Source organism: Cebidichthys violaceus, unplaced genomic scaffold (genome assembly GCF_023349555.1).
Source record: "Cebidichthys violaceus isolate CVI_PGR_0920_01 unplaced genomic scaffold, fCebVio1.0.p SCAF_5, whole genome shotgun sequence".
Taxonomy (NCBI): Eukaryota; Metazoa; Chordata; class Actinopteri; order Perciformes; family Stichaeidae; genus Cebidichthys; species Cebidichthys violaceus.
In genome coordinates this window covers 13,122,873-13,194,961 of record NW_027176705.1, presented here as the reverse complement: position 1 = coordinate 13,194,961, position 72,089 = coordinate 13,122,873, and the positions used below count along the sequence as shown (strand labels likewise).

The following is a 72,089-nucleotide window of genomic DNA, read 5'->3' as shown; positions in this document are numbered from 1 at the left end:
ATAATTTGCTCACATGTGATGCAAATGTATTATTATTATTATTGCAAAATTCCAAGGTTCGGTAGGCATAAGCCGTGCTCCTTTAACTAACTTGCAATTGAAGCACATTGAGGCTTGGATAGTCATTAATTTCTCCCCATTTAACAATGAGCACAAGACTTGTGTAACCTTGTCTCTTACATTTGCTTATACTGTATACTTTTTATTTGTAATATGTTTTGGATTTGCTGCATGTGTTACACCAACAACGGTTTTCAAGTCCATAAAGTGCTACGTTCTCGTAATCCGCTGCACAAAGTGCAAAACTTTGACACCAGAGACCTGGATTCACATTTTGCATTCTGCACATTTAATTAGGGTTAGGGAAATATAATGGCTTTGGTTCATTCATTCATTCATGTCACCATACCCTTTTTAGTGACCAAGATGCTGAAAAATACTGTAGATTAACAGCCTGTTGAACACACCTTTGCTCAAGCTGGGCTGGTCTCCACAGCTCCCCGTTAATAAACTCACATTCAACCTCACATCCCGGTGCATTTAGACTCTTGAGACCAGCTCTCATACTTTATATGGACGATATGAACCACCAGTTTTTGATGGGAAAAGTCATTTCTGGCATCAATGTCCCTTTAAAGACAAAGATTTCAAGCACAACATTGATTTTTGCAGGAGATTTAATCTGATACACGTCTTAATCTTGTCCATCTGTTATTTTACATAAAGATAAGATGCCCAGTACTTACACTCCTCCGCTTTCCCGTGTGTAAATTGATTTTTGAAGCAAGAAAAAATTCACAGAGAATAATGATCATTTAGGCTGATGGAGGAATATTGATCATATACTAACACCAGATCACAGCTTGCTCCCTTTTATTGCCTTACGACTATGCCAAACATTCAATAATGGGATTGTATCCACCAAACCTCACCTCAAAAGTAACAATCCATATTTAACAGATGGAGTGTTGCGGTCTCCAAACTTTCACAGTGAGGTATTTTAAAGATGCACTTGCTCTGGACCCACAGATCCAAACCCTGTTGCACTGAAAAGTCTTCCTGGTGAAAGGCTTTGACATACAAACTGCTATCAACTTTCTCTCCTTCTACAGCCAAGGCCAAACATGTCCAGTCGACATAAGGATCATGTAGTTCAGCTACTCCTGCTTTCAATTTCAATTGAATCGCTCAATATTACAAATCACAAATTTGCAACAGAGGGCTTTACAATCTGTACGATATACAACAGTCTCTGTCCTTGGACCCTCGCATCATAAAGGTAAAAACTCCCCCAAAAAAAATCTTTAACGGGAGAGAAAAACAAAGTAACCTCAGGGAGAGCAACTGAGGAGGGAACCCTTTCCCAGGATGGGTAGAAGTGCAATCAAATCATTTGTACAGAATTAACAACACAATAAAATGGCAACATAGTCAACACAGTTTTAATGCCACTCTGTGTTGGAGTCAGGAATCATAATCCCTGCTGGCTTCAGTGGACTCAGGTGCAGATGCAAGTTTCCTGGTCAGTAATCTTGCTTCACAGGATGGCCTTCCATCAGGCTGAAATGAGCCATTTACAGCAAAGTCTCCAATTGAGAGAGTTTGGTGAATCCAACTTGGAGAACTCTTACGAGCAAACCTCACAGAAAAAAGTAAACTAGATTTAGGATGATGTTCTTGGTTTGACCACATTGCTTATTCTGGTTATGTTCTTGTTCATTTTTTTGCCAACAAAATGAAGAGTGAGTCACTGTATCACCTGTTGCTTAAGGATTGATCTGTAATTAATTATAGTGATTTTTTAATTACACTGATCTGTAATTACAAAGAGTAACTGTAAGATTATTTCTCTCTCTTTACATACAAGGGCAAAGAGAAGAAAGAAAAATGAGGTGTCAATAATCGATGCACCACCAGGCTTTTAGGAGTTCTGACCTCGGTAGTGGCCTGCCAGAAAGGCAAATAGAAACCATAAAGCACTGCAGCACCCAACATGTGGATCCGTCTGTCTATGTGTCCGTCTGTCCGTGTCTGTCAAGCCTACCAGCTCTCCATCCAAATGTCCCTCCGTGGTGTCTCTGGTCTCATGACTATTGATGGTGAAGCTGCCTGAATGTGCACACTGTATTAAGGCTGAAGCTACAACTTCATAGTGTACATCTTTCACAGCAATATAATAAATGCCAAATCAAAACAAAACATTTTTTTTTATGATTGCATTAGTCAACAACAACATACTTGCAGGGCAACACATTTTTCACACAGAAATCAGCAGAACCGATAGCACAATTAAATTCTTACGGCGGAAGATTGTTTAACCTTAAGAGTCCTCATTAACATAGGCTTTAAACTCTAGCAAGCAAAGAAGAGTTGGGCTTACAACATCTAGATGATGTTCCTCAACCTCATGTTTGACTAATTATTAGGACAACTGAAGAATAAGAGTTATCTAATACCTTATCAAGTGTCATCATTGTCTGTGTGAATATGCAGACCATGAACTGTAAAGATAGACGACAAGACAGCTCCCAAAAAGTGAAGCCAAAACATATAAATCATCTCCTTGCAGTACAGGCCTTAATCCCTGCCCCCTCCATGTCAGCACATGGGACATGGGCCAAACAAAAGAAATCTTGGTAACCATCATCTATTCGCATAGATGCTTTCTGTCATTTTAGGTAGTTCTTATCATGCTGAGGTATGTTCAAGTGTTAATTGTACTGATAAGTTTGGTTTCAGTTATTTGATGCTTTAAACATTCTGTACAATTGAACCCCTGGAATTCTTCTGCAGTCTGTGTTTATGCAATATGCATCTGTTTGCATCCTCTTGCAACTTGATTTTATATGCTTTAAAATAAAAATGTGGCACACCTTGAAGAGAACTCATGTCATGAAGATGCAAATACAACTGAATTAATAATGCAATAACAGTCAAAAAAGACAGTAAAGCAGAAGAAATAAAAGCATGTTTCACCTGCATCAATCCAAAACATCAGACTGGAAAATTGTATGGATGACAGAAAGAGAGAAAGAAAGAGACAAAGTGTCAAACAATGTGAGAATGTTTTCATTACTAAGGGAAAACTTGAGGCAATTTGTTTCATTAGACAGGTCTGGATTTAAACTAGTTGAAAGAAAGTTGCAGCGGCTGTCTCACAGGGATTACTTATATGGGGACGTGTTGACTGAAGGCTTGTTTAGTTTTTTCCCTCTGTTTGGTACCATAAATGTTTCAACATAAGCCTCTTTTTCCTTGTGAGCTTGAGAGCCATGTGCTGTCCTTGATGAGTTGTGATACTGTGCCCATTTAAACAGATCTTATTACATCATATTAAGATATGTCTTTATTTAAAATACTGCATTTTAATGTATGAGTTATTCATGCAATTAATATGAGGTTGTCATCACTGTCTACATTGTAAATATTGGACACCTAAGTGTCACAGTGTTTCCTCTTTATGCATTCAACAGGGGTGCAGCTTCACCATCCTTTGGTAGTGTGGCTATATATGCTAGAATATCTTCACAAATGCAACAAGCTTGCTATCTCTGCTTTAAGCAACCAGAGTCCGGGACGAGCGTTGCCACTGCTTAGCAATCTGTTATTGGTTATTGGTCTTTCGAAAGTGCAGTTGGTGGGAATGAAGGCTCTGCTGACGGTTTTGCTTCCTACCTATTGCAATGGGGTTGAACAAAGACTTAGAGACGACGTGAAACAGCTCAAAGGTAGACCACTTCTCTTCATCAAAGGGGGTACCCTCTTGTTCTTTATGGAAAGCTTACCATTTAACTCACTGCACAGTGTGTATAATTCAATTAGCTAAACTAAACATATTGCAATCTGGGAACAGCTAATAGTGTTTACTGCTTCAGCAATTAACTAACATGGACATTCATCTCCATCAATTTCCTCCAAGCATGATTTGGGGAGTGGAAGTGTATTTCTATGGGAAACACTGCTAGTAATGCACAGGTCAGATATTAATATCTCAATCACTTGAACAGTTATGGGACCCAATCAAAATCAAACAGGGTTTCACAAGCATTGTCCCTTGTCACCAATCCTGTTTGTGATTTTCATGGACGGGATGTTTAGACGCAGCTTGGAGAAGGAGAGTTTTTACTTGGGTATGTTTTTCTGTATGATATCATTAGCTAAACTAAACTTCGTAATGTGGCAGAGTTCTGCCTCTAAAGCACCTTCTGCACAGCCTGTTCAAGGCAGGACACTGTTATTCTCACTCGCTGTGTTGTATAAAAAGGTACAGACACAGATTGGGTGTCATTGTTGCTCTGCCGATAAGCCGCCAGCAGAGGTAGTCACAGAGCCAAATTAACGTCTGCGTAAAAGGGACAGCCAGCCTGACGGGACTAAACGCACACACTAGATGCTGTCGTGTTACACTTCACGTCTACCTATAGCTAGGGCTGGTAATCTTAAGATTGTGCTAGATTTAGAAAATGATCCAACTGAAGACTCAACCCAGTGTTGCCAACACTTTTCCAATGAACTCCAACTAGCAAGCAGCACAACCTACAAAAATTGTTAAATGTTTGCGAGAAAGTCTGCAAGCCCATCGCTTCAAACCTCCTTGCAAAGCCACTCCCCCTCATCATAACATTATAATAAAAGTAAACAACAAACTCCTTCAGTCCTTCCACTATGGTTAACTCATTTCTAGGCAGCCAGGCTAGTTGCCAGCCATATGGGCTGGTCTGTAGCCAGTAGGGCTGGTCGCTTCTAAGACTGGATGGCCATTCGCTGGCCAGTGCCACTATCATCAGCAGGCTAAACCTCAGCCTCTGTTTGCAGTATTTCCTCAGCAGTGTATACATAAATCAATTTTATCTCTGACTAGCTGCAAATACAGTACAGTAGCAGACTGAGCTGTACAGTACAGTATATGTCTCCTGGCAAGGAGAGGGAAACAAAACTAACTCAATGGATGGTGGCAGAAAAAGAGGTTGGTGTAGCTGCGTACAGCTGGCTTTTATAATTCTTTCTTTGAATTTCCTGCTCTATAGAATATATGTCTAAGTTGTATTACTATCTGTAATGCCATCATCTAAGTTCTCACATGTCTTGCTGCAATAATTTCTTTCTTCTTTGCTCCCAAGGCAGGATTCAAAATTATTTCATGGTTCGCAAATGCTAAAATATATGAAAAAATAAATCATTCCTACTAGGACGTCAGAGCTTCAAGATAACTTAAAAGATAATCCAATTGTTATGCTCTCAGGCTAGTTATTATCACATGTCACACAGCCACAGTGGGATAATAGCACATACATTTGTAATATGTAATGGAGTGTAGAGAAATTAAACATTTAATTAAAAATTAAACATGGAAGTAGTTGTTACTGATATTTACTCCACTTCCACTAAAAAACTAGGAATTCTCCTATTGATTGTTGAACCTCAGATCCAAGAAGAGTAATGTAGATACCATCCTGGCCGTGGCTCAATGGACCAGCTCTTCACCCTTGCAGGTCTGTGAGGGGGTGGGGGGTCACGGGATTTTGCCCATCCAGTCTATATGTGTTTTGTGGACTTAGAGAAGGGCTTACGACCGTGTCCCCCGGGATGTCCTGTGAGGGGTTCAGCGGAAATACAGGGGACTAGGGTCATTGCTACAAGCCATTCGGACCTTGAATAACTAGAGTGAGAGCTGTCTATATACTTGGCACAATATCAAAGATTTTTTCACCAAGGTTGTCCCTTGTCACTGATCATGTTTGTGATTTTCATGGACAGGATTTCAAGGTGCAGCCGGGGGGGAGGAGAGTGTCCAGTTTGGGGACCTCAGAACATTGGGGAGGTTTGCAGCAGCGTGTGAAGCCGGTCGGGATGAAAATCAATACCTCCAAGTCTGAGGCCATGGTTCTCTGTTGGAAAACAATGGATGCACCCTCCATGTTGGGAGTTAGTCACTGCCTTAGGCTAAGGAGTTGAAGTATCTCGGGGTCTTGTTTGTTCACGACTGAGGGTAAAATGGAGTGTGAGATGGACAGGCGGTTTGGTGAGCCGTCAGCAGTGATGCGGGTGTTGTACCGCACCGTTCTGGTGAAGAGGGAGATGAGCCTGAAGGCAAAGCTCTCAATTTACCGGTCCATCTACGTTCCGACCTTCACCTCGTAGGATATCTGGGTTCAGTCTTAAAGACAGAGCGAGAAGCTCAGACATCCAGAGGAAACTCGGAGTAAAGCTCCTTTACTCCTTTACTGCTCCTTCTTGTCGAAACAGGTCAGCTGAGATAGTTAAGGCATCTGATCACTTTAGTACTTTTCCAGCCATGTCCAACTGGTAAGAGGCCCTGGGGTAGACCCAGAACATGCAGAAGGAATTATATCTATCTTTTGGCCTGGGAACGCCTCGGGGTTCCCAAGGAAGAGCTGGCATTGCTGGGGAAAGGGACATCTAGACTACCCTCCTAGCCTGCTGGCCCCAGATAAGCGGTAGAAAATGGATGGATGGGATGGGCATGAGGTCACAACATTTTTAACAAAGAGATACACACAGGACAGTCTGGGTGGTCCAATCCCACAGACTAAATCCATCTGCCACAGGCATATCATGCTCACAGACAAGGCTTTGAGGGAATTCTACTGTGTAAAGTAGCATACTTTACGCAGTACAATTCCCTGTATCAATGAAATAGAGATCCATCATTTCGCCATTCAAACAATAACGCTGACAAAAACTCACGGTGCCAACGGAGACATTGCGATGTTCCATGCTGCAGTCATGATGTGCTTCACTTTGCAGCGAGAGGTGTGGTGCCATCCACAAAGTACTGTGTGTGTGTGTGTGTGTGTGTGTGTGTGTGTGTGTGTGTGTGTGTGTGTGTGTGTGTGTGTGGTTGCAACTGCATAAAAAACTGTTTGAAATCTGTTTTGCATGGCCAGAGCGTCCGGACTGAGACGCATCTGTATAAATCCCATCGGTATCGCATTTTTAAACCACCTCCAAATTTGGTTTGGACCTGATTTACAAAAACTGCCTTCATGTGTTTTTTTGCAGTCCATACTTTCTAAAATAAATCTGGATACAATCTGTTTATGCCAAAAACGGATTTGGGCTGGCAGTCTGAACAAGGCTTTTCAGAATGACGTATGAAAACTGTTGGATGTTCTCTTAGAATTAAGAATTGGAGAAGAACTGCATATGAGCATTGTGAGCATAAATGTTGGTTTTGACAACTGAAATCCCATTTAAGCATGTTTATACACCGTGGAGGTTAATCATTTCCTGACTGTCGGCACCATATATTTAAAAGGTTTCCTTGTGTTGCAAATCAATTAATGTAATGAGTCCATAATTTGTTTCAAAGAGCATATTAATTTGAAAATCTGTGCTAATCCGTTATTTTGAAACCATATTGTAAGGGACTTTACAGAACGAGCGAAAAGAGACCAGTAGGACAGGTGTTAGTGAGAACAAAGCAGTGAATCAGAAGAATAAAGAATTATTTTCTGGTTGTTTCACGGCGGTTATGTTTTAACACACAAATAAAACACCATACCTCCACACAACTCTGCAGGAAGTGGCAGAATCTTGAAGGAATGCAGCCCACGGTACACTTCATCCTGCTCTGGCCTGCAGCTGACACAGTCCGATATCAGCACACGGCAGAGGAGAGAACAGGACAGGGAAAACACAGAAAAATACAAAAACACACAGCGATGAAACAACAGTTGTTTGTCTCATACAGACGCTAAACAGTGCCATAATCTGAGCCTCGGTACGTTGACGGGCGTGACAGAGAGGTGGTGTTTGACCTGAGAGTGAGAACGGGCAGCACACCCTGCTTATTGGCGGGGGGGGTTACAACCACACGTGAGGCCCAAACTGTGTTGACGCCGTGCTGACCAATATTGGATTTTGGAGGTCGATACTGGTATTGGTATTGGGGAGTTTTAAAACTTTTTTGACCTACAATGCTGCACAGTACATGCTTTCTGGGACTTTCTGGACGTGGGGGCATGCTCCTCCTGGAGAAAATGTTGTACAATTTAAAGTTAAATAATATCAATCTGGGGCACTTCAAATTAAGATCTAAGAATGATGTGCTCTTGTAAACAATTGTGTGCTCTTGTTTTCAGTGGTGGAAAGTAGCTAAATACATTTACTCAAGTTTTGTACTACTTTACTTGAGTATTTCCATTGTATGTAACGTCTAGTTCACTACATCTCAGAGCAACAATATTACTTACTAGTTAGGCTACTTTGCAGATTCAGATTTATTAATAAAAAATATATATCAACTAATACACTATGATGTATTATTAAGTATTAAATAGCCTAATTATTAGGTATGTAAAGCAGTAAATGCAGTTAAGTTCACACATTGCAAGAAGTTTGTAAATGTGGGTTCAACAGTTTGTATATAAATGTAACATCAAAATATGTTTTTGTTTCTTTTAAATAAATATATTTGTGGATTTGTACTACATTTATTTAAAACAGAAATGTCTGTCTGTCCATCAGAAATATATGTATGAATCTTTTTTACAAAAGGATTTTGTATATAATAACTATTTTGTGTCCATTTAAAGATATTATTGTGGAGAGAGTCATTTATATAGATCACAAATACATTTGTGAATCCTCTTGTGTGCATTCATTCATATTGAGTCTGAACTGACCCCATAGCTCTCTCCTTGTAAACATGTATTATTGGATAGAAGATGGACGAAACCATCAATTCTCCCCAATCGATCACACCGTCCTCTTGGTAACTGACCTGCTGACAAGACATAACAGGATACTGAGCTTACACCTTGAATCTCAACAGCGACAAAGGATTCAAGTCTCAACCAGCAAATTCCTACAAGCTCAGATAGCTCAGACAGATTCCAACTCTGAATTTTTCTCTAAAAAGTCAAGCACTGCGGGGGCATGTGAAAACTAATGAGTTCTGGGAGTACCTCTTCACCTTTGGTCACCATTTTATTTTCAATTATTTCTTGAGTCAGACTGAATACTATGCTTCAGATTAGATTTTGACTTGCAATGTACATTTTCTTCCCGTTTACTTTAGAATCAAAACCTGTAACACATTTTCGGTACTTTCATTTGTGCTCCTACATCGGACTGCCCTTTGTGCCGCAGCATCAATATTCTTGCTAATTAAGATTTAGGTCTGTGTTGTCCCCAGTTGAGTCTTTTGTCACCACAGTGTAAGTGATCTGCATTGATTTTATTTTCTCATTTCTTTTTAATTGCATGGATTGTGTCCCAGTGTAACTGAACCTCTTCACAACCACCCGGTTCAGAGAATTCTTCCTCACACTCAGAGATGGTTTTAAACATCAAACAGTGCATTTAGGCTGAACTTTTCTCTTACTTAATGACAGCACACATATGCGCAAATGTAAAGCAGTCTATCCATACCCAGCACTCACAGATGTGTGTAATGGGAACCATCCTGCGACCAATGCCACCAATTCAACAGTGCTTTCCTATCTGAACCAGAGATTGAATGTGCTCACTGCTGGTCTTGCTCATTTTTGTCAAATTATAAAACAAACCTCTCCTGCATTATTATGCAAATATGCACACAATTACATTAGTGATTTATGTTCACTGGTCCAATGAAAGATGTTAATAGCATACAATAGAATGTAAAGGATGTAGAGGTCAGGGAGATGGATGTGGGCAAACAGAGCATATAAGTTGTGTCTTGAAAAACAGAGGATTGTGAAGTGACCATGCGTTAAACAAACATTACTCTATTACAAAATGCCTTGTTGCCCCTGATCCCAATTATATAGATCAGCATTGTCCTTTAAAACTGCAGTTTTCATGAAGCCGATTCAATTAATTGAGGATAAAGAATATTACAGCATTTTCCAGTGGGATGTATGGTGTTGCAAAGTTATGAGATTTTATAACTGACGATCGATGCTTTCTTTCATTTCATTTATTCAAAAGATTACACAGTGGTCTCGTTGAAATGAATGACAGCTGCCTCTTTAAAACACAATGCTAAAGTTTGAATGTGACCTTAGTCCTTAGACCTTAGTCTGATAGCGTCGATCCAACACCTCAAAATAAAGCCTCCACACAGTGTTTAATGAACACTTCTTATTCTGCTGCTATTTAAATGTCCATTTAAAGAAACATCTACTTTGGGTGTTGTTAGTGGAGCACACAAAGTGGCCTGTAAAAAGTCTTGTTTCATTCAGATGTTGTTTGACTTCCAAAAGGAACTCTCTTAAATATGTAAGGCATGTTTCAGCACCAAAGCACTGCATTTTTCCTATTTCTCCAATTCTAGATCAATAAGGTTGTCGAAGTCATGGTCTATGCTTAATTGGCTGCAAAACTTTTTCCACAAAAACAAATAATAAAATAAATCTTAGTTCAGGAGGTCATGGTTGATATGCCACCTTTTCGGATCATTTTCCGACAGGAAAACCCCTGTAGTGAGCACCACGTCTGGCTACATTAGACAAAAGTAAAACTAAGGATGGGTGAAAGATTGAAATGTAAAAGAGGGAAATAAACTTTTATGGTTTCTGTAGGCTTTGTAACAGCTGGCAGTAGGGTGAGGGGGGAGACAACCCCACATCTTCTCCAGATGTAATCCCCACCAACAGAGCTGGGGGAATATTTTGGAACAGGCTCGAGACAAGTCGGGACGGGGAACATGGATGTTTATGGCTTTATTACCAGGACAGATGCAGTCCCCCGCTAGGAGGGACACATGTCTGTTACCTGCGTTTTACTTGTATTTTTCAAGTATATTGTACTTTTTCTAAGATGCAAATAGTGTATGGTTACTTTGTAAAACAACTTCAAAAGTCACTGTCAGGTTTGTAGATTGCTGAAGAGTGAAGTTCCGAGGGAGACAAGAAGTACAAGAAAACTGCATTACAAAAATCCACGAGTATGAGAAGAACGTTTGGCCATTGGTGTTCAAGGATCAACTGGTTAACCTCCCTAAAAGCATTTCTTGAATAAAGTGTTGGAATAGTTAAATTTTTGTCTTTTTATTACAAAAGAGGGAAAAAAGTGTGACCTTCCTAAAAGCACAGAAAAAAGTTGCACAAAATAGGTCGGAGTGGATGGCTGACTGAATAAACAATTTGACCTGAAATGCTAGGATTCACGTGTCGACTCCTCAATAGTCAACATCGGTTTATTTTCTAAATCCTAACCAAGTATATGAAGTTTCCTAGAGACAGACATATTTTAACCACCATCGGGGTAATATTGGTCATTTCAAAAACCACTGACAACAATCCATTTTGTGGTTTAGGTAGGACGACTTGCTGTCGTAGAAGATAATGCATCTTTTCCTTTCTGCGTCATATAGTAAAATGAAGCCTGTCAGAGCGAAATCTTAGGTAATCCTTTGTTTTCCACCTGTCTCAACGGAAGTAGTGCATGTAGCACTCCTCCGAGAGTGATCTCTTTTCTGAGCCCTGTTCATTACCCTGCTACAGTACAGGGAGCTGTCTGGTAAATCACTTTATAATGGCTCTTTGCTTCCACTGTGATCTCCCTGCCCATTTTTCTGAATTCTGATGCTCCTTGGTGCAAAGAACCGTGTGACTCAAAACTACTATTAGTCTACCAATAACACTGAACCTTTTATTCTAACATCAAACCTTTTGCTCTATTTATTAAATGCAACTATATTCAGTGCAGTGAATATTCACACTCATTTGTTGCACTGGTTTTAGAAGCCAGTTGTCGAAGCTGGTTTTTATTCTGTAAAAGTAACCAAGCAGGCTTACATGAAGCAGCTCAATACCAATAGTCTACTGACCATTTTGTCCTTGCCTCATTTCATTTTACACACACGTGGCCATTCTATTCCAACTGCAGCAGCATCATTCTCCCTGACTACCGCCAACCCTCCACCATCTCTTCATCCGCCCACACAGGTGAGTCACTGACCCCCGCTTCACCTTATTTGATGTCAATGATCTATACTCAGCCAGGTGATTATTGCTAGCTATTCATGAAGCTTTTCCTATAAGCGTGTCGCATAGGAAATATGCGACACGCTTAGTTGTCATGAAGAGTTCAAAATGATGCATTTGAAATGCTCACATAAAATAAAACAGGCAATTCAGTATGTCTGGGTTTAAACAGGCTCTATGATGATAAAACTCATAACGTAAGAACAAAAAAATGAAGATGTGAGTATATTCCATTCCAGGGTACATCCTGGACAGGTTGCCAGTTTATCTCAGGGCAGATACAGATACACAGATACAGACAAACATTCACTCTCACATTCACACCTACGGGCAATTTTGAGTCTCCAAATAACCTAAGCTGCATGTCTTTGGACTGTGGGAGGAAGCCGGAGAACCCAGAGGGAACCCACGCTGCCACGCTGCAAACTCCACACAGAACCCGGGCCCCTCTTGCTGTGACGTGACAGTGCTAGCCACTACACCACCGCCCAGATGTGAGTATATCTATAATATATTTGTAGTCTTTAAAAGCGGATTAAAAAAACGCCCAATATATACACCCAATATAAAACATAAACAATTGAGTATAGAGCAACCATGCTGGAGATAGCATGTGTGGGTAGATGAATGCCAATCACTTTTTTTTTCCATTTTCTGGTCATGTCTCAAAATACAAACATTCTGGGACAGGGTTATTCAGACTCTGGAGGATATTCTAAGCCACAAGATTCCCAGCGACCCCCGGATTGTGTACCTGGGATTGATACCTGGCGACATAATCCGAAAGAAGGACATCTCTTTAAAATCCTGATACTCGCAAGTAAAAAGGCCATCACAAGGAGCTGGTTGAAAAGTGACCGTCCAAGTCCAGGACAGTGGCTGGACATTGTAGAGGAAATACACTCTATGGAAAAATTGACTCTTTAAATAAGGATCAAAGCAAGGATCCATGATCAACGCTGGGGAAAATGGACAGTATACAAGAGAAAAGATGGGTAGTGTTCTCAGCTGGTCTGAAAAGAACGGATCAAAGGTTGTAAAGAGTGAATAGTGACACCCCCCCCCCCCCCCCCCTTTTACTTTTATGTCTGTTTTTATTTTTGTCATTAAGGATGTTTTGTTGTGATTTTTGTTCAATGAAACAGCAACTGAAAAAAATTAAAAAAAAATTAAAAGTTGTGGTCTGATCAATGATTGTGCCAAAGTACTTTTCCTACAGGCTGGTTATTTGTGTGACAGGTTAATGGTAATGGTAAATAGACTGTACTAGACTGTGCCGATCTTCAGATTGAAGGACGACCCTGCTCTCCACTTAGCCACAGTCGCCCTAGGTAGGATGTACTGGCTTGTACTATAAGGTCTTTTGTTTTGGCCACATTTATTTCCAGTTTCCTTGCCTGACACCAGTCCTGAAGAACAGAGAGCCTGGTAAAGTAAACCTCTTCAAGTTGTCTCTCAGAAGATGACCAACAAGGGTTTTTGAACCATTTCAAAATGAAATCATGTACTGTAGCTGGAACAGAAAACGCAAGATTCACCTTAACTAAACTCTGCTTCCCCCTCCATCTGCAGGACAGACACAAAGGTGCTGACGCATCTCAATGCCTCCTCTGCTCTTCTTTTCAGGTCAGTCATTATCATATCGAATTTGCATCAACTCCTCACTGTCCTGGAGCAGGAGCAGCACCTTTCTTACCATTCCACGCATGCTCTCTCACAAGCAATTCCTTGCATTAATCTCTGCCCACTAATTCAGATGTGTCGCCTCTCTTTCCCTTTGTAGGTGGAAGTCACGTCATTCCCGAGTTTTGTTGTCCATATCAGACAGCATTCATTAATGGTAAGATGTATAAACATTATTAAAACAGAATAGTTACAGTAAATTGTGTATGCGTTGATTCAATATGATCCACATATTTCTTGATTCAGTGTGATTTGTGGCTCCCGAGGATATCATTATTTCACAGAATAAACGTCCATAAATCCACTAGAAATCAAATAGAAAATGCTCCTTTTAAACTCCAGAATGTGCCTGAGAAGCATCACGTTTTAAAGTTTTCTTCAAAATCATTGACACTTGTCTGTACAGCCATGGGTACATTGCAAACAGAAAACTGCTGATAGCTAATTCAGCATACTTTTGATGACGTCAGTTTGCCAAAAACTAGGCTAAAAAGAAACGGGGCTCAAGTTGTATTTGCAGTTGGTAAACATTATGAAGGTGCACTGGATTTAAGACCAGCAATAGCTTCAAACTTCCAAACCAAAGTAAGCTGTTTTTTTAAGTTTTGAAGACTTTGAAGTAAGCGATGGGATGGTGCCGCAGGCTGAATTCCTGATTGACTTGTTATCATTCAGAGGTTATTGTACAGGGCTTAATGCGCTCTCAGGCTGGCTTGCAATTTATGTTTGCTCAAAGCTGAGGTGCTTTTTCTCTCAGTGTCAAAATCTGACTTCTACACTTACAAGTACTGCATTTATTCATGAACACTTGAACAAAAATGATTTTAACTGGAAAACTGTTTATGTCACAGCACAACACAGGGCTTCCATTTTAAGGATTAGCCCTGCCATTCATATTTACTGCTACTTGTTTTCTTACAATTTAGAAAGCTGCTGACATATATGTAAATGTATGTATGTATGTATGTGTGTATGTATATGTAAAAATGTATGATTATTATTACTAATATTATATGTAACAACCCCTAATAAACACATGGTATCATGTAGTTATAGAAATGTGTCCAACTGTATCAAAATCAACAACGATATGACTTAATAACAAAACAAAGAGTCTACAGTCATAAGAGCTCTGTGATGCTATTATTCCTGATTTACATAATTTATTCTACTGACACTTTTGAGGTTTACTAAGTGGGAACATTGTACATTATGACATACTCACTTTGACTGCATGGCCATGAGAGTTTTTATTTTCTTCATAGTTTGTCCCTGCTTGTTTCACTGCAGTCTAGATTAACACACATTTCTACAGAAGAACATTTCAAAAATAGCTACAGCTAAAGCCATTATCATTATCAACCGTTCTGCTTTCGTTTCAACTTTCCTTTTACTGTAATGAAGTCGGATCATGGTGTTTTATATCCCGAAGCCATAAGAGAGCCCATTTCAAAGGCCTTGATTTATTCTACTGCTGTTTTCGGTCTTTCCCAGACAATCAATAGACGCTATCAGGTAGACAGATATTACTGGCATGTGTCTAAACTAAATTATAAGGGTATTGCAGCTCATTGATTTCAGACAAATGGCGTTTTGAATAATGTTGAGGAAATCAAAACAATTCTTTTACCCTCCTAAACCAATAGTGTCTTGTAAAATGTTTGGTTACGATACATCAAATTCTATTTCACTTTAGGAAATAGAAAGGAATTACAGATTCCTTTTACCTCCTCACAATATCAGGTATGCACAACTAGATCACTTGGCTTGGGTCTTGAGGAGTTGTCGCATTTATTCACCAACAAATAGCATAAACTGTACACAACTATGTTTACAAAGTTACTGCCAACGTTATACTCACCGTGACACTTGCTCTCTCCATCTCGCTCTCTCCCCTCAACCGCACACGCGTTGCTGTTATGGGTCGCCAGGCTGGCGGAAACACTTCTGAGAAAAACACAGAAATTTAAACAAACGCAACGTGTGCCATGCACCTCTTCCCTCCTTCCATTTCTGCTGAAATTTGATCTCCTTTACATGGACGCCCTCGGCTCCGCAGGAAATTGCGAGTGGCAATGAGTTGCGACACACGAGTGTCTCTTTGGTCCTTTTATAAATAAACATAATATTAAGTTAATCACGTTGTCATATGCAATACAAGCTAGATGTAGTGCTTTGACACCGTCTGCGCAGGTTACTGATGTAGGTTACTTTTGAATTTGCCAGAATGACAAATGCCAGTTCAGAAGCTTATAAAATCAAACCTGTGTAAGCTCGTGCATCAGACCGGACTGGCAAAACCGGAAATTGACCCAACTCTAAACTACAGTGGGTTTGCTTTATGTAACCCTTGTATACGTATCACATTTCTGGGCACATGCAAAATACAACCCATTCTTAACTGAATGATGTGAAGCAGCTGCCTAGGGCATAATGAAATTGGCAAGTTATTGATGCACTACTTTAACTTTTCAGTAAACATTCAATATTCTGGTAGCACTGTACCATTTCCGTTACTTGGTGAGCTGCATGGCTTTACCTCGGCCTCATATTTGGATATGATGTGCAAGCTCATAGGCATCATTGGCTTTAATGAAATATGGGCCTGCATTCTTTTTGTAGGCAGTGGAAGATCTTTTCCAATTTATAATGATTCCACACTGATGCATATTTCCTTATAATATAGTCAGACAGAAAAGTACAGAGAGAGAGAAGTGACAGCCAAAGATAACTCAGATTAAAACCACTATAGCTGCGGCTTTATTTGAGGGTAAATGTACGCAACCGCTGTTTACCCGCCTCTCAAAATCTTGAATGCTGCTTGCTCACATGCATCATCACACCCAAAGCATTTATGCATATTTCACTGGGGTTATATGCTCTCTTGCACCCTGTCTTGTATTAACTCTCGGATTGCTTGCTTTTATTTTTATATTTGTGTCTTTTCCACTGGATCACGGTATTCTCAGCGAGCACAGAGCAGCCGCCCACATGCTAGCTGGAGATAAAAACAAACCCTCCTCTGCACTTAAGCCAGCATCAGGCCATGCAAGACATTTAATTGTTAGCTAGAAATTAGATTTTTTTATTTTTTTTTATATAGACAGCTTATTTCAGATGCTTTATTGTAACAAAACATCTGATGAATGTTAATTTTAATAAATATATTGCTTGCTTCTTTTGCAAATGTATCTAAATGTCTACGTTTGTCATTTTTGATAAGCAGTCGAAGGGATTCAGTGTATGTTTGGCCTGTTAGGAGGCGGTAGAGGAGCTTAGTGCTAATTATCAGTAATTAAATCCCCTAGACTAATAATACATTTTCACCAGTACTACCTGTGCCATGACATTCTGTCTATGATCAGTAAATGATCCTCCTGCACACTCATGATATCTAATGTATTACTATGCATTTAGACAGAAGGCAGGCAATTCATAACTCCTCTTTTAGGATAAGTTGTGACATCTGGAGTTCTGTCGGTCACAGTGGCACAGAGGAAAGTAGGAACAGTCTTCTCTGTCGCACAGATAGTAGTTCAGTGGATCTTTGGGGTAATTAACAGAATAATGCTCAACTATGCTAAAAAAGGCACCATGTCTCAGTATCAATGCAAGCATGTAGAATAGATTAAAATAAATACAACACATATGAATGAATGTGTGGTGGTCAGTTTAATGATTTGACAAAGACACAATTATGACTCATTATTTTCAAGAACAATGTTCTCAGGGGTCTTGATGAATAATTTAATTTAAAGTGTAATACAAGAGACACAGAATTCTGTAAAGGTATCCCTGCAGCAATCATTTTATCTTTCAACGTAGATGGGCAAGTTAACAGTAGAAATACAGCATTTACTTTACAAAGCACCCTGAATGCATTGTGGCAAAAGTGGAGCTTTAAGGAAAGTTGTAGTGGAAATTAAAGTATTTCCTTGTGAGAGATCTAAAAAGTATCTCAAGCCTTCTGTCTTTTAAGGATTTATTACAGGATAAGATATAGAAAAATTATAAAAGAATAGTGAACAGATTAATTAACAGATTAATCTAACAGAGTCATAGATTACGATACAGCTGTATAGCAGAGAGCGTTCCTTCACCCATGGTAGAACAAAGGAAGACTCTGCCTTCTCCGTAAACGAGGCCCTTCTTAAATGCTTGTCTGAGCGGAGTATCATCCTCAGCAGAAACTACGTATCAATCAAAGTCCAGCTGTCCAGTTCCATGTGGCCTATGGATGTTTATATAAATCAGGTAACCATCTGTTCCCTATAAGGCCCTATCAAATGGAAGTTGCCCCCCTTTGTTCCCATGAGCCTGTTTATCCAAAGGCCAAAGTTCAAACTAGACAGAAAACACATGATCAACGAATCTAAGTAAGAAATAATCATTAGAAGTTACATGAAACCAATTTTCCCCCGACAAAAGTAAGCAAGAAAAGAAGGATGGATGGATGGATGGTGGACAGATGGATCATGTATAAGTGCAGAACAGTATTAGCTACAGACAAATATGGCAAATCAGAGATATATACGGCATTAAAAATAATTAAAAGCATATTAAAAAGTCTTGTTATCAGGGTCTTTTCTTCATGGACACCTACCATCAACTAGAAAGAGCTCTGCAGAGTAGAAGACTCGAAGAGACACATAAACTTAATTAATGACTAACTCATTATTGTTAGTGGCAAACATGTTAATTAAAAGTGTGTAATGTGTTGTCCCCTGTCCCACCAGTACTCTGTGAGCGTTTGAGCCCCAGTGGTCAACTGAATGTGACGCTGTAATATACAGCATACTGTATAACAAAGCAGAGGACTATTTATTAACCAAGGATAACAAATTGAACTTCTCATCTGAGATGCAACTGCTATTTTTAAATGTTTATCATTGATGAGATTAGATTAGATTAGATTAGATTCGACTTTATTGTCCTCCTCAGTGGAAATTTGTCTTTGGCTTCTCCCAAATACAAGAAAGGTAAAACACACAACACACCATTACAAATATACAATTATACAGTATACAATATACAATAGTGCAAATGGGCAGGTACCAGCTACTATGATGTATAAATAATAAAAGAGAGAACATCTTATAATATAACAAGTGCTCCCTGAATGCAGTCCTTCTGTGTTTAATAGGACTTCTTATATATGTTCTGTCTGGCCCTTGGGACCCTAAACTGACAGCGAGACGGGGAGCGGCTCAAACTCTGAGTATGATGTGAGGTATCTGCAGTTTTATGTTTAGCCTTCCTTTGTCAGGCTCTGTCAAATACATATCGCAAAGTTCTTTCTATGACTTGCCAATCACCTTCCCTGCAATACTACTAAAGAACATTATTAACAATCTTAAGTTTGAGCTTTTTTTGCTCTTTGCACTCAAGTTGTCATACCATGCTGTTACGTTAAATGATAAAATGATTTCAACTATCTGTATGATAAGTGTTGGCTACCTGATTAAAATCAAACCCCGATGGGCTGTCTTAAAAATGCTCTCTGAGTTCTCATTAAAAGTTGGGGTCTGATCAATGATTGTGCCAAAGTACTTAAAATAGTCTACTTTTCCTACAGGCTGGTTATTTGTGTGACAGGTAAATGGTAATGGTAAATGGACTTGTGCTTTTCTAGCACAAGTCCATTTACTAGTCTTTACTAGAAAGTAGTCTTTCCGACCACTCAAAGCGCTTTCACACTACTTGTCACCCATTCACACACTGATGACAGGGGCTAGGTGCCACATTGACATTAACAGTAACATTGACATAATAAAAGAAGTCTGTTTTTTTTAACATTCAAGCTATATTTGTTACAATAATTGATAGGATTGCTTTCCAGAGACAAAGGCTGAGAACACAAATTATACAGCCCTGCAACCAAACAAGATGGATCACAGATGATTCCCACGTCCGCCAATTTGAAAATGCAAATAAAAAATACAAAAGTATAAATGACGTGTCAATGGCATTTTCATTTTGACTAATGGGGAATTTGCAAACATGGAAATAATAGATACATTAAATTGATTATGGAATTTTAGTTGTAATGTACACACAAATGACACTGCATTTCAATTTCATTGATGGCTTTCTATCTAGCATAGTCAATCCTGGATTTCCATGTTGCTAGTTGTTTCTGCTAAGCAGCAACACATCTGCTATAGGATATTTCATGTCCTGCTCAGAAACAACAAACTGTATTTTTTTTTATACTGGTACAATTCAGCTTGTATATTTCTTTCCTTGCATTTTATGTAGAATTTAAGATGAGTTCCTGGCGTAAAGCAAGCAAAAGGAGGATGGTGTATGAAGCCGCTTGCCAGGATGAAAGACAGTTAGCCATCTTTAAATCTCTAAAACGGCTTTGAGTTTGCTGCTTTCCTTGATATTGTTTACACAATACTGTTTTCTACAAATGTTTCTATTTCATTAGTTAATAACTGTAGACAGAAGCTTACAAGCTAACTATTGTGTGTTTTTCATAATGGATTGCAAACATTATTTTCTCTGACACAGACAAGGAACAACAACACACAACATGAAGTAATCAAGTCCAAGCATAGTGCATCTGTCCCCTCAGATCGTGGCAATCTTTATCTCTGTGAGACCCACAATATTCACAATAAAATAGCAGCAAAATAACACGATTTAAAACGTATTACCTTGGAAAAGCACTGGCGGCATAGCACCTTGAGCGTGCAAACAGATCACAATCAAAATGTTTTCGCTGTGAAACATCACCGAGAAGTAGACTGTAGCAAGAGTGTGAGTCTACATCTGTAAAAGCTGTATTTTTATTTTTTTGGCTGGTTGTTTCCTTGAAGTACCTTGTTGCATTTCTGAAAAGCTTAAAAGCTTTTCTTCCAAAGGTCTCTCAAGGTAAACGCCTCCCACAAGACACTTGAATTGTTCCTGCGGTCAAATACCTGATTTAAATGTGTCATGCATCAGAGGGGACGCTGTTCTAGAGATAGGGGTACCATTCCTCGTGCTGAACAGACATTGCCATAAAAAGTTTAATTTGCCATAAAACTATAAACAAACGATGTGGACATCCACAAAAGAAGTCATACAATCAGTTCAGCTTCAGAGAGAGCAGTTTTGAGGCTAATAGTGCACTATCATGTGGCCACTTGACAACTTGGAATGCCTAATTTAAGCTTTTACTTTGTATTTTCTTAATTGTTTGCATGGAAGCTGCCTGAAAAGGGACATATCCTAAATAGCCTATTATCATTTTTAATGTAATGAATAGTAATCAGTAACTCTAACTAGACAGCAGTGCTACCTTCATGTACATGTATAATATATTCATGCATTAGCAGAGAGTGCTATTCCTTACATTTGAACAACAAAACCACTTTGAAAGCAATCAGAAGGCAAACCACGATCAATTCAGGCTTTTTTCTCCACAAGTCTGATGCCCATGTTGCTCAGACTCAGAAGTTACATTAAAATGCAATAATTGAAGAATCTCCCAGGTGTCTGGCACTGCAGAGGAAGCACTCTCAGTGTTCTCCCAGCCCACATCCTGTTGTGATAATGTTTCAGACCTTGGCAGGGACAACACACACCAGGCACTGGGGAGGGGAGGGGAGGGCAGTTGAGGTGAAGAAGTTGAGCTACAAACCTGAGCTTTAAGGCTGGGACAATTAAGGAAATTGTATCATCTCCCTTTTCTTTGTTTCATTTTATGATCTGACTGTCTGTAACACACTGCATCTTTTGCTTCAATTTGTAAACTCATTGGTGGTAATGTACTGGTGGCATGCTGGCTCAAAGTCCCTGAAAGATGAGTAGCCAATTTAAACCTGTTGTGTTGATTTGATATACTGTCTGTAAAAGGATAACAGCAGGAAAGCAGTTCTTAACAGCCAGTGAGCCCCAGTTGTTGCTACAGTGTATGGCTTCAATTTTCAACTTTTTTGTGGGTCCACTTACACATACATATACTCTTTACTCATAAATATGGTCCTAATCATGCTCCCTAATGACAAGATGATAACATTTTAGCTGTTTGGATCTGATCGCTTCTCCATCCTCTAATATAAAGAAAGTATTGGACTCACTCGCCTCAATGGCACATTATGCTAGTATAATATTATGATTCCAATCTTTATCTGCTTTTTTTTAGCACGGAAACGCAAGACAACAGGTAAGTAAGAGTGCACATACTGTACCTGTAGGCTACACAAATAAATAAATATATTGGTGAAATAATATGCAAATGTTTGTTTTATCATGCATGATTGTCTAGATAAAATATGCAAAACAATGACAATAGCTACTTTTATAGTAGCTATGGTCTCTCAGAGGAGCACTGTAGGCAAGCCCTGCAGCTAATGATCTTAGATTTGAGAAGCATGACCCTAATGATTCACTAATGCAGTCTCTGCACCAAGTATTGCATTACTGCATAGCTCTCACTCATTGTGTAAAATAGCTAATATAATACAGTAGAGAGAGTACTTTGGCTATGCAGACAGACATATCAGGTTGGTGCCACAGTGAACGGGGTTGGAGTGAGACTGAAGCTAATGGTTCAATACTCTGTATGGTTTACATACCATGTTGTTGTGTTCTGCCCAAAATTCAGAAACATACATGTAATGAATTAACAGATGTTTATAAATGATCTCCATCAAATGAGGAAAACTGGCTAAACATAAAGTTAACATGATGATATGTATGTATATATTTCAATGTCCTGCTCGCATTTTGTACGTATCAGTGTTCTTTGGGGTCAATTTGACGGATGTTGTTTTGACTGATATTGAGGTCACTATCACGTGCAATTTTATAATATTTAGTGCCCTAAATTACAATTATTAAATTGCTTGGTTCAAATTGACCTCAAGAATGGAAAATGTTATTAACTTTGAGGTTTATAAGTGACTAGAATGTTTTAACAGCAGAATTCATTCATACATTGGTTAGATATACAATATACAAGTACAAATAAGAGATAACTTGATATCATAACTGTGCTTGAATACCTTTCTATAGACCATTTCCTAATACAAAGACTGTGTGGGTGAACATATTCTAAATGTATCTTGCATATAGTGTTATTAGAGATTAAGTTTAAAGCTCTTTGTTTGGAATTCAAATTCCCTCTGGAAATTAATGGAAAGGAGATTAGCCGTTGATGTTGCCGCTGTTGATGACAGTAATGATAGTGAGTGTAATTGAAAACTGTATATTCTAAGCAGCATCACATCACTCTTCTCACACTGGACTAGACCCAGGGGAACAGGCAAATGGGAAATATGGGAAATATGGGAAACAACTGCTTCATGTGAAGGCAAATCAGATCGTCGTCATTGTCCATTTCACTCAGTCTACCATCCTCAGTCTCATAACCCAACACCAAGCCATCAACCCCCCACACACACCCCCCCCCCCTCCAAATGATGCATGAACATGCAGAGTTACAGCAACATCTACTGGTAGTCATGAATAAATGCAACAGATCATTTCCTTAGCTCTGATGAGATGATGTATTCATAGGAAAACTCACCAAAAATTAAATTAAATGCATTTCATCTCGGTCCTGTTGTGTTTTCTGCTACATTCCCCTTCTTTATGCAGTCCGTGCTCATTGTTAGACTTGTTCCCTCTCCAAGATAAAGATAAAGCAATCTTTGACGGCTGCTTGAACAGACACCACAGACATACCAATGAGCATAGTAAACGTAATGCAAAAAGCAAGGCTCTATAAAAAAAATCTGTCTGTCTGTCTATCTATCCATCTATACATATATACATATTCATCGATACATCTATCTATACATCTATCTATCTTCTTGATAATAAACCCACATCAGATCATATTACGTACAGAATTGAAATGAATCGTCACAGGGCCAGTGATATTGTTTGCATCATTGTAGTGTATGAGCTTGATACTGACTAATCTCACTCCTCATCTAATCAGCGGCAGATCAGTATGTGCAACAAACCCTCGTCCTTGTAATAAAGATGATGAGCATCAATCTGTTTTCTCAAGTGCCTCACTCTTCAGCTTCAAGATCAATTAGCATCACATGTGCAGGAACAGTGGAGTGCTATTCCCTTCAGTTTGGAAAGAGCACATCGCTGACACAGAAGACTGAGCTGCGGTCACGCTCCCACAAGAGGATATGGACGTGAATATACCAGGGGATCTAACAAGCCAAGGTAATTCAAGCAAATACCAAGCACTATGGTGAACAGAGCCTTTTGCACTTTGGAAGTGCAGAAACGGAGCAAGGCTGATTTTGTGAAAAATGTTTCTTCTATTACAGCCGGCTGCGTCTAAGTGTCTGCCTGTAGTTTTCATAACTTAATGGAAAAAGGTTAAAGAGTGTCCTTGGATGCTTTTTTAAAAAAAAGATGTTTCCTACAGCTTGGCGAACCGCTTTAATAAAATTTCAGAACATTGAGGACACTCTCGCTCTAAATACTTAGAAAAGTGAGAGGGTTCAGGATTAAAGAAAAAAAAAAAAGTTAATCCCTACTATTACTGTTGGAGTAATAATACTACCAGATGGTGCAGGAAATGTATTTCAATTGCCCCGCTTAAGATAATAAATTGAAAGTCTGTGAAGATTATTGATTCGCACAATGTTCTCTGTGCTCTTAATAGGCATGTCATTACATTTTCTACAGTGTCCTACACCTCTGCACCTCATTTTACTTTTAAATATTGTGATTCCATCACCGACCGTGTTCCCCATATATAGCGCACCTCTTTGGGCATTTGGCAGGAAATTGGATTGGAGTGAGCATGTGCTGTAATACAAGATGAGGCCTACGCACCAGATTCTTATTATGCCCCGATTTCAATTGTGTAAAAAGAATACAAAAGAACAACGGTTTTCTGTTCATAGACATATGCAGTGACCCATGGTGTGTGAAAATTAAATTGTCAGAGGCCATCCTTCATTACTTCAACACATAAAGGCAAGAGAGTAAAGAGACCTACCCTTGAAGCACACTGTCATATTCTGCATACGTTATCAGGCTGCTGCTCTCTCTGCAGCGAAGGACAGATGATGTGGGTATGAAAGAAAGAAAGAAGACACAGAAGCAGATTGTTTCTGTATCTGTAGCCTATGTGAACATTTTTCATGGACACATTTGCCGTTTGAATGCTCGCCATCCTCTCTGAAGGTTCCGGCTGATTGTACATGAGGCGTTTCACCTGCCGCAATGGTAGCTGTGAGGTCGGACGTCTGAATCAACCAGAAGGGAGGAGCTAGAAGCTCGGCAGGGGCCACTGCATGTTCACCAAGCAACAACGGGATGCAGGCCGTTTATATGGATTACGTAAGATGCAGAAGCCACAAAGAAGCAGGCTAATTGGTTTTATTGGTCATGTGCAGACAGGGCTATCTACTGAGGACCCTATGTCTTATTCTTCTAGTGACATTTTACAATAATCATAATATTTTATGGGATAATTCCTGCTTTAATGTATTCAAAGTTGACTTTAAGGCCAAGACAGTAAGAGTAACTAAAGTAAGTAACTAAGTTTGTAAGTAACTAAGTTTGCACCGTGTCACACACCAGCAGGCCACCAGAGGGGTCGATGAGACTCTGCAGATCTTCCTCTGGGTTTCTCTTCAGATCCAAAACTTTGCTTGTAGTTCTGAAGTGGGCGGAGACCTTCCGCTTCACTTCAACCAATAAGCGAAAAGTTGTCAGTGATGGGAAAAGTCTGCGGCACAAGTGCGAAGCGATAAACTGAGTGTCAATCAGCGGAGAGCTTTCACCGGTGAGCAGCTACACACGGCGCAAGGTGGCTGAACAAGCAGCGCTCATTTTTTCCCAAAACAATTTGCATGATTTTTCCTCATGTTTGTTGACATTAATTGAACTTATTTGATACGCTCTGTTGCGGTTCACGGCGCGGTCGCTCCTTAATTAATGGGTGTTTGATTAAGTGTGACCTCTGTTGCCTTTTCATCAGAGTTGTGCCGTTTTCTTGTTCAGGAAATAAAGCGATGGAGTGGCGCCAGCAGACCAGTGTCAGCTGTGAAGACGCGTTCAACGAGGCTCAACGCTGGATCCAGGTACACGGTTCACTTTCATCTGGTTTTACTCGTGTATTTGTGCTCCTCTTCACTTATCAACGCGCAAAACAGCGATGAAGATTTGGCCTCTCAGTCAGTTAACCCCTCGTGGAGAGAGGATATGCTTTTCTGTTTGTCAGTTGCAGACATTTCAGCCATTTAAAAAAGCAATAATAACAAAAAACGCGTGTATCATGAGAACTTCAACTGCCTAAAAACATATTCTAAACGGCTCTGACTCATTACTCACAAACTTATCTTGAGTTGAAATGCGAAATCTATCTCGATAACACTCAGGTAGGAGTTTGCCTCTTGACAAAGTGAGCCCTGTGCGAGACTCTTCTGTGGTTGCACAGATAAAAGTGATTTGACTGCAGCACTCACAGAGCCTCAGAGGGAAATGCACATTGAATTGAAGCAAGGCAGATAATCAGGTAATGTAAGAGAAAAGCCTTACACTGCGAGGTTTGTTCGCTACTGTCACTGTCTCATTCTCCTAGTGTCATAAACGCTCTGCCAGGGACGGGTGTTGCAAATTAGCATCCGCTATAAACACTATGATATTTTCATTTCGGCTTGTCTATTTATATTGTATCTGTCCCGAACAGATGAACCATGCATAAATAAAAAAAAAAAACACTAGATGGTGTTTGTCAACTGAGATGTGGTGCAGGCAGATTACTCCATGCACACATTGTGGAGAATGTGTTTTTTTTTTATTTTTTTTTTATGGCAAATCATTTTCTGGGTTGTTACAGGCTGCTGCTGCCAAAACATTGTTGAAGTTGTAATCCTTAAATCATAACCAATGAATACAACTTGTAGACTGTTGGCACTGAATGTTGACCAACTCTAAATGGGACCATTAATGTCAATTGTGTCTGAGTGGATCATTATGAGAATCCAGTCCAGCACGCTGTTGGCAGGTAGCCCATGCCAATTTTACCCCTATTCTCCTGCACCCACGGATAAAAGGATGGATGAGCAGTGGTGTGTGTGTGTGTGTGTGTGTGTGTGTGTGTGTGTGTGTGTGTGTGTGTGTGTGTGTGTGTGTGTGTGTGTGTGTGTGTGTGTGTGTGTGTGTGTGTGTGTGAGAAGCAAAGCATGCTGCTTTCAAGGAAATGGTAAATGGTTTCATGAACTCTCCCTCGTGCAAAATAACATCAGGAATGTGTTGGCACCAATGTTCAGTGTAACAGATTGGAGGACAATAAGCTTCCATGCATTCAAGTGTCCAGAAATGGTTGCGGTTCATCATTGGCACAGTACAAGCGGCAATTGCACGTAAATGTTTGCTCAATCCCTACTGGACTTGAGAAGAAATACGAATGGATTGGCCTCTTCTACTTCATGTTAACGGGACAGTTAGTCTCTGCTGAAACCGGAGCAGGTCACTACCTAACCAGAGGAATCCATCTCTAACTGTAGTGCAATTTACCTTTTTCATTTACCTATAGGACTGCAACTTGCAATTCTTTACGTTATTGATTTATTTGCTCAATTAATAGTTTTGTCCAGAATCCAAAAATATCCACTCCCGTGTGACATATCGTCACGTTTGAGAAGCTGGAACTTTGGAACACCTTCAAAAACGATTATTCACTCATCAAGATAGTTGCAGATTTATCGACTGGTCACTGCAGCTCCAAATGTTACATTGATCTATAGGCCTCGTGTCTTGGAACTGGAGACATGGATTTAGTAATGATGCCTGTATTGTCATCCCAGTTGAGAGAATTGCTTTCTTTGATCCTTTATGAAATTTGGGAAACTCCCTTTTTAGCAAAAAAAAAAAAAAAGTTTGCAAGTCACACGTGTATATATGGTTGAAATCCATTGAATAAAATGACCAATTAAAGTTTTGGTGCCATGGAACAGACAGTATCTTGACCAAGTGATTGTGTTTGATTGTGTTAACCTGGCACTGCTTTGTTTGTCTGATTCCACTGAGAAGCCTCCGCTCCGTGCCCGGGGCCCAGTTCTGCCGAAAATGAATTGTGATTGTGGATTCCCGGGGGGACTAATTAGTGAGAAGAATAGCCTTTTGGGGCCCTCTGTTAGTTATGGAGCTGAACCTTAATAGCCCCATTTTTATGTCCTCATTACAAAGCCCACTTTGCAGTGTGCTTGCTTCTGCCATGTAAAATCATTTAGGTTACGTTTTTTTTCTTTGTTTTGATGGAAAACATATTTGCTGTTTTTTGTGGAAATGTTTGTCCACATATTTTTTTTATAGCCCACAGTTTTGCTCTGTAGATATTGTGTGCCTATTTGTATAGAGCCTTGCTTTTGTGCAGTAGTTGGAATGTTTTTCAGCTGAATCTTAACCGTATCCAGCTCACTTAATTTACTTTACTTTATTTTACTGTTGAGAACTACAAAACAGGGAAATGTTTTCACTGTGGGCTGAAGAATGACTTTAATTAACTTCCACCAGGACCTTATTTTCCTAATTTTTTGCCATAGTTATGTTTTTTCCCCCACTAACAGCCACAGTACAGCTCTGTGTATAAAGTGCATAAAGGACCAAGTCATTCTTCAACAGTGAACCAAGCCCTTTAATTAACATACTCTTAACACCGTAGAAACCTCACTGCTCGTTGTCTTGTTTTTTCTACAGTTCAATGCTGCTATGTACATGTACTACGTTTACTATGACTTTTGTTAACACTAAAGCAGTTTGTGAAGCCATTTGGGGAGCCTGTATAGGATATAGCAGGGTTGAATTTATGATGCTGATATTAATATTCAAGGGTTTGAAAAAAAATAGCTGATAACGATGACTGACCATATTCTTTTTTTTTTTTTCTCTCTTTTTACGAAATATGCAGCACAAACGTTTTTGATAATGATTCCTTAAATAGTTATATATATATATATATTGTGTGATCCAGGGTTCAAATGAAATGGATCATAGATTTAAATCCTGGATCCCAAAAGGTATAACAACATTGTATTCTCTGACAGAAAAGGGACAACTAAAGGACTTTGAACACCTGAGGAAAAAATATTCTCTGGGAAAATCTGATTTTTTTTTATAGATACCTCCAGATACGCAACCATTTTGAACATAACATTAGAAATACGACAGACCTTGATGACCCAATACTGAGAATGTTTCTCGGTGCCTATCAAAATGATTCAAATAAGGGGATTATCTCTAGATCCTACAAAGGCCTTATGACAAAATCCCACACTGCAGTATATGTTAAGGAAAAATGGGAAAGAGAAGGTAACCTCTCAATATCAAACGAGGACTGGTTAGATGTGTGTACATCTCAATGGAAATGCACCATTTCTCCCATGTGGCAGGAATTTGCGTGGAAGTGTGTTATTGGTTTCTTCATTGCACCGGAGCAGAAGGCCCGCTTTGCTGGAGGAGATGCTACATGTTGGAGACGGTGTGGGGCTCGGCAAGCAAATCACTGGCATGTATTTTGGGAGTGTCCAGTGATAAAACCTGTCTGGGCAGAGTTTCATAAAACATTAAAAAGCATACTTAACACTGACTTGTCCCTGCAATGTTCTACATTATTCTTAGGAAAATTTGATTTCCAAACAGGGCGACCAGATGAATACATGTTTGGCATTTTAATAACCGCTTGTAAAAAAGCGCTCGCAAGGCGCTGGCTGCTTCCTGAGCCCCCCCTCACGATACAGGAGTGGGTAGACGTAGTAAACAACATCTATGTTATGGAAAGGACCATTTTTTCCCTTCGCCTTCAGATAAATGTGTTTATTCAACTTTGGGACATGTGGGTGAGATACGTAAACCTCTTACGAACAGATTTTGTGGAATAATGAATGAATGAATGACCCATTAACGTTGATTTAGCTTAGCAAGCCCCATCTATCCCACTATCCCACTCTCTCACGTCGTCGTCCCCCGCAATGATGCAATGATGTACTGAGAGGGATGGTTAACAGTGGAAAAATATCAGGGCTCTCTGGTGGACAAACTTTGAAATGGCGGCATTATTTGTAATTTCCGCAACCATATTTTTGTGATGACATTTCTTCATACCTATCAACATATGCGCCAATACCAGTATGCTTTTAGATATTGGCCAATAATAAAGGTGAATGTTTAGTATGAAATCCTATTGATGTGAATGCTGTTTGCATTTACAGACAATTGAATTTATGTGTACTTGAATGTGTCATTACAGCATTTTCTATTGAGTAAGGCCAAACGTAAATGCAACAATCAATGGATGAATTAATCCTTTTTTTTGTTGTTTTTAGGAAGTGACTAGAAAATCGTTTGGCTGCAACGACTTCCGTGCTGCCCTGGAGAATGGAGTCCTGCTCTGCGAGTAAGTAAACCTTTTTTACGATGCCACATTTTACTTTAGTGAGTTAAATTCAAGCCATGTGACTGAGGGATCTGAGGGACATGACTGAGGGATCTCTGGTTAGAGAGCGTAGGTGCACTCTGGTGTGGCCTCAGTGTCGCTAGGCCTGCTTTTAAGTTAAGGTGAACATATCCAAAGAATGACACTACATGTTATATAAACTATCAGATAACACCAACTTTCTATTTTTGTACCATCTTCTGTGGAGTGTAAGAATTAGCCCCTTCTTCTAAATAACCACTGACCTTAATGACATCAGCTTGTAGCTGCAAAACAACAATGAGGCCAACGAATGCAGGTTAGCCCAGACGTCTAGTTAGCTTAAGGCTCTTGGATATTTGCCTGAAATACAATCAAACTGGTTTATGAACAAGTTTTTGTTGCATTTCCTTTTTTAATGAAACATTCTTGTTGGAAGCTAATGTCTTTATTAACTAGCCCTGCTCTATTTAGCTTATTTTGTGGAATGGGACCCTGATGATACCACTATATATTGTTTCTAAATATGTGCAGCATCAAACTGGAATATTCAAAAACTGTCTGCTTCTTATAGCTTGATCAACCGGTTGAAACCTGGCATTATTAAGAAAGTGAACAGGCTTTCTACTCCCATCGCTGGCCTGGTGAGTGTTTGGTTTTACAGTTATATCGTGTGTGTGCGCGTGCGTGCGTGCGTGCGTGCGTGCGTGTGTGTGAGAGTAACGGGTAGCTTGTTGGTGTGGCGCAGGCGGCCTTGAGTGTCAAGCAAGTACATAAGAGAATGAAAAGGCACCTGCTAGCCAGGAAGTTTTGACACATTTTGTGGTTTCCTGTTCAAGGCACTCGGAGACGGTGTTGCCACAGTCTGAACTGAAACTGCACTTCAGCACGACTGCCCAACTGCTAAATATATAATGTTTTTTTTTTTTTGTTTTGTTTTGTTTTTTTATGTATTTGGAATAAATCCAGATTTATTTATTTTTTTGGCTTCAGGCTGGGTTTTTGATGGTAAGTTTAATTGCCAAAACTGCCCAAAGCAAAGGGAGAAAGGCATGAAAGATAAATTTCTACCTCCCATCAGGGGCCAGTAAATAGAGCGAGCACAACAGTGGATGCTGGGCTGAAGGTAGTGATGGTGAGGTGCAGATGCAGCAGAGAATCTGCAGTTACTTTGAAATCCTAAAGCACCCCACTGGTTTTAACCGGCAACTAGAAAGAAAATACAGGCCACTTTACATTACCGCTGACATAACCTATAACATTGGTTACTATTGATTGTTTTTTGTAATTTACGTTAGGATTATTTTATATATAAATAAATAAAATGGTTACATATTGGACTCAGTTTGTCTATTTGCCACTAGAGGCTGCCTAAGCTTTATCTGACTTACTCTAAGTGATGTAAGGGCTTACATTTATGGTGCAGAATAAGTAGAAACTGCCATTAAGATAAATCATGCTTTTCTCACCTCAGTTTTTAATGACTAAGTATTTATTTGGTTTGCTTTGCTAAGACTGTGGCTGCTGCTTCCTAGTGTCGTCATTTGGTATCGATGAAGTGGATGAGAAAGCCGACTCAGCTAGCCTAGCTGCTAACAGAGGAAGCCTGTCTTTAATCAAGCATAATGTTACACGCAGAGCAAATAAAACCTGCTTGTATTTCTTATTTCAGCCAAGGGTCACTACCTAAAAAATAGAAGATTCATTATCTTTTTTTGGTTGCATTAAATGCAGTAAAAATGAGAATTGTGTTACATAGTTAAACAAAAATGAACTTTCAATGAAAGTAAACCTGTAGGTCATCGTGACATTCGTTGAAAGTTTTAACATTACATTTAAAATCAGCTGTGGCTTTGATTTAACCTTCTATTAACCATTGTCGGATTTCCATGTTCAAAAGTATCTACAAGTAATTTAATTATTGCAGGCTAATTCATCATAATTAATTGATGAATGAATTCAAACCGCATTGACACGCTGTTCTCATTCTCTACCAGTTTTCTACCTGCACTCATTTTGCTGTCTCTGTCATTTTAATCTCCAGGATAACGTGAATGTATTCCTGAAAGCCTGTGGGAAAGTGGGACTGAATGTGTCTCAGCTGTTTCATCCAGGAGACCTGCAGGACCTGTCCACTCGTGCAACACTCAGGTACAGATGACTCGCAGAAGCAGTGTCTCGTCAGATTAAGTGAATGTGTACAACTGCCTCAAGCTACAGGAGCTCATGCCAGCACAGAGATGCACACCTTTTACTTCTGAAGGTCAACCCACTTGACTAGTATGACTGCTTGATTCCTATGTTCTCTGTATTGGCTGCATGGAGCACATTTAACACTGAGGTGGTTTTAACTGCAATGCCTGTGCTGGAAAAGGTTTATTGTCCGAGTCTCACAGCTGCTTTGCATTTTTTATTTTTTTTTATATATAAAGGTATGAGCTGTGCCAGACGACAAGCTGCGGCTTTGTTGGAGTTGATAGCTTGTCTGCCTCTCTGTACATGCTGATAGGTAGCTTAGTTGCAAATGAGAAGGCTTAAGATGTCACTGTAGATTCCCCCCCCCCCCCTACCTTGTTAACAGCAGTATGCAGTCATACTTTAAATGGCAGCATTAAGAGAGTCACTCTTCTGTATGAATTTATCTTTCTTTTTTTATTTTAGGCGAGATGAAAGCGACAGAAGACTCAAAAATGTAAGTTTGACCAGAATGACTGCTCCAATATTAATATGAAAATGTTTTTTTATCATTCATATATTTTCCTGATTCCCTCTGTTGCCTATTGGGTTTTAAACCTGAAAGGCAACTGAGTCTTACTCCACTTAACTTAGTTACTTAGTTGTCAACATGGTATTTTTCCCAATAATCTGGCATTAAACCTCAGAATCTAGGTTTCATTGCTATGCCTTAAACTGTATCTGTACACTTGGGTGTGTGTGTGTGTGTGTGTGTGTGTGTGTGTGTGTGTGTGTGTGTGTGTGTGTGTGTGTGTGTGTGTGTGTGTGTGTCATATACTAGTACTGTATGCGTACACGTTTGTGTGCACGGCTGGTATTTTACATGTTTCGAAGTTTATGAGGTTGTTTGGTTATCTGGGAAGCCTCATTTGAATCACACAATAGCTGACAACTCGGACACAGTAATGAGGCTGTTTGTCAGAGCACTCTCTTTGAAATGGATGTAGCCTTTTTCTTTGAATTAACCAATTAAGGTCAATTTGCATCCATTGAAATCCAGTTTTCATGCAGGTCTCCAACCAGATACATAAACGATTGAAGTTGCAATACAGAGCTGAGCTTCACTGTTTTCACGCACAGCAGTGATGCGTTGTGGATTAATGTTGACGTGTGCTGTTGCACCCGAAACATTTACATTAAGTAAGTCTGTTTATTATTGCAAATATAGATTTTTCTTCATTCTTACAGTTACGTCACATTCTATAGTGTCTGCTAATTGCAGAACACTGATGTGATTTAGGGCCAACGTTAACAGGGCTTAATGACAGATTTAAGGGTGCCTAAATAACTGTAAATAAAATCATATGTGGCAAATAACACCATTAAATAGGATTAACCTTCTTGTTGTGTGCAGTGTAATGATTTGCTTTGCATGAGGTAGGTGGCAGGCTATTCATGAATAATCATCCTCTCTCTGTGCTTCAAACTTGCACGAGCCCGTAATACTTAAAAAATATACAAAGGAGGGAAAACCAAAAACAATTTTAGCTTCAATGATTTAAACGGGAGTAGATGGCCAACAGAAATGTGTATTTTTGCTAATGCTTATTACAGTGACTCTGTCATTTGTTGCTGAAAAACATGAAAGTAACCCTTCATTAGGTTATATTGATACACCACTGCGATGGCTAGAACTGAGATAATGTCTGTGTTCATGCCTTCAATGGACCGGTAAGGTAGCAGCTACAGACACTAATCAAGCATAATGGGGAATCCATACAGAGGTATTTATTACCACTCATAATCCTCATCTTTTTCATCGAGCAGTGTGCTATAAAATATTTATTTAACGATTTCAAATCTCTCAAGGCCCTACGTGGATCTTTTCAATCTGCTGACCGCTCTGTGATGACTTTGTTAAGATACAAACGGAAATGTTCTGACATGTAGTGTTGTGTGGATGATCCCTTTGCAACACAGGCTGCTGCTCTGCCCTGAAGAAAGGCCGTCCGTCAAATAATGCCCTTCGCCTCGAGGCAAATCGGAAACAAATCATGTCCAAAGCATTTTGCTAGCTCAAATAATAAAACACAAAATGCCAGAAAAAGGTCCTTATTTCACATGCCATTACTCGCTGTCTTAATTAATGGTGTCAGGGTTGTGTCTGACTGTCAGCAGCATTCTGGAGAGTGTGCTCTTGTGAAGGTCGCGTGCCTCGCCTCACCAGCATTTCTTGTGGCTGATGCTGCGAGAAGCTTCACAGTTGCACAACATTGTAGGCAATGTCCATCAGACGGTCCACCACTACGGTCTGGACTGAAATATCAAAAAAACAAAATATGGGAGGGATTGCAATGGAATATGGTACAGACATTCATGGTCCCCAGAGGATAAAGCCTAATGACTGTGGTGATCCTCTGACTTTTCCTGTTGCACCACCAGCAGGTCAGGTTTTTCATTCATCAGTTAGATCAGGGTGGGTATTTCATTTTGTGCCTTGGCCATATATGGGATATAATAAGTGAGTAAAATAGACAGGCTGCTAAAATATATTCTATTCATAGAAAACCCTACACTTTCCTTTTTAGCAGTGTGTGTGTGTGTGTGTGTGTGTGTGTGTGTGTGTGTGTGTGTGTGTGTGTGTGTGTGTGTGTGTGGTCGGTGACGTTGTTCATTTGCTCTCTCAGGTTCTCGTCACAATCTACTGGTTGGGTCGCAAGGCTCACCTTGATGCATTCTACTCTGGTCCTCAGCTGAACTTCAAGGCCTTTGAAGGACTCTTAGGGTTGGCCTTGTCCAAGGTGAACTGCTCTTCTAGACTTGTATGTAGTTGTACTCTTTTATTTATTGTTATTGACTTTAACTCTGCCTTCTAAATCCAGGCACTTGATGAGGGCAGCAATGCGTTTGTGAAAGAGTGCTGGTACCCAGAGAGGGAGGAATGTCGCCGCATGAGACCGAGCTACAAGACCCACAACTCTGTGGAAAACATCGACTCTCTGGATTGCAGAGCCCTCCACCATAACAGTGAAGGTGTGTTTATCTAGTCAATGACCTGTGCACTCCACACCACCGGAATGAAGTGTGACTCCCTTTTTGTTTGACTGCAAACGATAGTTACTGCAAAGTATAGCATTTGTTCTTTCCCTTTGGCTTCAAACTTTATTTTGATGCAGTGTGAGGTTTTTTCTTTTCTTTTTTTGCAAGCTGTCCTCGCTAAACAAACTGCTGATGCAATTACATCACATCCAATCCACAACAAATGTTTTCCCATGAGAAGACCTACTTGCTACTGTCAGTCTGCTAAAGAAGAACTGCATTCATAACTCATGAATTACAATAATTTAATTGTTTCATATGCAACCATGTTATTTGTCTTGATCAATCACATTTTTGTTGGATCAACAACATTCTGATCTTCTTACTCAATGTGTCGTTTGTCTTCTCTCTACTGCGCTTGGTCTCTGTGCACGTCAGTGATAGATTGTGGCAAGTTCCACACTGTGGTGATAAAAGTTTGTGTGATGAGAAAGGGCAAAGTACTTAGCCGTGTAAAGACTCAGTCACCCACTAACGTTCTTCCAAGGGACACTCTTTATGCATTCTTGGCCTGGTCGGTTTCCTTTTTAGTTTATTTCAGCTTGCGTTTCCCCTCGTTGTTCTCCAGACTTGTATCCTTTTTTTTTGTTTCTCATTTTCCACGCATTTGTGCGGTCTCAAGGTTGTGGAAGTGACGCTGAAGCTGAGCAGGTGTTCAAGATGGAGACAACGCAGCCCTCGACCCACCAAAACAAAGGTCTTACCCCACCGCTGCCCCTACGCAGAAAACAAGGATGGGAGGAGATTGGGAGTGGCTGCGCTAGTCCGCTCTCCAGGTACTGCAAATGTTTCGGCTGCTGAGAGCTCACTGACCGCCACTAACTCACTCATCCATAGCTGCTGAAGAACGGTTTACAATTGATTTAGATATTTTTCTTTTAACATTCAATTCCGCTGTGGACTTGAACGTTCATTTATGATTTGATTCATGATTTTAACGTCTGTGTTCATTTGTATTTGCACATATTTACTTCATGTGCAATTTTGACTTGAACATACCTTAGACACGTACAGTAGTTGGGAAACGGCTGTCATTCTAATATTGTATCTGGCAAAACATGGTGTGATGAGAGAACTCGGTTCAATAATGTCTATCAATAGTGTAATAACATGGATTGTTTTTGGTCGAAACTCATTATGTATCAAATTTCAAGGTTTTCAAATCAGTTAAGCACTGATCTGCTTTTTTCTATCGACTTATTTTCTTCACATAAAGCCCAAATCAGTGATGTGGAGAGACGTGCATTCATGATCACAGCCGTCACAAGTAGACTCAGTCACTTTTACACGGTGGTAATTATTTCCATATGGTATTTCTACCTTGTATTATTTCGTCTTTCATGCTAGAATTACATCAGAACTACTTTGTCTAGATTGAATCTAGACTGAGCGATGTCTCTGCCTTTTTTGTTTATACCACTTGTTTGCAGCAGCCGGTCCACGTTCTAGTTATCTAGTTGTGATAAGTGGACTTTTTCAAAGTGCTTTTTTTAGGTGGGTGAATTTTGGGCTTTTAATTTATTATGTTTTTATTATGACTCGAATGAATATGTTTTTAAACTAAGGTCTTGCTCAACAAATGACAATATAAGCGATGATAATATAATATTTGACGTGGCAGGCCAATGTGTTGTCGGTGCTCTGCTTCTCAACCACACTACCTGCCACTCAACTGCTTGGACTGTAACCTTCTCCTCAAAAAAACAGTGAATTTGCCTCCATGCATTAATCATCAGCCCCACTTCTACCTTTTTAACATTTTGGAGCAGCTCAGCGATCGTTCCTGTGATACTCGGTGTAACTATTTGATCAAAAGTGATGTCTGTGTGATACGACATAGACGTGGGTATACCGCTCTTTGCCGCAGCATTGAAGATGCCCCTTTCTCCCCTCAACCCCACCACACTGCGAGTCCTTCAGAGTGGGCCATTGATGAAGAGCTTTTCCTGAGAGCTCAGAGTGAAGACGACTCGGAGGACGATTATACTGACGCAGACCCTGTCCTTGATGACTTGTATTTCCGGCGAGTGCAGCAGACCCTTCATCAGACATCCAACAACCCAAACTACGACCGCTTCTTACCCCGGTATTGGACACCGGAAGAGGACACTCGTGTGCGCACGATCTACCTCGGCTCTCAGAGAAGACCCTGGTATCGTAAAATGCAAGGCTTAAGGTCTGTTGGCTGATTTTACTGCTCTATTAAGCGAGGCTGCGCTGATGATGAAAACGTTGAAGCTTTAAGATTTACTAATACAAGGCGAAGCTGAAGCTGCAGTTTTGTACTGTTTTTGCTTTAACTTGTAAAGTTGCATCGCTTGAGCACATTTTTACACCTTTTTAAAGAAGCAGAAAACATTACATGGCCCGAGTGCCGTTGACTGTACCTCGTTCAGTGAAATCTAACATGAAACATTTTGTGTGTGGTGCTAAAATAACCCGCTGTGTGACATGGTTGCATGTGGTCAGATGTTTTCTGTCAATTGTTGTTTTCGGCTATAACATTAAAAGTTACTAAATCCAGCTTAACTACAGCAGCAACCTAAATCATGTGCTAGGCACATGGGAATAGCTAGCACTACTTTACAAGAAAGATGACACAAGCTAAAACAGCCAAACCCAACATCTTTCAAATTTGTATCAAATTGCTTCTCTTTCGAAGACTTTCTGTGTTATTGTTTTTTGTTTTTTTTAAAGTTGTTAATGATGTTGTACTCATTTCATGTATCTTCTATTCCTTTTCTTTGACTGTAGCCATAAAGCTTTGGGTTCGACATCTGCTACTGTGCAAAACATCTCTGCTACATCTGGAGAGCGTCAAACCATCTCTAAGAAGCTTTCTCCCAAACCTGAACATTCACTGCTGTCCTAAAGATCCACTCCTAATGCAAACTGTACAGAGTGTTGACACGCGCTCTAAAACTCTAACCTACTTCTTCTCTTCTCGTCATGTAGCGAAGTGCACCTGTTAGTCGTGCATTTGCAAATCTCTAATCCATCAGCAAATTATTTATTTATGATATGCAAAGTTTGCCCTGTTTATCACATAGATGTTTTATGAAGTTATCAGGAAAATTAAACATGCTTTGAATTTGTACTGCTACTGATTAATGTTTTCCTAGCTACTGCACTGTGTAATATCTGGCATTTACTCTGGCACCTTTTTTTTTTTTTTTTTTTTTTTTTTTTAATAGTGCTGATGATGTGAGGACTTTTTAACAGCATCATGCGGAGTGACTCATTAGTTCATAATGGTTAAACAGATGACTCATGTGCCTTGTCGTACTTTGATAGCCATAACAGAGTCATGTAATTTATCACACCTTTTCTGCCAGCGCTAATGTGTTCCCGTTCACTTTGTGTGAATATGGCTTTGGTGTGGATAAATTGAGTGGATCAATAAACTAAAATATTGCGCATTCTTTGCACATTATTTCTGCCGAGATTGTTCTTTGTTTTGTATTACAGCTGTGGTACTGAGGGCATATGTGTTGTATCTGTCAAATAATGTTGCCTGCTCGTAATCTATACAATGCCTCCTCCTGGCCTTCATCGTGTGTTACTATGCCGTTGGTTACTTTTATCAAACCAGGTGCCTTTATGTTTAGATAATAGCGTTCATCAGTCTGCGTGTCTGATTTCTTTGGTTCTGTAGAGCATATCAAATCCAGATCAGACCTGAGAGACCAGTTCAGGTCAACCCTGGCTGGATTTGGTGAGTCCTTCAGTTTTAAGCAAAGGTGTCTTGAGACCGCTCACGCCATAACCGCTTTGTTGCTGCGTCATCTGGGTGTGCTTTTGTTTGTATTCAGCTTACCCACCTACCTGAATTATGCTGCAAACATCATTTGCCTTTTCATAAAGATGAAGCACTCGGTATACCTCCCACTATCAATTTTCCTGACAGTAGAATTTATGACAAACTACAGGATTGTTTGTAATCACAGTCTTGGTTCCTCCCATTTAAATCATGTCACAGTTTTGATATACCACCTGCTTGCTAAATGCTGCTGTAAGTTATTTGAATGTCATCTGACACCCTCTGTTGCCCACAGCAGTGCTATTACTTGTTGCAAGTCATGGCTGTTGTGTTATCCAGACAGCAACATCTGTTGCCATTTATACTGTTGCGTTACTTGACTAGCATGCAACTCTCCTGCTCGCACTTTGCTAAGGGTGTGTGTGTGTGTGTGTGTGTGTGTGTGTGTGTGTGTGTGTGTGTGTGTGTGTGTGTGTGTGTGTGTGTGTGTGTGTGTGTGTGTGTGTGTGTGTGTGTGTGTGTGTGTGTGTGTGTGTGTGTGTGTGTACATGGTGCATGTACAGAAAGCAGCTGTTTGTGTGCGCGGCATTGCAATGCTACTATTCGTCATTGTTGTTCTGCTACACGGTGCTGCTGCAGTTTGTTTGTTTGCTCTGTAGATCCGTTATTCATTCCCATGTCCTGCCTCTTTGTCCGTCTGAACCAGGAGCAAATCACTCAGTGACATTCCGATGGTGTACCCTGTGCGTAAAGTTCCTCATGGAAACACCATCTATGATTTGGACCACGACACGGACATGGCAAGGGAGTGCAACCAAGAAAACAAACGGAAGTGCAGCGTTGCTGCCAAGGACAGTGAAGCTCAGTGGCATGATGTAAGTCTAGAAAAGCCTTATGCCAAAATGTTTGACAAATAATCTATTTACAAGGTCCATTTAGGAGGGGTTAGTGAGATATGCTCAAAAGCTCCCCATGTTCTTCAACAGATGAACTTTGCTCAGTTGTCATGGAATTAGATATGTTGGAATTTCTGTTTTTCTGAGCACTTTTCTTCCATGTAGATTTAAAAATTGGGATTGATAGTTTATTCTATACCTTGATAACTATGTTTTCAATGTTAATCTAGCACCTTCATCTGCTGAGATATTTGAGATTGTTTTGTCAATCAACCTAACGAGTCCAAAAGGAACTTTCAATCTCAACAAAACGATTGTTTTCTAAAATATGATCAGATGAAAGAGAAATAGTTTTGAGCCTTAAAATATTTTTACCATTGCATTGAAGTTCTATGCAAACAAGCAACAGGGTTATCTGGTTGTGCATTTTGTTTCAGGACTTAACAAAGTGGAAGAATCGTCGCAGGAGCACCAAGTTTGAACTCCACAGCAAATCACAAGATGGAGAGCATGCCGTTAACCAGATGGCCAATGGGGCCATGATTCAATTTGAGAAGACGGAAACACAAGGCAGACTGCTAAGGTACGCTCCTGCAACAAATGCAATGGGGAAATCTTAAGTTCAAGCTTCCAAACACTGTTGCTACTAACAATATATTTAAAGTGTGTATCTAAAGCTGCCGACCTTGCCTGATATCAGTTCAGTACGCCACAGTGAACTCATGTAATATGACACATCCCCCCCCCCGGCCCCCCCCCACCCCATCTTTTCTGCTTCCTTTATTCCATCGGCTACTCCTTCCTCGCGTGACAAATCCCCAGAAACCAGCAGTCACCACGCAGGCATTACGCTGCCCCTCGTCCTTACTCCACCGCCTCGCCATCAAAATCATGGAGCTCTAATCTCCGGCCACAGACCCGGGCTCTGCTGGCTCACAGCGACTGCACAGAGGCATCTTTCAGCCCCACGTCTCCACTGATCACCCACAACTCGGCCCACCTTGTGGTACGTTTACAGTTACATTGTGTTGTACCTGCCTGACCTTGATCATTGTCCCTGGTTGTGTTGACTTTAATGTAATTATTGTGAAAATATGATTTTTTTTTTTTTACATTTTGCATTACAATTCTCCAATGTTGACTTATTGATCCTCAGGGAACATCAGTTGGAGCCATGCCGGCCTCTGATGGGAACCTCCTGGTAGAGGAGACCCACTCTGCCTCCTTGGCTTCAAATGGAGCAGGAGTTACCACCCCTTCTCTAGACTGTCCTTTCAGCTCCCAGACGCAAGTCATAGCGCAGTGCAGCCCAGCAGAAGTGGCACAACCAGAAAATGTTTTTACAAAGCAAATCTCCACTCTGAACACAACTTTACAGCCAAATGTGCCGACGAAGTCAACCAACACCAGGGATCCTACTGAATCCATGTCGACTCACCAGGAACCTCCATTCTGTGTTGTTCCCACTTTGTGCCCCGATGCTGTTTATCAGGCAAGAGTTGGTGCTCTGGAGGACTTGACCCACGAGAACCACAAGTCCCAGGAAGAGAGCCAGAAGACATCTTGGGAACCAGCCGTGGAGCAAGGCAGAGGCCAGCAGGTTGCAGGCGCCTACAAGTACTTGTCCAGCACAGGATCGTGGTCCGGCTCAGCCAGCCTTCCTCGTGGGTACCGGAGGTCCGAGGGCTCAACTCGTCTCTCTTCTGCAATCACAGCCAGACCCTTTGGAACCAAGCAGTCCAGGGTGTCCTCGCTGCCGAGACTGTGCAACGTGAGTTCACTGGTTCTCACTGTTGCTCCTTGTATGTATTGGAGTTTAGTCAAATAGTCTGCACACAGTAAGTCACCATTATGTGGGACTTTTTTGTATCTTGTGCTTGTTTCCTGTATTGGTTTAAAGAATACGTCTGGTGTTTATTCTACTGTTTGTCAAAAAATCCATTTGACAACCAAAACCATCTTTAAAATTTTATGAATGTTAAATAATTTCCTAAAACAGCTGGGCACCATACTTTTAATCAAACATTACTCAAATGGGGGTTTTGGTGCATTTGTCTGGGACTAGTTTCAGCCCAGGACAGGAAGTGGGATAAACTCAAAATAACCTACAACTCCCATGGTCATCATAAACGAGGAAGATGTCACCTGGTGGTGCAGTGTGGCTTGTTGATGTGTTTTTAATAGATTTAACGTGTAGCTCTCTATGGTGGGATGTCAAAGATTTTAAACTAGAAGAACCTGCCACCTGCTGATTTTATGTTACAGTCTGGACGGTTATAATCCAGTCTCGATGGAAGGTTAGTGCTCAGGAGGGACTTGTTTAATAAGCCTAGAAGGCTCAAGCTAGTTAATGTAATGAGAGCATTTCGTGTGTGTGTGTGTGTGTGTGTGTGTGTGTGTGTGTGTGTGTGTGTGTGTGTGTGTGTGTGTGTGTGTGTGTGTGTGTGTGTGTGTGTGTGTGTGTGTGTGTGTGTGTGTGTGTGTGTTGGGGGGCATGTATGTATGTGTACTATATGTAAGTGAGCTTGTGTTACCTTTTTTGTTTTCTTGGATCGCCCTCATTAATAATAGAAATGCTGGTGCACCATTGTGAACGGTGTCAACGCAATACAAGATTCCACATTTCTATTTTCTCATGCTGCAGAGTAAATGTGGCAAATCAAATCTATCTGTACAGTCCTTTTGAGCACATCTATTTTTTTATAATATCATCTCCAGGTGGACAAAAACGAAGGTCGGCTTTTGAAAAGTGAGAAAGAAGAGTCTTTTTCTCCAACCACCAAATCTTCACTCAAAAGGCAGAATGCGTCCGCCCATCTGAAAGGTCAGCACCAGGCCTCAATCAGACAGAAGGAAGCTAACCAGGCGAAGCAGAATAGCACAGAGCAGAGGGAGGAGGCGAAATGTGTTGCATTCTCCAGTCAGACCAATGGCTACAACTATCAGCCCTACTCCCAAACCAAGATGGTACCACGGCCGTATTCAAACCTGCAGACCCACCACAACAAAAGCTCGACCCTCCCAAAGGTTTGCTGGAGTGTGTGTGTGTGTGTGTGTGTGTGTGTGTGTGTGTGTGTGTGTGTGTGTGTGTGTGTGTGTGTGTGTGTGTGTGTGTGTGTGTGTGTGTGTGTGTGTGTGTGTGTGTGGAACTTGGTGAAACATGTAATGTTTAGATTTTTTATTTTTTTAAATCAAACTGATTAGACTGGAGCGGAAGGCGCCATCAAGAATTTCCATGTTGCAATTATTTAAATGTCTTTCTTTATGTAATGAGCAGCTTGTAGTCTCTAGACCAAAACATTCATATTTTTGGAATAGCAAGTACAACTTGGAAAACAATGAGGTAAACAATGGTGCAAACATTTATATTCTTACAGTGTCTTCCTTCACCCACACAGGTGAATCAGCCTCTAATCAGCAGAGTAAGTGAAAACATCTGTGTGGGTGTGCAGGGCCGTCAACAATATAAGCCCTAAAATGCCTAAAGCTAATAACGACCTTAATGTTTGAGGTGGATTTAATATTCTGCCTTCCTTATTTGAGTAAATGAGGGATGAAAAAACGTTTTTTGATATAATGCTGAACCAGCACAAACATTAACGCAGCACTGAATCTGCATCTCTGACAACAAAACAAAACCTGAACGTTAGAAACTTCCCAAAGACTTCCCCATTTGTTGCAGGGCTGCCGTGATGATTGTGCTGCATTGCACATAATAAACTGGTCTCTCGGTGTGTATTTCTTACTATATGGATCTAGTTTCCACCAGGAAGCACAGGACATTGGATCACAGGGTGTCACCTTTTTTGTGTGTGTGTGTGTGTGTGTGTGTGTGTGTGTGTGTGTGTGTGTGTGTGTGTGTGTGTGTGTGTGTGTGTGTGTGTGTGTGTGTGTGTGTGTGTGTGTGTGTGTGTGTGTGTGTGTGTGTGTGTGTGTGTGTGTGTGTGTGTGTGTGTGTTTGTTTGTTTCAGGTGGATCACAGTGACATGAGAGTGAGCCTTACTCTTAAACCCAACAGTAGACCAGACTTTGGTTTCCAGACACATTGGGACTCCACAGGGGCGAGAGTCAAATTCATTCAACCTGGTAAGAATCTTGCTATATTGATCTGTGGATTGCTGAAATTTTGGCTCACTGACATCCCATTCATGGTTAGTCTGACAAAGTGATGACTGTTGAAACCTCTTATTGTAAAACAAGACAGACATTTGTTTCGGTGGTGGCAGTGCCACATTATGCTCTCAAGTTTGTTTGTTTTTTGCTTCCTCAAGAGGACGTTTATTCTAACATCCTGCACCTACAAAAAGAACAGTAGTTCAAGACTGTAACCGTAGAACAGACGGAGCTTAGACAATTGTCACTATTGAAACACAAAAATGAGCAGCTTCTCATGGGAAAAGAGCAAAAATACTTTTTAATGCCAAAAAAGAGAAGCGTCTTTATAGAATTTGATTAATGGCATGTTGATGTTTAATTTGTGTGCATGCACTTTACATGCAAAAAGCTACAAATTGTAGCCAGTGATTTAAAAGTCAACCATGAATATTTCATTAGAAGTGAGAGAGGTGTCACTTACTCACTGCGGCTTACTGGCCTACTTTTCGACTTGGAACAGCAACCGTGTCCTCAATATTGCATCTCAGTTTGTGCTAAACAAATCATTTATGAAGCTGGTACTTTTTTATTATTATTATTATTATTATTATTATTATTATTATTATTATTATTTTTATGTTTCGCTGTCTTCATATCACCGATGCCTGTCTCTCCCTCCTCAGGCAGTCCAGCGGAGCTTTGTCAGCTGTGTGTGGACGATGAGATTGTGGCTGTTAATGGAGTTGCGGTGGCACACATGAACTACAACCAGTGGAAGGATAAAATGACATCGTCCCTGCAAACCGGCAATCTGACCATGGACATTCGGCGCTATGGCAACAAGGGCAAGATAATGAGACAATGTCTTGTACCACCTTGATTATTTGTGCTAATTTAACCTCTGACCAGTGGTCACAGGCGGTGTGGCCTTAGTTTTGATGGCTGCTTGTTCCCATTAGATTGGAGCACCAGTGAAGGGAGTCATCACAACCAGCCAGGCCAGAGCAGGATGACCCTCAATCTGACTGCCGTAGCGCCCAATCTGATAGGTTGCCCCGATCACCATGCCAACAGCGGTGCCTCTACAGACAACACAGTCAGGAAAGTGTCCAAATTGAATGGGCAGACAGACAATGTGAGCAATGTTTTAGTCATTTATCACTTCAGTTCATTAAGGATGCACACAACTTCTGTTAGTGCAGCTTAATAAGTGGTGCTCATCGGGTGAATCTTGGTGTTCTTTCACCTGCCCAGGTTTTACAAGGTAAAGTCATGCATGGAGAGCTCGCTGACAACCACAGGACAGCCAGAAGTAAAGGTAATAACAAGAATAAAGTCTGCAATGGCATGACAAACGGATGTAATTTCTCACCTAATAAATCCTTCCTCTTCATATAGATTATAATATTAGTATGAAAAATCAGAAAAGGAGGGCAGAATTTTTCAAACAGAAAGGTAAAATTCCAGTTTGAACTTACACTCCTTGTGTAGCAGCTTTGATGGCTGGTGCTTTGCTTAGTTAATTGTTGGGTATTTATTAAAAGCAGATTTAAAGATTTTAACAGGAATCGTAGGATGCACCGTGATTAGATGAGTTTTTACTGTAGTACCATCATTATTAAATTAGTCTAGTACTCTTAACAGTGTTTTAATCAATGCACCCTAAGTACAAGCTAAGTATTCAAGATGTAGCATTTCTATAAATAATTGCTTTTGCAAACTGGGGCAAAAAGAAACGCTGCCTGTCTTGGCACAACTTTGCCTAGCAACCACAGAGCTGACGGCACTGACCGTGTCTATAACGTACCGTTTATGGTGTGCAACAGATGCTTCATTTACTGCTCGGTCTTCGGCACAATGAGTGATTTGTAATGCTGTCCCTTTTGTGGTTGTTAATGAATCTGATGTGTGTCCTGTAACACTGGCTTCTCTCTTTTGGCTCGGCAGGATTCAGCTCATGGGTTTACTTGTGTGGTAAATGTTTGCGCTGCATGTAGTGAACACTGAGCAACGTGCTAGCTGTTGTGGAACATCAACATATGAACAAAGCAGATTTGTGTTGCCATGCAGTGTGTGAATTCTCGTTCTTTGAATTTGCTACGGCATGCTTAAATCTACTGCTCGGCTGTTTCTTTTTCAGTAGCTGCGTGCGGTATCTTTAGGCTGGGGATGTGTTAGCAGATAGGTGAGCTGATCCTTGGTCAGGTCTAGTCTGTGAGGACATGAGAGTAGTTGAGATCTAAGACTCACAGCTGATGTTTGAAGTTTAATTACTATATATCTTAGCCAGTCCTGCAGGTAGAGCTCTACAAAGAGGAAACAATAGTGTTAATTTTGTCCAACATGTTTGTATTTTGGTCTACAGTGAACATCGTTTTGCAGCCACTCGGGCATCTAGCACGGCTGTACACGTAACTCTTGTTTACTATAAAGTGGCCTGCTAACCCTCCAGCTCTGAAGTCAATGCAATCTGTACGGTTCATGTTGATACTGTTTCTGGCTACGGCTACAGCCAAAGGTTTTGTGCCACATAGGAGGATCCTGCAAAAATAGTTGATCCATTTTCAAAATGCTTTGGATTCTCAGTCTTCTAATGTGTCCCCAGCCTTTGTGTGGCGTGTGTTCGTGGGCTTCATGGCATTACACACAGCTTGATCATCTGTAGGAGCTACTGTATCGTGTTCTCTCTGCTGACCTCTTATTTTCCCACACAGGAGGTTCAGAATCCGCAATATCTGATGTAAGTTCCCGCACCACTTGATCAAAGGATGTTTGTATGCATGTTCAAACATAAGTTATGCACGTTTGTTGAAAGTGTGTGCGCGCTGCACTGTGATGGTGTTTTGAGCCTACAGTCTGTTTGTGCATCACCAGCTCCAGGTGCCATCCCTCAGCCCCTCCTCCTCCAGCTGGTCGTGGGACCGTGAGGAGGATCGAAGGCGTCAGGAGAAGTGGCAGGTAGAACAGGAGCGCCTCCTACAGGTGAAGACTTTTTTTTATTTTTACATTTTTTTTTTTCCAAACGGAACTACAGCACACTCCTTGATAACCTTAATCGTCTTAAATTTAAATCAACAATGCAAATATGTTGCCGCTTGTTTTTTTCAGGAGCAATATCAGCGGGATCAGGAGAGGCTTGAATCTCAGTGGCAGAGGGCACAACAAGATGCTAAGGGGGAGTTATGCAGGAAATCAGGGGTAATGTTGAGTGGTCCTCTGAGCCTTTTCCAACCTGCACAACATTTTTAGTTATAACTGGGTGATCATAAAATATATTGTATCAGATTTTCATCTATAAAGTCGCCATAGAAAAAGTTTACCCCACCCATAACGATAACTGTAGACCGTGTTGCAGTCAGAAACCCCCTTATTGTCAATATACTTAGGAATACCTCCCATGTCTCTAGTTTGTGGTTGTAAAGTTTCATGAGGCTGTGATTATCCCAAAGGTACCTACAGGTCATTTTATACAGACGCGTCAAAAAATAGTTTCAAAAAATAGTCCCACTATGTGAAATGGCTCCTATGGGGGCTAAGGTCATCACACATGAATACAACTGGGCTCATTGAATCCGAAAGAGTCTCGGCTTTCCAGTCAAATCCAATTTATGTAATTGCAAGACTGTTTAGGGAGCCCAATATGCAGAAATTAGAAGAAAAAAAATATTCAGAACTTTGGAACGTTATTCATCCCTTCCAGACAAGCTAGCAGCCAACAGTACCTTCACTCTAGCTGTCACACTGAGCCTCTACAGCCTCTTAAAGACAGTACTTGTCTGAGGGTTGGGAGAAAGCTACATTTTATAGCTACATGCATAACTAGAATAATTATTACATATGCATTTTTCCCGTGCCGTCCAGAAGGTGTATCTCTCCGCCATGATACCTGATTCCATGTGAATGCAGCAAAATCAAGACCCGGTGATTTCATGTTTCCCTAAATATTGTTAGGTTCAAGTAAGATTTGGTTCAGCAGCTCTGACACACGTGCTAAAAGTAACAAGTACAACCTGCTAGACCTCACCTTTACTGCTTATTACACGTTTTCTGGCTCCTGCTTTCCTTTCAGTTCCTTTCCAGAATATCACAGGATTCATGTTAGAGCCCCCTGGTTCACATTAAATATCAGTGCTTTACATTGATTCTATAGAGTGTCATTTCTTTTCTCCGCTTCCTTTTAATGCATTTGAAGCAGAACACCTTTGAGATGGCGAGTGGTGGTGAGAGCCCTGCCGGCACCCAGCTCTATGTGAATGGATTGACAAACAAAACCAGAGAAGAAGAGCAGAGCCCTGACCGAGATGAGCTGAAAGAAGCGGGATCGAAACCTCAAAGTAATGCACAAGGAGCGCAGCATGACAAGAATTCTGAACACGCCTGGTAAATCAATTTTATTCTCCCCAACATTGTCAGCTCTTTTCCGTCCTTGCTGAGTTTTAACGGTGTTATGTGTGTAATCATTGTGCTGACTATTGAATGAAGGATTGAGAATTGTTATTTAGAAATTCTTTAACATGACTTGTCGTGATCTCTTCTACATTGCTGCGGTTGCTGAATCTCCTGGGCTTTCTTCTGCTCTCGCTGGGCCTTAATGCTTCTCAGGCTGTCCCTCAGGGCTAAAGACTCCTGTGGTTTTGCTCAGCTGTCTCTTGCACACAGGTCAGGACTAGTAATCATCCAATAGTTTTAGCTTTGGGCATAAATTTCCCTGTGTAGTATATTGGCCTGCTTGTCTGCAAGCCTAGCACAGTATTGTTTGCTCTAAGACAATTAATATGACTCAAGGTGATTGGTCATTTTTGTTAAGTGGGTATTAGCTACCTTTTACTTCTTGTGAAAAGATAAACCACCTGGAAGCTAAAATCAGCATGTAACCAGCGTGGTGGTGATGCTGAAAGCCCAATTCTAAAAAAAAGATATAAAAAAAATCATATTAAAGATGGGTAATTTTCATCTTTTTTTTTCCTCCCACAGGGCAAAGTCCATGTCTACCCCAGCATTAGCCGGTCCCCACAAACTGGCCATAGGTTAGTCTACTCTATCTGTCATGATATTCCCCATCTATTTGGTGACGTAACATTACTGGGCTAACCCGCCAAGCTTTGTGTGGTTCAGGTGATGAGAGGAAAATAAAAGGACCGTCTGTGTCCAACGCTGAGAAAGACAGGAAGCAGATATTGGAGGAGATGAAGAAAAGGACTCAGCTTCTGACCGACAACAGCTGGATACGTCAGCGCAGCAGCAGCTTTTACAAGGAGCCAATCTATGTTGGGGTTCCTATGAAGAGGTGGGTGTATTGGGACTCCACCGCACATTTTTAGGCAGCTGTTTCAAATCTTTCGGTTATGACATTCCCTCACTGTCATTTCCCTTAACCCTCTTTACTACCGTTTGCTGAACTGCGACGTCTGCTCTGCAGGTACGAGTCTCTGGACGACCTGGATACTTTGCGTCAGTCCCCTCTCTCGACCGCTACGTTCAGTTACCCTCGTCCGCACTCTGCCGCTGCAGGTTACTGTGCTCCGAGTAGGAACTCCTCCTCCCGCTACAGCACTGGAGCAATATTGTCCCAGAGAAATGCATTTGACTCCTCTCATCATGGCGGGTACGCAGTTCAATTGAACATAGAGCCTTTCTCTGTTGTTTTCTGTCTGTTCTCATTCATTTTGGCCTCACATTGTTAACATGTGCTGCCCCAGGATGTCCAGTGGCAGGAGGACTTGCTGTGTGTGTGAGCGTGTCCTGGGTATTGGGGCAGCCATGGTCATAGAGACCCTTAGTCTCTGCTTCCACCTCACCTGTTTCCAGGTGAGAGGTCATGACCAGGTTATGGTGCAGTCACAGCAGCTCCAATCCTTCCAAATAATCCCTCATTTTTCAAGTGTTTTGGTGCGAGCTCCGTCAATCTCCCAGGTTTTTGTTCACCTTTTGTTCTGTGAGTTCACACAGTGTAGTGTGAACTCACCTTAACACAGTATTACACTATGAGACTAAAAACCACAGCGTCTGCTTCCACCTTGTTATGCACATTTTCACTTTGTGGATAAAAATAGTGTGTGGAAGCATCAGGGAAAAAAAAAAAGTATGAATATCGCAGAAAAGTTTCACCTTTTTTTGTTTTTATCGATACACCAACTTTTTCACTTCAGCAAAGTGTAAGAAGTGCAATGAAACAGCAAATAAATCATGAGGTACTTTGTACAAAGCATGTGACTTAAAACAAATCAGTCAAATTTATTTATGAAGCACATTTAAAAGTGCATTTCCTCAATTGGCCACCTGAGGCTGGCTCCAAAATTCATGACAACTGTATGGGGGATGAATTTATATATAACTGACCCGTTTAAATTATATTAAGGCTTAACGTTAGACGAGTTGAGTGACAGGTAGGTGCTGTCTCAAGTTGCTGGCATTTAACTGTCTCTTCTGCTGCATCACCTTGTCCCGCCTCAGCTCCACCAACAATCCACATCTTTGCCTATTTTTGGATTAACTGGAAGTTAGGCTGTGTCCTCATTGCCAAGATGGCGACCGCAGAAACCACGCGCTTTGAGTTTCACAACGGTTCTTTCGAAATCTACAGTTGACTTAACGAGACTCAACCATATTTTATTGAGTCTATGGTGGAGACCGAAGTGCGTTACAAAGATATTTGAAAGACGATTGATGTGTTAGAATAAATAAATAGACAAAGTACGCTCTTACAAAATAATGGATAAATACATGAAACACATGGCCATATGAATGAAGTTTTCCACATGGGGCTCTTTTTATTACGACATCTCGTTGTGGCTTCTACTTCTGCATTGCTGTAATGGCAACCGGCTGGAGAATTGGCTCCTCCAGCTGTTGATACACCCAACTCCTAATATTCACATAACAGTGGTGAATAGAAACACGCATTCATTTGCATTTTCTCTTGCTGAATATTTTGAAATTCATTAAAAAAAAAAAAATTGTTGCTTGTACACTTTGATGGAAACTTGACTAGAGAATGCTTTACACCCACAATCATGCTGCCCAATATGTATTGCACACGGCAGAACCGTGACATTCTTTCTTATTGTGGGGTAAAATTCATTAGACTGAAGACTAATGTGACTGCATCTTTAACAAGGTCATTAGGAGTCTCATATCTGTAGTTCCAATCAAATCCACCTAATAGGCATCTGCTAGCAGGAGCATTTCGGACATCTTTCTATTCTTCCCTAACCCGTGTCTTTCCTGATCTGTGTAAGGCATCTGTCCTGGTGGTCATGTCTGGTGTCGTAGTCCTGTGTGCTTTTTCTCTGTTGCTCTCTAGTTTTCTGCATGTGGTTGGTTTAGCGGGAGAAGCCAGCCTGCTATCCTGCTTTGCTTTTAGATGCTTATTGTGAAAATCTCTGACAGAGGACCCCCGCATTTAGTCGACCTCCGTTCATTAGCATGTAGCTGTGAAAGTCTTTTCTACATGTCTCTGCTCCATATGAGCTATAGACGCACATAACACCCATAGAATATTTATATACTATGTGTTTGTATGTGGAAACTGGGCTTAGTTGTTCTTTGGTTGGGTGGCAGACAATGTGGTGAAATTATTTAGATGCAAAAAGCCCACATTCCAGGTCAGCTAGATGTCTCTTTTTCTCACCTCTTCCTCTCAGTGTGTGGGCTGCCACCGACATCTCGGAGGAACTGGGGCTGGAGTCCAGGTTCGAATCCGAAACCGGAAGCCCCACTGTGAGCCCTGCTATTTCCAACTGAAGTGTAAGTATTGGTCTTTGTGGGGGGTTTTTTCGTTTTTTTTCTTTCTGACTCAATTACAATTGTTCTTTTATGGCCGATTTCTTTGCCGTGAAAAATGGGAATGAATCCTAATCATGTTCTTTGAACTAAATGTACTTGGACTGCGCTGAACAGCTGTCCAGGAAATTTGAATTTAATTTGCTTGTCAAGTAAAAATGGAACTGTATTATTAATAAAGCGTATTACCATTTTAGCCGCTGGTGTCCCCTCCGTGTGACCAACATGCTGTACTCCAGATCATCGAGGGAGCAGCCGGATCACTGGGAACTTCTGTTGGATAAAACTACGAAAGTGGACGTCGTCCACACAGCCAAGCCATGCCTTTTGTCTACAACAATAACTGCTGGTAAAACCATAAACTCTCTGATGTGACATAAAATGTTGACAATCTGTGGATCCACATGCAAAGTAGACATATAGTGGCTGTTTTTAATCAAGTATGGTAAATGTGGTACTTAGTTTCTGTTCTTTTTTTCTGCTAATGTTTCCAAGAAGTGTAGGTTTAATATATAAAATAAAGTGATGGGATGGGAATAAGTAATGGGAATTATTATTGTTTGATGAATGCTTTTAGTTTAATGTTAGTTTTGTTATTCGTCATTTCCTTGTCATAATTGATATTTGTCCAATAGTACATTAAAGATATTTTATGTTAATGTAACCCATGTATGGAGGCACATTTTAACTTGTACTGCAGCACTTTCTGTTCTATTGTAATCTCACCAAGTGCCCTTCGGGGTAAATCAGGGGTATCTATAACTCATGTATTTCTCATGTGAAAGTTAGACTCTTAACTGAAACACTTTTTGTAAATAAAGTGCACTGAACATAATCTGAGGGGTTTTATTTGTTATTTCTTTGTGTACCACATGGTGGCATCATTGGTCTCATGGTAAAACAGAAACGTTTGTCTCATACTGAGGGTAGAAATGTCATTTGCATATGCCAAAATTAAAAAGTACCTGTTTTGGGTCTGTAGTGTACATTATGACTATTTTAATATGTTGTGAAATGTTACATGACAGAACAGGTACTGGTCAGCGTGTACATTTCGGATGCTACCACCTACTCCTTTTCAGACATGAAATACTGTTTGAGTTTACTGTATGTTTGCTTCATATGATTATTTTATTTTGTTAGATATGACTCTAGCTGACAACAATGAGCCGACAGTAAAAAGTATCCAAGAATTAACATCTACAATGAGTGTGTATACATGGACATGAATAACACGTAGCGTTGTTGATGGTAGCAGATTTATTAAATAATTCATATCTATTTATATAACTTAGTAATTCAATAATGATTCATAAACTGGTATAAAAGCTTATGCCATAAGCCACCATTAGTTTGACTTACCAAATTTAACAACATTCCATTTTGGATGACACCCAATTTTGGAAAAACGTTAATCTCAGGTCTAAGAGTTCTTCTCGATGTGTATTTTTGTATGTACAGGTGAAACTCGAAAAATTAGAATATTGTGCAAAAGTTAATTTATTTCAATAACTCAACTTTAAAGGTGAAACTAATATATTACATAGACAAATTACATGCAATGATTATGGCTTACAGTTTATGAAAACCTCAAATTCATAATCTCAGAAAATTTTAATATTACATGAAATCAATCAAAAAAGGATGTTAAATACAGAAATGTCAGCCCTCTGAAAAGTATAATCATGCATATGTACTCAGTACTTGGTTTGGGCCCCTTTTGCACGAATTACTGCCTCAATGCGGCGTGGCATGGATGCGATCAGCCTGTGGCACTGCTGAGGTGTTATGGAAGACCAGGATGCTTCAGTAGCAGCCTTCAGCTCTTCTGCATTGTTCGGTCTCATGTCTCATCTTTCTCTCACCTGACCTGAACCCCATAGAGAATCTATGGGGTTCAGGTCAGGTGAGTTTGCTGGCCAATCAAGCACAGTAATCCCATGGTCATTGAACCAGGTTTTGGTACTTTTGGCAGTGTGGGCAGGTGCTAAGTCCTGCTGGAAAATAAAGTCAGCGTCTCCATAAAGCTTGTCTGCTGAAGGAACCATGAAGTGCTCTAAAATTTCCTGGTAGACGGTTGCGTTGACCCTGGACTTAATAAAACACAGTGGACCAACACCAGCAGATGACATGGCTCCCCAAATCAACACTGACTGTGGAAACTTCACACTGGACTTTAAGCATCTTGGATTGTGTGCCTCTCCATTCTTCCTCCAGACTCTGGGACCTTGGTTTACAAATGAGATGCAAAATTTGCTCTCATCAGAGAAGAGGACTTTGGACCACTGAGCAACAGACCAGTTCTTTTTTTCTTTAGCCCAGGTAAGACGCTTCTGGCGTTGTTTGTTATTCAGGAGCGACTTCACAAGAGGAATACGACATGTGAAGCCCATGTCCAGGATCCGTCTGTGTGTGGTGGCTCTTGATGCAGCAACTCCAGCCCCAGTCCACTCCTTGTGAAGCTCTCCCACACTTTTGAATGGCCTTTTCCTGTCAATCCTCTCCAGGATGCGGTCATCCCTGCTGCTTGTGCACCTTTTTCTTCCACACTTTTTCCTTCCACTTAACTTTCTATTAATGTGCTTTGATATAGCACTTTGAGAACATCCAACTTCTCTTGCAATTACCTTTTGAGGCTTTCCCTCCTTGTGGAGGGTGTCGATGATGGTTTTCTGCACAACAGTCAGGTCAGCAGTCTTCCCCATGATTGTGAATTCTACTGAACCATACTGAGAGACAATTTAAAGGCTCAGGAACCCTTTGCAGGTGTTTTGGATTAATTAGCTGATTAGAGTGTGACACTTTGAGCCTATGATATTGAACCTTTCCACAATATTCAAATTTTTTGAGATTTTGAATTTGGGGTTTTCATAAGCTTTAAGCCATAATCATCAAAAATATAAGAAATAAAGGCTTGGAATATCTCACTTTGCATGTAATGAGTCTATATGTTATATTAGTTTCACCTTTTTAGTTGAATTACTGAAATATATGAACTTTTGCATGATATTCTAATTTTTCAAGTTTCACCTGTATGTATGTACAGTTGTGGTCAAAAGTTTACATACACTTGTAAAGAACATAATGTCATGGCTCTCTTGAGTTTCCAGTTATTTCTACAACTCTGATTTTTCTCTGATAGAGTGATTGGAACAGATACTTCTTTGTCACAAAAAACATTCATGAAGTTTGGTTCTTTCATGACTTTATTATGGGTTAACAGAAAAAGTGACAAAATCTGCTGGGTCAAAAATATACATACAGCAACATGAATTAGCAATTTTGGTGACTTAGAAAGTTGTGTCAATGAAATGAGCTTCATAGCATGGCCTCTTAACTTCTTGTGAGTGATTATGAGTGACTACAGCCGGTGACTTCTCTGAGGCCATTTAAATAGGGCTCATTGGATACAAACGCCCACAAACGCTACAATGGGAAAGTCAAAGGAGCTCAGCATGGATCTGAAAAAGCGAATCATTGACTTGAACAAGTCAGGAAAGTCACTTGGAGCCATTTCAAAGCAGCTGCAGGTCCCAAGAGCAACAGTGCAAACAATTGTTTGTAAGTATAAAGTGCATGGCACTGTTTTGTCACTGCCACGATCAGGAAGAAAACGTAAGCTATCACCTGCTGCTGAGAGAAAATTGGTCAGGAGGGTGAAGAGTCAACCGAGAACCACCAAAAAGCAGATCTGCCAAGAATTAGAAGCTGCTGGAACACCGGTGTCAGTGTCCACAGTCAAGCGTGTTTTGCATCTCCATGGACTGAGAGGCTGCCGTGCAAGAAGGAAGCCCTTGCTCCAAAAGCGGCACCTTAAGGCTCGACTGAAGTTTTCTGCTGATCACATGGACAAAGATAAGACCTTCTGGAGGAAAGTTCTGTGGTCAGACGAAACAAAAATCAAGCCGTTTGGCCACAATGCCCAGCAATATGTTTGGAGGAGAAAAGGTGAGGCCTTTAACCCCAAGAACACCATGCCTACCGTCAAGCACGGTGGTGGTAGTATTATGCTGTGGGGCTGTTTTGCTGCCAATGGAACTGGTGCTTTACAGAGAGTAAATGGGATAATGAAGAAGGAGGATTACCTTCAAATTCTTCAAGATAACCTAAAATCATCAGCCCGAAGGTTGGGTCTTGGGCGCAGTTGGGTGTTCCAACAGGACAATGACCCCAAACGCACATCAAAAGTGGTAATGGAATGGCTAAATCAGGCTAGAATTAGGGTTTTACAATGGCCTTCCCAAAGTCCTGACTTAAATCCCATTGAGAACATGTGGACAATGCTGAAGAAACAAGTCCATGTCAGAAAGCCATCAAATTTAACTGAACTGCACCAATTCTGTCAAGAGGAGTGGTCAAAGATTCAACGAGAAGCTTGCCAGAAGCTTGTGGATGGCTACCAAAAGCGCCTAATTGAAGTGAAAATGGCCAAGGGACATGTAACCAAATATTAGCACTGCTGTATGTATATTTTTGACCCAGCAGATTTGATCACTTTTTCTGTTAACCCATAATAAAGTCATGAAAGAACCAAACTTCATGAATGTTTTTTGTGACAAAGAAGTATCTGTTCCAATCGCTCTATCAGAGAAAAATCAGAGTTGTAGAAATAACGGGGAAACTCAAGAGAGCCATGACATTATGTTCTTTACAAGTGTACGTAAACTTTTGACCACAACTGTATGTATGTCCAATTGTCAACAGACAACTTAAAGAGACTGCAATATGCTAGTCCTAGTCTTACTGCAGTCTCAGTTATTCAACCCCTTCATGACAAGCATCTTTAGTACTTAGTAGAGCAACCTTTTGCTGTTATGACCTGATGCAAACGTGATGCATAGCCAGACACCAGTTCTTACAGCGTTCCTGAGGAATCTTAGTCCATTACTTATGGGCGATGGCCTCCAGCTCTCTAATATTCTTGGGTTTGCGTGCCTCAGCCGCCTTCTTCAAATCCCACCAGAGATTTTCTATGGGGTTCAAGTCAGACGACTGACGGCCACTCTAGAATCTTCCAGGACTTTTTCTGAAACTAGGACTAGCATATCACGAAAAGTTGAAGTATTCTATTAACAATTGGATGCTTCACTATGTATGCAGGAATGTGAATGATGGTAAAAACCACAAAGATGGGGTCATAAAATATGGTAGACTCAGCCTTAACAATTTGAGTTGTATCTGCTCCAAGTATGTCCAGACACATGGTAAATTAAGTGTTCAACCATTAAGTGACCGATAGGTTGGGAGAGCAGTTCCTGAAAGAACTTTATTAGTTGAGATTGTGGCATAGACATTTCCGTTTTATAATCTCTCTGTGGATGTCCGCTACAACGTTCATGAGGCGTATCACATTGTGATCATATTCCGGATATGGTGTGGACATGCTCAAACTAGATACCCTGGAAACCTGATCATAAACAGGTTATTCATGCCCATATAAACACACTCAAAGATGAGTGCATCATACATAAGGTGTTTTATGCTGTCAAAATAAACTGAACAGAAAGAATAAACAGAAATCTTCTGCCTAACGTTTAGTTAATCTGCCAATCTGTTGTGTAATGCATCAACATCTCAAATGTACTAAATCCTGTGTTTGTTTGCGCTTATGCAGTACGGTTTAAGAGTGAGCAACTGCAAGTGAACCTGTGAATTTAAAAAGTACTTTTCAAATTGAAATATTGATAATTTGTTGTGTGTGTGTGTATATACACAGCTTAATGTACATTTTAACAACAATTGCTTATGGGTAAAAAGTATTTGTTTAATAAATAGCTGAATAAAAGAAATCCCTGTGCTTTTCTAAATTTCTGTAAACATTTAAATTAGTTCTCCATATACCAATTCCCATGAAAAGAGGAAAACAATTCTCCCAAACCTCCATTGTGTGGCTTTGTGTTATTTTGGTAAACTGACCTTTTACGGAAAGTTGATGAAGCAAGATTAAAGTGACAAAAGGGAAGAGAAAGTATTCTGTCCTCAGGCCTTTCGATAGGGAAGTAGTATGATCTAAAACTGTGGATTGAGGCTCTGAAATCCCAAATTCAAGAAGAGTTTGTGGTTTTGTGTCCACTGTGGTGAAAAAAGAAAAGTTGGTTCCGAGTTCTAGTTGTTAAACTGCAGTAAGTAATCAGTAATGAACAGCACAAAGCAGTATTTCATCCATATAAGGAAGTTGTGTGTCAATGCAAATCACACATTTGCAACAGCTCACAATCATCTGACAGTTGTGTCTTTATGCCACCTATCAACTCAGACGAGTGAGAAGAGGAAGCTGCAAGAATATTACAAAGACTTTAATGTGGCAGTGACCGCATTGGGAGAAATCATGTATAATACATTTAGAATAATAACTGTGTCAATTGGTTCTTGGAACGCTGAGCTCTCTTTGGACCAGAGGCATCAGCCTGATGGATGGAAATGTTTTTGCGGTTTACTGTGACGTGGTCTTTTGGAAGGTGGAGTTCAGTTCCCTTGAGGCACAAGTAGAGATATTTTTTAAGTTTCTGACATGCTCCATCTGTTTCGGATGACTCTTTTGACTCCAGCCTGGAACATTTAAATATCACAAGTTAAGTAAGACAGAAACAGCAGAGGGTCAAACTGAATGGCCAGGCTAAACATGGAGCGATATTAGTTACTGTAAATCTATCTTGAGATTTGAAAGATTAGCCAGATTGATTTAATGCTTTTATTTTTTTTTTGTGCTAAATGTTTGCACATCCAACCAAAATCCAGTATGTTTTTTAATGTGTAACTGACGAGTGTAAATGGGAATACATTACGATGAGGCACATAATGGGAGAGAGAGATCGGTCTTGAGCATCACTGGGACAGTTTTTAAAAGCTTCTTGTGCGTTTATTCTGGTTTTTGATGGCAGAGCAGCCAAGTGGAAAATCATAACCTTTGTCTTTGTCTGTCTGCTGCCTTTGGGTATAGGAATGGTACTTTTTTATTTTTTTTAACTTTTGCTTTACAGGAAACTGTTTTTCATGCAAAATTCTTCCCACAAAGATTCCATAGGAGGTTTTCTGTTAAGTTGGCCACATGTTTTATCAATGGTTCAAAGTTCCCTGATTAATGGTTCTGCCCCAGTCCAGTCTCAGTTAAAGACATATGTATCTACTTTAAATAGTTGTTGTCTTTGTAAAAGAATGACATAAACAAAGTAACTTTCTCTAGGTGGTTTGCTCAAATGAACACAAGTATATTTGTGCTACTGTAATGATGAAACAATATTTTAACTGTGCTGTTGACACCGGGAGGGGGGGGGGGGGGCAACTCTGGACTGCACAGAAAACCCACCAGGCAGGTGTGGGCAATCCACTGGGGACTACAAGGGATTATTGTTTGCCCTGAACCACGCTGCCCATCAAACCCACACTTACCCACAATGAGCTCTCAGGTGCTATTGACATTTGTTTTCTACCAATACTGCAAACAGAGTGAGCGTCTGTAACACAGTTTGACATTAAAACGCTGACAAACTGACACAGGAAGCAGTAAAGAGGAAGTGGGCGTGTCTGTGCCTCGCTGATATCTGTGTCCTCTCAGTGCAACATCAGTGCTGTAACATTGTCCAGAACCCTGACAGGCGGAGACAGACAGACGGTATGGCCTGGAATCTGCTTTTGCAATCCTCACTTGAAGTGTAATGTATGATAAAATGTTATGTTTTGGGCCATAACTCATGAACAAAGGATAAACAAGGTCAACTCTTAAGAGGAAGTACGTCATCAAGCTCACAAACACTGCTTTATAGAGGGGGGTCTGCTAACATCAGCATGCTAACATACAATCTTAAAGCCCTGCTGATGTTAAGCAGGTATAATGTTTACCGTCTTCACCATCTTATTTGCTCATTTGCACTGAACAAAAAGTACAGATGAGGCTGATGGGTATGTCATTATTGTGGGTCATAAACAAAAGCCACAAAGTATTGGACAAATAGTCATTTTGACCTGATGATCGAACAAGATGAAAACTCAGGGGATCATCAATTATTACAATTCATCCTCAGGGGGATATGAATTTTCTTGTGTAAATCCATCCAGTAGATCTTGAGGTATTTCACTCAAAAACTACAAATCCAATTCATTGGTTCCAAGTTGCATGTGCTTAAATGTGTTTGTATATTATGTTAAGGGGAACAGTCTTTAAAGCCAAGACCAGCTGCAAAGGCAAAGAAAGGTGTTAATTTAGAAGCTAACGGTGTAGAAGCGACTTTCTCCAGAATCTGTTTTGTTGAACCATTGCACAAAGGACAAAAATAATGCGGTATCTTACTATTCATGAAATGGCATTACAGCTCAAATTAAAATGACCTTAGTAACAGTGTCACAGACAGACTTTTCTCCACATCTTGCCCTTTCAGACAGCCCTGAGAGGAGGGAGGGGGGTTGCACTTCTTGTGAAAGGAAGCCACAGCAGGGGAGGAGGATGCTCCCTCTCTTCCTCTCTGTTCCCTGCAGCTGATTGATGCTGGCAGCCTTTTACCTTTTAGTTTACCGGCACAGTGCAAGGCTCAGCTTTGTCACTGGGAGCTGCACCAATCTCCGGTCTACTGCTGGGTGCTGAGAGCAGCTCAGCGGAGACTGGCGACATTTACACCCTCCCTCTACCCAACAAAACTCCACAGAACAGACAGGGAGACAGAACTTTATGGTCAGAAGCACCGAGGCTGAGTCCTTGAAGGTGACAGATAACATGGCCACTGGAGGATCACAGATTTTAATCTGTCTGTCTGCAGCTGTTTTATCCCCCCCCTGTCTGATAGCGTGACATGCAACTGTTTAAAAAGCATGAAAGTTGAATGCAAACGTAAAAAGCTATTTAATATCCAGAGAATTGCTCAATGTAATTATAACACAAACTTATGTGTGCATTGAAAGTGCCTTGTTTAAGAATAAATACTTTCAAAGATATCACCCGGAAACAACATGTACTTCCAGTGTTTTGTTCATTTTTGCCCTAGTTTTGTTAAAACAAGTTAAATTGTGACATTAAAAAAATATTTGTTTATAATTAGCATCTTTGCATAATGCTGTCGTGACCAAATCTGTGTTTTTTATTAATTTTTATTTTGTGTTGCATTGCTGAGCTATCGGCTACAAGAAAGAGGATGGCAGAAGAACAAAAGCTTGTTGTGTGCAGGTTTGTATGTCTTCTTGCTAGCATTTCACTTTATAAGATGAAACAGGCTTATGTCAGACTGGCCTTATTAGATGGGGGCAAAGTTCTGATTTGAGTTTGCTATTGCTTTCATTTCCTGCATCTTACCTTTTCTCCAGCACAGCCAGGGATTGACTTCATGCTGTGTACCTCAACACAAACCTGCACACACAAAATAATTAAACATTAACCATGGAGTGTACTAACCTGACAATGTGTCACTTCTTTTAACTGAAGAGGAAATGAGGCAATATGAAGCTGCAATCCCTTAAAACAATAACAAAACTGTCAGATTATAAAACTGAAATATTCTACAGAATGAAAGATATCTGCATCATATTGGATCTATGGATTTCTGTGTCAAAATTCAAGAGCATAGTCTGGCTTTCAAATGATGGATTGTGGCTTTAAACAGCGTTTTAGTGGCTCTGCCAGACTTCCGCTGCAGCAGAGGATTTGTGAAAGGGGAAGTTTGTCTTCTTGTGATAGTATCTAATACATCATATCCACTGGTGACTTATAATTGCACACATGTTTTAAGTTAAACACAAATTGAAGAACTGTTAATGATTCAAGGAATGTTTGAGCACTTCACCGCTTTGTAACACTTCACTGGGCTAATTGTATGTTCAGGTTGATAACAGACACTTAACAGTCTGAGTAATGTAAGCCTGTGATCCGTGACAATACGTGTACTTTTCATTAGCTGTCAATGGCTGCAGATTTTCTCAGAGTTTATTGAAACGGTAAAGTGTTTGCTTTAATAAGGAGCCATGAAAAAGCTCCAGAACAAGCGAGTAAGTGGACCTTGAGCTGAGGTTGTTTTGTCAATTTACCTTTCTCTAAGCCCCGCCCCCCCGCTGCTACTCCGTCAAGCTGTCAGAGCATTTCCTGTTTTCTCAGGTTAGGGACTTGTAAAGTGCACCAAATATGACATAAGAATTGAGGACCAATGTTTAGTGAACATTTTTATAGATTACTTTGTGTTTCATGTGGTTGTTTGGTAGCTATGTTGTTTTAAAACAGACTGTCGAGTGCTAGCTAAACTAATAGTAGCCTTGCATTACATTCCCTTGTTTTTTTCAATTGTACTTTCTGTATATGAAGTGAATCGACTCTTTATTCTGGTAGGTCGTTTAATACTAAATATGTTAATTAATGTTACTAACGATATGTATATAAGTGTTGTGAACGTTGGTTAGCATGTATTAGCGGTTCGCTATGCTGTTAGAGCAGTTTTCTCTTTGTTTTTTCGCAACCAAGTGACACGAGAGATTGGAGCTAAGTACAACCAAACGCAGAATAAGATATTCTTAGACGACCAAAACAGTTAAAAGTAACTTTAATGAACTGAAAATGTGATAGAGTTAAAGCTGCAAGACAAAAAGACAACTCCCAGACCAGACTACGCTGCGGTAGCCTCCTGTCAATCACAAAATAGCCACGCCCTAAAGCATATCCTGCTTTATCATCTATTTTACTTTAAATGAGACCATAATTTACTAAATGAACATCATGCTGTATTGAAGAAGAAAATGGAGATTAAGACCATAAACTCATGTATATAATGTTTTACTGAGGTTTCAGATGAGGTTGCCCCAAATTCCACCTGAAACTTAACTATTTAAAGGGAAAATCTATTTATATCTTTTAAATGAAATGATGAGTTTAAGTATCAGATTAAATATCAATCAATCAATGTATTGAAGGGTGTAATAGCAGGGTCCATCTCCTTTTCTTGTTTTTTATGTAATAGATGCATTAGTGACAGATTTACTTTGCTGACATGAATAAACAACACAGACAATAGTCACGAAATGCAATCCACTGACTTTTTTTCCAGACGACATTATGTTATAAAACGAAAGTTAGATTTAGGAAACAAAACCACTGAGTTAAGTTTAAGAAAAACACCATGGTTGGGCTTAAAATAACTATGTACAGTTAAGGTTAGACAACAAAATGAACGTCAGGTTTAGGCAACAAAACCACTTTGTTAGGTTTAACAAATGTTAGTTTTAGGCAGCAAAACTACAACAACACTTTAGGTCACGCTTTCTATTGGCATTGTTTTCGTCCTGAGTGACACAAAAAAAAAACCAGACATTTCGTCACTATTTCAAAACCTGCTTTGCTGGTTCTCTCTATTACAGTGTAAGCTCCACATCGGTTGTATTATCGGAGACAGTTTCACCATTTTCAAAAGAACATGTCCTCGTTCCCTCACATAGGTTTCTATGAAGCTTTCAGTCCTTTTGACATTGTTAATCTATTCACGGAATGTTAAGTTATTTCTCACAAAAACTCAACAGTCTGCAAGCTTTTCTCATTTTCATGGTTATGCTTCACAACTGAACTTAAGTACTCGCAAAATCACAGCATACAGTATTTATGAATGCAAATGTAATGCAACAGCCACTGCTGCCATGAATAGCAGTGAAGGAGCATTACTGTAAATGGGACATTTCAGAAAGCAAGGGACACAAAGGGAGGCTGTTCTTACATTTAGCTATACATGCCATCTCATTTTGTTTTCTGCTCTCACACCTTAACAAAGGGAAATACATCTAATGAATTAATTATGCATGTGTTGTTCTCTGTGAACAGTGTGATGTGTCTATATCAAAGAGTTGGAAAACACACATTATAAAAGACATGCAGGTCGCAGTGAGCTAGAGGCAGATAATGTGAGCAAATGTGAAAGATTTAGCACATATAGAAAAGCTGTTATCTCCAACTCTGCAAATTGGCTAATTTGGCTCTCTTTATCTGTCTCCCTCCCGCGCTCAGCGTGTTCAATTATGTGTGTGTGTGAGTGTGTGTAGGTGTGTGTGTGTGTGTGTGTGTGTGTACACGTTTTCATCATTTGGCTCAGTTTTCTTACAAAAAACAGAAGCACACACCGAGGGAAATGTGTTTTGGAGGTGTTTTTATCAAGGACACAGAACACTGTATTAGAAATAGCCCCTCATTCTCATCTCAGAGGAAAATGTATGCGTCCTTTCACTAACATTTGGTCTCAGTCTAATACAGAAGATATAATATTGGAGTTCATCCTTGCCTCTCAGAGCATCTTGAGGCATTCCCCCATTATTGTAACAATACGAGAAATGTGAGACACACAATGAGGACAAATGTGTCCGATTTCGCCATTGCTGTGTTTCGGCTGAGGACGGCGGAGCACGACGTCCTGTTTCTGGAGATTGCACTAGTGGAAGAGTCTCGGTCTATCCTTCCCTTTTCCTGTCCAGATGGCAGCATCAGCTGACGGCAGATACCAGGTCTCTTGTGCAGACATGTCTATCTTTGAAGCTCTTAAGAAGCTCATTGGTGGCAGAAGCGTGTGTGCCTGTGTGGGAGGTTGGGTTGTTGGAAGGGTGTTGCATGTGTGTGCATCTTTCTTTGTGCGTATATATCTTCTTATGGTTTTGTTTGCATAAATCAATCAAAATGTATTTTACAGCTTCATTGCTTGTGGACATCTGACAAATAAATGAATTGGGGTTTTTTTTGTAGAAATTTGTTCAACTCAGACACAGCCCACACAAAGCCTTTATTTGATTAGACTCCTGGGAGAGCTTGGATTTGTGCTTCAGTATCCCACAAGGGAACAGACATTTGATTACTGTACTTTTCAGCCAAGAGAAATCCCTCCTCCTCCTCCTCCTCCTTCCCATCCTGCCCACGGGAGATAACAGAGCTCTACTGTGCTGCAAGAAAGGACACTCTGCTATGCTCTGCCAGACCGGCTACCAACTTCTGCTTTTGGCTATAATTTGTTGGCATTTATCTTAATCTTAGCTTGAACTGGACATAAAATATAATACTGAAGTAAAAGGAGAGGTACCTTAGTTGAAACGATTGGGAACATGTATGAAATTCAGAATGATTCACATGAATATGATAAACCTCTATGAGGAGAAATGACAATGAAAAGCGTTACTCTTCCTGAATTTGATTTAAATTATGTTTAATATGCAGAATTCAGCAAATTCATGACAGTTTTGAATTACGACAACCAGCTGTGTTTTTTAGTGCCATGACTGATGGTAGCCTTTAATAAAGACACACATAACTTGACATCAGCACAATTGCGTCTGAATATTATGTACTTGTTGAGTATAAGTTGCTGCATTTCAACTGAAACAAAATGCATTTATAACACCATTTCTTCTCTCTCTGACCTTTGAATTTATCATGCGATAAATGTCACATTTAATGCTTAAAAAAACAAGATGTGACTTAATTCAAGTCAACTTCTGGTTAAACCCTATTTGGTAACAGTCTATTGCGGTCATCTCTTGTTCACTCGGGGGGCAGATTTGATCTCTGATACTTGTGAAGGATCCATTAAGTGAGGTCATAAACTTTTCTATGAAAGAGCCCAGATAAGATGGTCTTGTGAACTTCTAAAATGCCTCCAGAGGAATCACCAAGAACACTGGCGACCTGAGAAGAAATAAAATGTGTGTGCTTGCTCGCAAGAAAAGAAGCATCAGCGTATCAACACGAACAACTTAAATACGTTTTCACAGTGAACTCACAGGGACGACGGGGTGTATAGTGTTACAACGTCTCACTTTATTTGCTGTGGCTTCATATCTAAAGAGCAAACAATGACATCAGCTCATAAATGGCACATAACAATGAAGCATTGTGAATTGTGAAGTCCCAAATGTGTAATCTTGAAAGCAGTGACACTGCAGTTGATAAAATCAAATTAAGCAACAACAAAAAAAAAGTTATCATACTGAAGAAGCAACTTAATGTCTTTCTTATCAATCAATCCCCACAATGAAAGACTTAAGAGGCTATTTAAACAGTAGGCTATATTCCGTGTAACGTTATATGTATGTGTTCACCGGTAGCCTCTCCACAATAACATGACAATGCAAGCATAGCTCGGTAAGGATCAAAAGAAAAAAAAAACAGAGTCTAACATTTCTGAGAGTAGCCACTCATTTAATCAAGAACAAAGCAGTCTCTGTAGAAGCTCTAACGAATCACAAGGCCGCACAAATAGCACAGGACCCAGTGACACATAAAAAGAAGCCATGTGTCTCCAATCCTTACTAACCAATGACATGCATGTTTGGGTTAGGAGGAAGTCTTCTGCTTTGCACAACTGAGGAGAAAATGGCAGGAACATGTCAATGGCTGATCCCACAGAGCGTGAGCGTGAGCGTGAGGAAAAACACAAGACACTGAAACTAAACACGGCTGAACTGCCAGTTTGGAGAGTTCATTAAAGTAAGCACTAATGAAGCAGAGGCTCGCTCCAAGTGTTGGTTAATAGGTCGCACGCATGAGTGCACTCTGGCACCCAGGGAGCAGCTTTCCGTTCGTTCATCGGGAGAAAACATACTCGGTGTAACTGGTCCACAGTTTGTCCTCCCCCGGGTCATTGCTACCGTATGAGCAGGTTCCGGTGGAGTTGCAGGCCACCATGTGGAAACCAGCCTCGGCCAGGCGGTCAAACGCCTGCTCCAGAAAGTTGTACTTCAGGTAATACCTGGCGGTGTATTTGTCGGGCGGGCGGTCTGGGTCGCGGCTCTCGTTCAAGGTTTCTCCGAAGACCTCTTTGGCCAGAGAGATCTTGCTGCACACGGTGATTCTGGCGACCCTGCGGAATTTCGCGTCCGCCTGGATGTCCCTCCCGATGGTGTAGCTGCCTCTGTACCCGATGGTGATGTAGCCGGCGTCGGCCCCCGGAGAGCGCAGGGTCCTGTCCGAGGAGGAGGAGGAGGAGGTGACCGGGCTGGTGAGCTCGGCGTCCTCCGGCTCCCCGCTGTCCTCCGCGTACGAGCCGTCTTTGCTGACCGTCACCAGGCGCCTCGACAGCTCCGGCAGTCGGAAGAAGTCCGCTTCTTTCTGCAGCCTCCTCCTCTCTTTGAAATACTCGGGCAGGAAGAGCTCGGAGTCCCGCAAATAATCCAGAATGTAGCGGAACAGAAAGCCGTCCCGGTCGAAGAAGAAGCGGCCCTTGCCGTCTTTCGGCAAGTCGCCCGGGGAGCTCTGGGTGAACTTGGTCCACAGGAGAGAGTTGGGGGCCGCCGTGAGAGTTTCGAGTCGGGTCACATACACCTGCCCACCCACGTTTAGCTCCACGATCTCAGGGAAAGTTGAACTTTGACTGTCGGTTTGTGCCATCTCTCTCTCCGTTGTCGCTGTCCCGCTAGTGTCCCTGTAGGTGTCCTAACAACAGGACGGATAGTTTGAGAGTCTCCGTGCTGTACAGAAATGTTTGTATTGGTTTGGCTGTGTGGGAGGAGAAGGAAGAGGACGGCCAACAGAGACATTAACTGTTCACTGACAAAACACAATGATGCATTCAAGGGCGAGACGTAACCCTCAACATCCCGCTTGTAAACACGGATCCAGAGAAAGTGACAAACAGGCCCCACATTTACAGTAGGACTACTAAAAACAGTGTTAGATTAGAGTTAGATTAGAAGATTGATGGGAAACGTCTAGTCTGGCTTTGTCGAAAGGGAATAAAACCTACAAATCTAAGGGTCACTAATTAATCATCATCCTTTTTTACACAGCAGTTTTTGTACTTGTTAAACAAACGAGATAAAGTAAAAATGTTTAAGGGCACTTGTGCTTCAAGTTTACTTTGCTTGATTAGATTTACATCCTTCTACGTCATTCTGTTTCAGTGGGAAGTATTGTGCTGTGTGTTTAACAGATCTAGAACATTCCATGAAAATCACTTATGTGATGCAGAGTGCATTATAAACCTATGAGCCTTCATAATACACATATTAGACTGGGTCACGTAAAACAATTGCTTAGTTACTTTTACTCATTTTTCATGACATGTGGTAAAGATATGGGAAGCTATTTGTAACCATAATGGATGCTGAACATCTTTATTGCTTGCCCTAATGCATTTATGACAGGTCAAGTAAGGATCTTTATATCTGTAACAGGATGTTTGTGTCTTTCTGCGGCACAGTAGAACAGTAAAAGACGTCTCGGTCATGTTAGCATGTTCCTTTAGGCTGTAGAAACAGATAGAGTGGTCCGACTCTGATCACTGTTAATACTCCACTAGAAGCAGACAAGCTGTTGTTATGAAGAATAAGTTACTGTGGCAACCTAAACAACTCTCTCTCTCTTCATCATGTTCACGTAAAGCACCATGATGTTCCAGGAATTCTCCTTCGTGTGACGTAAAAGTTGTGCTCAGAAACAAATTATAATTTAAACAAGTGGTCGAACTCAATCTGACCGTGTGATGAAATGCTTCGATACAACCACTAAACACACCTTGAGGTGATTTAGATTGAGTGTGTCTTTATATGTACTTCTACAGTAACAGGCAAAGGTCAGTACACAAAATGTACCAAAAACCTGAAACAACTTTCCCTGAAATCCACATAAGTATGAAGTACCCAATATTGGTGTCAGCTTTCCACCAAAGAGCTCTGTGATCTAGTCTTGAGGTGCAGTGTTAGCCGTTTCATATTTCAGTCCACACATCAGCATTTCTGCCACTGACGTTATCTCTCATAATCAGAGTGACTGCTTCAATAACTCAGATGTTGATCAGCTATTTGTTAGAGAAACAGTTTTGGGTTGTACAGCTGCAGCCGGAAGACACGATACAGAAAGAAGAATAACTATCAGAATGGTGTTGCAATACAATTTCTGTTGATACAGTTGTACAATGGCATTATGGAATACATCTTGCAGATATTTAGCCAATCTGATAGGAAAGTAAAGCTAGCTTTGATTCAAAGATGACACAAAATATAATGCAACAGCAGAAATGTGGATATAGATTTTGATGAAGCAAAAAGCTTCAAAAACATGTCTAGATATTCGGTTCATATCCCGGATTAATGGTGGTTTACATAAACTCTGTAAATACAAACAAACAAACATCATGTTCAACTTTTGCAGCTGAAAGCTCGTAAACTTGCTTTCCTGACACTAAATATTGTTATAGAGCACAAATATTAATGTGCCAGCATTTCCTACTGGAGACATTTCATTCTTTGGATTAGAGCGACATCTAGTGGGCATTAAACAAAGAAGCAGGTTCTTGTGTGATGTGGAGATACTAGGAGGCACTGTGCTGCTAAGACACATTGTGTACAACCTTTGAATGACGCAGCGTTTTCTGCCCACTATGAAATAGAGGCAATATGTTTGTTTATTGGAGATGTGTGACACTGAAAAACAAGTGTATCGCAAACACTTTATTATCAAATATATGATCAAGTCTCTCTCTGCACTCCACAAGGGCCTACACATCGCAGTCCTCCGTCCAGTCTGTGTTATTGCCGTTAAAGGTTACCATTTTTCTGTCTGGCAGAAGATAATTTGATAAAGGGACTTGTTAAGTTTATCTCTCCAGCCAGTTCCTAGAGAACATAAAGGTCAAGGGATATGGCAGCTCGATTACTCAACATATGGTTCCCCTAAGAGGCAGTGTATGTATTTATCTGTAGTTTTTGTTTCATACTTCTAAAGCCATACATCACGTTGTGTTGAGGGCTGCTGACCCTGACAGAAGACATTACAAGCTTCATGTTGATGTAACATGTCTGGGTTGGACTTTGAATGTTTCGGTCATTTAGAGGGAGAAAGAAGAAAGAGAGGCATGGTGGAATGTGATGAGTATTTAAGTGGAAGAATAGGCAACAACTACTTTTCACTGACGCAAAACCAACAAATTGCACAATTTCCCACAGTTGAGTATGTGAAATTTTGAGTGGACATCCACTTCTATTGAGGTTTTAGAAGCTTTGAATGTCTGCCATCGTTTTGCATTGTGTTATAAGCCTAAAAGAAATGGGAAAAATAAAATGTTGTGTTATTGTAGTTAGGCTACATTTAATATATGTTATGCTAGACCGCCTCATTAATACAGGTGCGTGTGGGAGAGTAAACAGGTTTTAGACCACAGTCAAAAAGTTGTTTTTGAAAGGCTAAACAGCCAACAAATATGGATTGAAGCTAAATATTTCATAAGATAAAAACCTGTTGTGAATTTTGGAAATTATTACATCTATCTTTGTTCAGTCAATTGTGACTTTTGGACTGAGACAATTAACGTTACAGGGACGAGGGCTGAGCGCCACGTCACCCACTGTGTGTGTGTGTGTGTGTGTGTGTGTGTGTGTGTGTGTGTGTGTGTGTGTGTGTGTGTGTTTAAGAACACCAGGCAACCGGAGGCTACACTGGGGACAGCTTTATTTAAAATACTATGTGGTTATTAAAAGAATGTGATCAATGATTTCAAATGGCTCTTATACATGTTTAACCTGATAGATTAAATCGTGTTAAATGTTGACTCTTGTTCTCTGGTTGTTTTCTTACTTACTAGACTGCTCAGCTAGTGTAAGTTTAAAATATAACCTTTTAAATGCAGGGGGAATTAATTAGGAACATCCCTAATGTGCTGAAACTGATGACAGGTTACTTGGCAACATTCAGACAACCAGCCCCATGTGGCATCACAACTGTGCCATCCGCTCCCATTGACAAAGGCTGTGGGCATTTCCCATACTAGGGGCTCTTCACACAGTGTGGGGCAACATAGTGGCCTCCCAAGTGCATTTAAAACACATTTTAAAACTATTATATTTGACACCGATCTTAATCTGTAGAATGATGGTAAATAACAGCAGTGTTACCTTCCCAGCTTCAGGGCCCTGACCCCGTTGTTGGGTGACCTCTGGTTTTCTTTAAGCTAACACAATTAGCTTTTAGCCAGACTCGTAGCAGGCAACTAGCTTTGGACAATCTACAGTTTACAGTCGTTACTCTGGAACCATAGCTGGACACTCTCTGCTGACTACTAGCAAGCGTCTCTGTGACTGCGGCACCAGCCGGTCGACGGTCCTCTTTAACCCTCACTTCCTATACCAAGACCCACCAGACCCTTCAGCACCCTCACAGGTGTCTGCCTTAAAGGGGAAGGCTTGGTCAGCCACAGCAGAAGCCTAACATTTGATTTATTTGCTATACATTAAACCATAATTATATGAAAATCACACTTTTTCCGTTGCAGCAGGTGTGCACTTGATCTTTCTTTTTAGCTTAACGTTCTGTTTAATAGCGATAACGTCTTGGAAGTAGTTTGTCGAGGTTTATGGGGGAGTGAAATCATTTTGTTCACCTAAAAGCATTGTATGTGTCCCCTGCATGTGGTTCCCTCATTCCAGTTGGTTTAGTACCGCCACTGAGCAGAAAAAGAAAAAAAACTACAGTACCTTAAGTACAAGTAGGCTACCTCAAAACTGTATTTAAGTACAGTGTTTGAGTGATTTACATATCGTTCTCTCTGTCTACAAGGAACCATAAAGTCTATGAAAGGAACCCTGTTCTCAGTTCACCTGGCTCCACCTAGTGGTCAGAAGATAGACAACTTACTTTCATATAGAAACATCTTACAGTGTATCCACAGGAAATCAATGGAGTCAAGATAGAACAGCATCACATATTTACACTCTGCTAATGCATGCTTCTATGTTTGTAATACAGAGAACCTTGATTGGAAAGATATGTATTTCAGAACAGCTGTAACTGAGCAACCCTCTGAATACAAGTCAAATATTTAATTGTATTTTGAAGTGCTGTGACTTTGCTTTTCAGTACCTATCCACGTGTATTTGTACATGTTTTAGTGATGTGTGTGTGTGTGTGTGTGTGTGTGTGTGTGTGTGTGTGTGTGTGTGTGTGCAGCTCCGGGTTACGACTCTGAACAATCATGTGTCCTCCTGCTTTTGACATGAGGCAGCCTCCTGATGCGACACCCAAACAGACACTGTCACTCTGCAGTGTGCCGGAGTGTGACCTCACCACTGTCTCTGTGCTCTCTCTATACAGAACCCCGGCCCATCATCCGTGTGGTGTCTCCCCTCTCTCGCCCTCACACAGCTCCTCTCCAGTGATCCTCTCCCTGCTCCTGTCTGATACAACGGCAGAGACGAGAGGCAGAGACCTTCTGTTCTTCTCTGTCAACAGAGACACACTCTCCAAATCACACTTCTTCTTCTTCTACCCCCAGTAAACACACACATTGAGACATCACCATATCTCATAAACTCTCTGACCTTTATTTTCTTCCCTTCCTCTGAATGAG

The 72,089-nt window shown here is 40.5% G+C and overlaps 2 protein-coding genes across 3 annotated transcripts; one reads left to right on the top strand and one right to left on the bottom strand.

The window, feature by feature from the left end:
• Positions 1-25,343: 25,343 nt before the first annotated feature.
• On the top strand, positions 25,344-52,651 carry lmo7b (LIM domain 7b). 2 transcript variants are annotated; one of them, XM_068730985.1, is made up of 31 exons: positions 25,344-25,377; positions 25,596-25,675; positions 29,921-29,991; positions 30,584-30,653; positions 32,054-32,160; positions 32,671-32,701; positions 34,872-34,985; positions 35,067-35,217; positions 35,906-36,059; positions 38,939-38,998; positions 39,750-39,918; positions 40,377-40,522; positions 40,762-40,945; positions 41,096-41,710; positions 42,658-42,966; positions 43,911-44,025; positions 44,718-44,879; positions 44,994-45,169; positions 45,289-45,352; positions 45,433-45,489; positions 46,749-46,774; positions 46,909-47,016; positions 47,143-47,232; positions 48,227-48,414; positions 48,637-48,693; positions 49,009-49,061; positions 49,150-49,321; positions 49,454-49,639; positions 49,734-49,842; positions 51,678-51,780; positions 52,014-52,651. In XM_068730985.1, exons 2-31 carry the CDS (start codon positions 25,607-25,609, stop codon positions 52,034-52,036), a joined length of 3,939 nt encoding a protein of 1,312 aa, XP_068587086.1. In that variant the 5' UTR covers positions 25,344-25,377; positions 25,596-25,606; the 3' UTR covers positions 52,037-52,651. The 2 variants fall into 2 exon arrangements, with proteins under 2 accessions (XP_068587086.1, XP_068587088.1); XM_068730987.1 differs by lacking the exon at positions 45,433-45,489 and having other exon boundaries at positions 25,372-25,401.
• Positions 52,652-65,547: 12,896 nt separating this feature from the next.
• kctd12.2 (potassium channel tetramerisation domain containing 12.2) lies at positions 65,548-67,268 on the bottom strand. The gene has a single exon (XM_068730841.1). It carries the CDS (start codon positions 67,136-67,138, stop codon positions 66,335-66,337), a length of 804 nt encoding a protein of 267 aa, XP_068586942.1. The 5' UTR covers positions 67,139-67,268; the 3' UTR covers positions 65,548-66,334.
• Between the last annotated feature and the right edge of the window lie 4,821 nt (positions 67,269-72,089).

Coding starts and splice junctions, on each gene's coding strand:
- kctd12.2 (XM_068730841.1), bottom strand. CDS start 67,138: ATGGCACAAACCGACAGTCAAAGTTCAACTTTCCCTGAGATCGTGGAG.
- lmo7b (XM_068730985.1), top strand. CDS start 25,607: ATGGAGTGGCGCCAGCAGACCAGTGTCAGCTGTGAAGACGCGTTCAAC. Junction 34,986..35,066: donor TAGGGTTGGCCTTGTCCAAG/GTGAACTGCTCT, acceptor TTCTAAATCCAG/GCACTTGATGAGGGCAGCAA. Junction 38,999..39,749: donor GTCAACCCTGGCTGGATTTG/GTGAGTCCTTCA, acceptor CGTCTGAACCAG/GAGCAAATCACTCAGTGACA.